This window comes from Rhipicephalus sanguineus, chromosome 6 (assembly GCF_013339695.2).
Source record: "Rhipicephalus sanguineus isolate Rsan-2018 chromosome 6, BIME_Rsan_1.4, whole genome shotgun sequence".
NCBI classification, from domain to species: domain Eukaryota; kingdom Metazoa; phylum Arthropoda; class Arachnida; order Ixodida; family Ixodidae; genus Rhipicephalus; species Rhipicephalus sanguineus.
In genome coordinates this window covers 106,739,793-106,792,613 of record NC_051181.1, presented here as the reverse complement: position 1 = coordinate 106,792,613, position 52,821 = coordinate 106,739,793, and the positions used below count along the sequence as shown (strand labels likewise).

Sequence of the window (52,821 nt, the reverse complement as noted above, 5' to 3'; positions counted from 1 at the left end):
TACTACCTATGGTATGGCTTCACGGCCGAGAAATTCATGCCTGCCCTGTAGACACGAGCGATATTCTTTATTTGTAACGCATTCAAGGTGACATCGCAGAGCGAGAAAGATGCAGAACTGTACGCATCCGCGATTGTTTACGTAAAAGATTAATCAAAACTACATTGCTCTCACTGCGCCAACTATCTGTCGGCGTAGCGCACGTTTCGTTTCCGACTCCACACCATGCAAGATCAACACAACCTGGCAAGCGCCGCATAACTAAAGGAAGGATAAGACCCTTGTCCTAAAGCCATGCTGTTAAAACTCGGACGCTGCTACACAACGAGAGCAACGTTCTTTCAGCGATCTCGGTGTTCAGTTATATGCACATATTTGTTAGCTTTCAGACTGATTACACATGTATGTACGGGTTGAAAGCTTTCGACGTGTATGAGTGACTTGTTTTGCTTGGACCTGACTGTATACATTGCTTGTACCAGCTTGGGCACTCACAATAAACGATGCAAACCTTACTTGATTGACGTTGTTTTTGCCAGTCGAGGCCAGTTTGGTCACCTGGCGATAAATATTACACACGCGAGCAGCGATTTAGCAACGACAAAGAACAAAATACCATAAAGAGCAAAAAGCGCAGTAGCGCGACCAGGGCGAACCAACCGCAAAAACGCGTTTGTCTAATGATGATGATAGTACTTGCAGCGCCATCTCGCCTCGCTCTATTGCAGTTCAGTACGCCGCCGCTACCCTTATTTCCGTACTACAGTCAAAGGTACAGTTTCCGTTCTCTAAAGTGGTAGATATTCTCTGACCTGTGGTGCGATCTTGTACGCATTCCAAATAAACACGGAGGCGTGGCGTTACATCCAGCCGTACGCGAATGGCCCATGTGAACCGCGATAGACGTCACGGCCCTGCATTGACCAATCGCGTGCGGTCACGTGCGGCTGGATGTAATGCCACGCCTCCGTGGTTATTTTGGAACGCGTACAAGATCGCACACCTGGTCTCCTCTCCCAAAGCCATTGTGCCCTCCTCGCCGAGTGCCGCTCCAAATCTCACGTGACATGTCATCGCCGACGCACTTTTCGAAACAGCGTCCACTTCCGGTATCCGCGACTCCGTCAACTCCGTGCTTCTCGGCTAACCGCTGTTGTTGCTGCGCCTGTCCGTGCTCTTATGAATTGTGCTGGTATGAACCCTGTGTTGCGCGCACGCCTTCAGAGGATCGCGAACATGATGGACCTCTAAGGTGACACGCCATGCCAGAGCACCTCCGCTCGAGTGCGGGCAGCTGTTTTGGCTGTTTGCAGACTAAACCGGAAGTGGTAGGTTCTTGTTCGACCAATCGCAGCATCGAATGTCGATAACATCACAGATGCAACATGTTGACGCCGCACACGTCACCGGGGAAGCCGGAAAGGCCTGTAGAGGACAACGAAATCTTTCTTAGAATTTGTGGCACGCCCGTGGCTTGTAGCGCTGTCACGTGTGGCATCGTTGATCGTGACGACATTCTGAACACGATGCGCGTTTTCTTGAAACGCTTGAAAAAATATCGGAGGTGCTTTAGGGGCCCTTTATGAGACGAAAAGCCTAGAATAGCCTAGCATAGACCACAAAGCATAGCCATGTATAGTATAATATAGCAAGGGTGTGGGAAAGGGAAGAGAGGAGGGAAAGGATGAGGGGAGATGGTAAAGCATAGCATGGTCATGTATAGCAGAGAAGCGAGGGTGAGTAGTGATGTGAGGGAAAGGAGGTGGGGAAGGCCACCAGCATAGTGCACAGCTGCCCAAATTCTTTTTTTCTTGTATTTTGAACTTCCTAGGCTGATTGACTTCGGACTACATACCCCTATCACTGCCGTTATTACTTCAGTAATCTGCCCATCCTTCAGTCTATGAAACCCGCGATTAAAAAAGTAAAACAATCGTGGATTAAATAGTGTAGGAGGGCCCCATTAGTGCAGTTAGCATTGAAGCAACACTGCAATGCCACCACTGAAGTTTGTCACGTATAAAGCTATATTCCAGCTAGGCCCTTCTACTGCACATCCCTCCGGACAATTGCAGTCTAGCAGAGCCACTGCAGTCGGCGAATGCCCGAATGCACATGAAGGCAAGTACATTATGTGACATCCCTTGGGACTCCAACCAGCACTGGATAAGTAAGATATTTTGTCACTCAAGGGCACCACATACTCAGTGACCTATATTGGAGTGTACTACGTTAGAGATATATACGCCCGGTGGCAAAAGTTTACGGGACGTCCACTGCAAATACAAATTTGTACTGTTAGTGCACGATGCCCCAAATCTAGCAGGTAACTGTACAGGCTGTAGGGAGTGCAACAAGCTAGAACACTTAGTTGGAGGCTATGTTCCGATAAAAAACAGTAATGTAGGTCACGAAAATTTGGCGTCCACTGAACTTTCGCTGCAGGGTGTACAAATCCACCGCAAACTGGGTAAAGTTTCCCAATGAATGCTAATCGCATTGAAATGTCAATGTTTATTTACAAATGTCAAGGGTTTATTCAAAGCTTAGCCAGCTGAAGCCAGAGCAGCGAGGCGTTCCTCCAAGAGATGTGGGTTTGCCTTGTGCTTCATGAGGAACTGTCCATTGAGGTGGAAGACTGGGATGTCGTGACGGTAGCACTGGCGCCAAGCCTCGTTTCCCGGTTTTTCTATGTCAACTTCGACTAAGTGGACTCTGGGCAGCAGCTCCCTGAGCTGGTCCTTCGCAACATCACACAGGGGACAGGGGTGCTTAGTATACAGCGTGAGAACAGGAAGGCTGTGTTCACTTTCTCTGGTATGCCTGTGCAGAGAAAATGAAGCCAGTATTTTGCATTGAGCTCAACTTCATGACAGTGATTTAGCTACAGGCATTGTTTGCTACGCAGTCAAACCAGACAAACATGAATTTTCAAGCAGCTGAAAGATTTCGGAGTTTTTAATGTTCTTCCAATGACTGCTAGGAACCCTCCTTCATGGCAAGCGCAGCAACTTAGGATTTCCGATTACCTAATAAGTCAAATAAACATGTTCGTAAAATACAGCTTCTAAATATTAAACTAAATGAATAGTCTCCCACTTCTAAAAGTAGAAAATGGAACATGTAGGTACATAGGCAGAATCTCCCTGCATGGGAACTGTCGAAGATATGCGCAATATTACATGGTTGTTGGTATGGTGTTGGCATTGTTTCCGTGGTATGAGTAAACACACGTACATCTCTTTCGGGTGCAGTATTTCGACGCAGCGTTTGGGAGCAAACACTTCGATGCTGGTGGAAACCGCAATGTCCCAGAAAATTTTGCGAAATCATAACATTATCATTACTAACTGCCCATATGCCTTGCATTTTCCATTAGCAAAAAAAACAAGAAATAAAAGAAGGCAACCTAAGCCTCGAATGGACTCTCTATGGCAAGGCTTTCCAGAGGCAGTGGGTAAGCCCACTGCAGTTCTTGAGTTTTATTTGTTTAGGTTGTATTGAACTGTATATCCCTAAATCGTCATACTTCATCCAGGTAAATTATACAGGACTAAGATTCCCTTATTATGGGGAGACACTGCTGTTTTACTTTCTATCATATACAAATGAAATTTTGAGCCAAAGTACGTTTTTAGCCTGCTAAAAGCAGATATGCCATTTTTTTTTTATCTGAAGTAGTTTTTTAGATAATATATTATGACAAATCAATTTGCCCAAGTTTCCTGCAATTTTATCGTTGAATATCCTAGAAAAATTTATATGGACATATTCTAGAACAATAAGAGACCATACTTGTAATTTTTTTCGTATAAAGGTTATTGCCACATGCAATGTGGTGGTTCGCAACCCCAGAATTGTCTTTTTGTATCGCCAAATAAATTTTTTTCACGAAGGTACAATTTATTAGTTTTGCTGTGTGTAGATACTCGTGAGCTTTCACTTGCAGCAATGACCGTTGAAATGTGACCACTACATTGAAAGATGATGTGGGCAACAACACAGCACAGAGAAAACTGCCTCTCATTCAAGGTGCATTGGCGAGCAAAACTGGTCATGAAGCTGACTTTTTGAGTGCAATGACAAAATTAAGTACTCATCAAAATGCATTACTAAAGCAATAGATTCTCTTCGACATATAGACTGAAAAAAAAAATGCTCCTGAATGTCCATTTTTTGGCAATATTAGTCCAGAAGACCAGAGTCTGTCCTGAAACAGTGAATTAAAGTGCAGAAAAACTGGAATGTACACCCATCAGCCGAAGTATACGGACCATTGCAGTTTGCGCCATCTACATTAAAATCCGTTGCATTGTTTCATTCACCATTACCGTATTTATTCGAATATAAGCCGATGTTTTTTTCAAGAAAACGATGTGGAAAAATGATCAAGTTTTTTTTTTATGGCCTTGCGAATTTTGGGGGTCTGCTTAAATTAGAGTAAATACGGTATTTACCTGTTATTTACTGCACGCATTTGCTGTTAAAAACAGTGAATGCATGCATGTTCAATAAAGCATTTCATTATAAGCACAGGTGTACCTTCTTTATTCTGAGTGGCTTTTCCGCTGCCATATTAAATTTTGATCTATGACCGAGCAAGCACCCCCCCTCCAAATCTCGTCGGATTATCTTTCAGCATGGGGAGGGGGGCGCTTGCTCAGGATTTTACGGTAGTTTCTCTGACAAATTCCGTCGGAGTAATGCTGTCAACAGCGAACAGCTAGCAACTAGACGACATAGACAATGATCTCTGCTCACACTTCCATGGTCCGTATACTTTTGCTCACGGGTGCACCTACTTTTGTCTGAAACATGGCTGCACCTAATACATGCACCTTTCCATTGTGCTCTCAAGCAGCTGCAGACATTGGAACATCTCTACACTCAGTGCAGTGAAAAGTGGCAAACTGACATGTCCTCATGGTCCTGTTTCCGATACATAACACTTACTCTGCGACTAGGTTGAGTGTTCAGTCTTAACCGGTGGCAAGTTGTTTTTCATGAGAGCCGATTTGATCTAGGTTTAATTAACGTATCTTAATTAACTAAGAATAACTTCCCACATACTTTCCTTGACTTCATTACCTGTACACATCATACAACATAACAGGCCTTTCGGTCCATTACTTCTGCTCACAATGAAAAAATGTCACACAAGACCAAATCTGCAAAGAAAGTGCTATGCATTTATTTCTTCCAATAAAATCTTTACAGAACAACAATATATTAGCGTGCCTATAATTCCGAAGCTTTAGTTGTACAGAACACAATTACAATGATACATATACTAAACATCGTCGTTATAAAAAGGTATGGTCCAGATCTCTGCCGGCAGGAGGTCCCACAATGGCACATAGGTTCTCTTCGAATTACAGTGGATACATCTGCCCTCACGCAGAGGCAGACTTACAGCTTCTGAATGAGAATCGCAGAAGCACCACCGCCACCGTTGCAGATGCCAGCCAGACCATACTGTCCAGGCTGCAGATGCATTGCCATGCGGCCAGTTATCCGAGCACCAGACATCCTGAAAAGGTCGAGAGAACAATCCTTCAGCTTGTACAGCAACACCCTACGCAGATTTCACAGGCTTGGAAAAGATGTCAGAATGAACCCTTTTTGTTGGTTCACTACATAAACACCGACAAATTAAAAAAATCTTTTCGCAGTGTGCTTTACTTATGGGACCATACCAAGAATGAATCCGCAAACCTTCTCTCTGGATAGAGGCCGTGAGAAAGCTGAAATTCTCGTCACCTCTACTTCCTTCACGATGCAGCCACAGTGCAAAACCCAACCCGGTCTTTATCCGAGACATGCTTTTGACAACTCAGCACAATTCTCTATACCAGCGAGCTAACCTGTGGTAGCATCACTTTTCGTCCCCAACAGTTTTCGCCATGTCAGCGACATCGCAGACTTGTAGCGCTGAATAAAAACTACCATGTACACTTATCCGCTATAAACAGAAATGTGGCCGCTACTGACATGATGGCTGCTGCACGGGCTGCACCGGCAAGATTGAAGGCAATAAAGTTGTAAAAAGGCACAAAGCATGTCTCTGTTCCCGTCGTTCTTTGAATATGACTGTGGTGGAGCGGACTTTGGCACTTGGCTTTCAGTTGGCCTCAAGCCAAGCCTTGACGTGCGCGCTCGCAGCAGCCAGCTGCGCCATCCCTTACCACCCGTTCTCGTGTGTCCCAGAAAGAGATGAGAGAGCTCTTTGGATAGAAATAAACGTTTCATGCATATCTCGTTATTTGATGACAGATTTTGCTAGTTTTTTGGAGGTACAAAATTTCGGGTGATATGAATATTTTCGCCCCTCCTCTAGATTCGTATCATTGAAATTTTGCTGTATTATATTAACTACAGAAACCACCAACACATCAACACTGAACACGGGTGTGTTTAGTAATGCAGCAACACGTCCTGCAAGCCGTTACAGAAGGAAGCAGATAAAGCATACTCACCCAATTGGGTGTCCCAGGCTCACTGCTCCACCATGAATGTTCACCTTGGAATGGTCCAACTTGAGGTGCTTCATGTTGCACAGCACGACTGAACTGAATGCTTCATTGATTTCAAACATGGAGACATCTTCGATTTTCACGCCAGCTGCCTTCAGAACCTAAAATGAGGGTTAAACAAAGTTGTACAGTGCTTCAAAAACTCAGTACTGGAAGCGTGTATGCCACCACACATTATGTATGAATTCAATCTATGAGCCTAGAATATGGCATACTGTTCAATAAAAAATCATCAACACCAAGTAGCAGTCAGTGACTTCCAAGTATGCCGAATTTAAATTATTCTTAGTCGACCCCCGTGTCGCACAAAGAAAAAAGCAGAAAAAGCATGCGAGCACATTCCAGAAACTAAGCACAGTCGCTGGACTGACTACACATCCTCTCTAGCCATCATTGAGCAAGCCCTCTTCATAACTTCAGTGCGAAGGCTCTGCTGGCCTTGAAGTGTGTCCTCGGTATTCCAGTTTCCGAAGGGGAGACATGGGCTTTTTGCGTGACCCTTTCACATGTCAGCACTCATCTGCGTTACCTGTTATTAACCCGCCCCTACAACAAGTAAAAACGATGGACTTGTAACAAAAACTGTGCCTAGGTTTTGCAATCCTCAGCCTAGTAATTATTCCAGCCAATTTTCTATTGCAGTCGATCCTGGATATATCGAACTCTGATACAGGAGACTTGTCAAACGGAACCTGAACGAACCAGAAAAATGTGTTCAATTTAACAGGAGTTCCATTTATTTCGAGATAAACAGGGGTGCAGAATCCAAGAACAAAACTAATTGCACTCAAACCTCGATACAGTAGAACCCCGCTGATACGTTTTTGAAGGGACCGTAGGAAACAAACGTAAGAGACTGGAAACGCAAGAGCCGAAAAACAGGAAAAACGACAAAATATTTAGTGGTACAGAATTTTATTTCAATGCTTACGAGCAGCACGAAAATTGGCGCGCTCAGTCGCAATCTAGTTGACGGATAGAAACGCGGAGCTGGGGACGGCCTCATCCACAGAAATGTAATCAACGTATGTAATCTTTTTAACACCAACAGCTGTAGGCATGAAAGAACTAAGCACACGCAATCACGACCAGCGCGGCGAGTCCGACCGTGAACTGCGCGCACGACCATGCGAGCTCCAACCAGCTCGAACTCCTCCTATGCTCGGACAAATAATGATGATGAGTCTACGCCAACGCGATGGCAGAAGTGAATGCCAATCTCGAAGGCCTTGCTTTCGCAGGCAATTGCGTCATAGACGCCATCTTTGTGAAATACAAATCTCAAAGGCTATGCTTTTGTCAATACTAAATGCCAATCTCGAAGGCCTTGCTTTCGCGAGCAATTACGTCATAGACGCCATCTTTGCAATACGAATCTCGAAAGCGATGCATTTGTTTGCATCAATCGAAAGATCCTGTTGCTTGCACCTCTCATGCAGCTAATGTTACGGTCAAACCAGGCCAAGCTACGTGAAAATGCACCAATGACCGCTCTCTTCGGTAGTCACTCGGTCGGCTCCGAGCGCACTTCGCGACGTATCATACGGGAACGGTCCGACAGTTACGACGTAACAGCGGGGTTCCCAATACATTGTATCCTATGGGAGCTATGCCGGGACCGGCGGAAAACGACGTAACAGCCGGGAAAATGCAGCAGTGAGGAACGTAGCAGCAGGGTTCTACTGTACAACGTACACGGATATAACGAATTATTGGTTATGACGAAGTACATGAAGAATAGCCTTGGTAATAGATGAAGTGGTTCAAATATACACCATAACGAATTTTCGGATATAGCGAAGTTCCAAAAGGCACATGAAATATATTGTATTTTAAAAACTGCACATTATACTAGAAAAGTAATTACGTATTTGAAATCGGCACACAAATATACATAGTCACAAAGTTTCATCAAAATCAATCAATAAATAAAGAAAAAGTTTTAAGTGCGGTGCCCCCTTAAATGTGGAGGAAAGCTGCCACAGGCTGCCAACCAGCATCCACCTTTTTCATTTTTCTGTGCAGCCCTCAGCCATTCTGGTAGGGGGGTGGAGCTTTGCGGGGTGATCCGGGACAACTGCCATTGCCAGAACAAAAGCCTCCAAGATGGAAAAATGCGCAGAGACCCTATGACAGCGTTTCGAGACATTCTCACTAGGGGCAAGGGCGCATGGGCTGTGGCACCATGAAAGAGGTGGATTAGGTTGCAAACTAGATTCAGCAACATTTTTGCTAGAGATACAAAGTTTCGTACCTTTGGCATGGCATACGCAGGTGCAATGGAAAAGTGCACTGGCTCCACAGCTGCGTCACCGAATCCTATAAGAGAGGGAAGAAAAGAGGAATGTTCACAAGAGTACACATGCCAAGAACATGCGACTGGAGCATGTCGAATATTGTGCCAGCACCTTAGAACCCTCCCAGAGAGAAGACAGTCTGGAACGGTGTTTCATTCTGGCCTATGTCTTTTCTAGCAACGGCCATGACAAACCACAGACACAAACCTGTCTGTGGCAGACTAGGTGACCACGTTGCAAGTAACGAAACGACTGACTTGTTATTAAACATTGATTTTTATCTCTAGGCATTCCTTAACGCGCACAGAAATTTCCACTGCATGAGCATTTTCCTAGCCACTTATCAGAACACAGTCGCATAGGAAACCTTGAAGTCGTTACAATTTTATGCAACATCATGGAATCGCTTTTTGTGCACCACTGAACATTAACAAGAACACACTGCTTGCCAACAGTTTGTGCATAACATCACTTGATGAATATAGTGTTTCCTCGCATAATGATTACACTTTTTATTCCCAAAATATTTTATGCAAATTTAAAAGTGCATCATATGCAGGGTAAGTTTTCTGCAAAAAAATAAATCTGAATATTATGTAAGAGCTACATGAAATGCACAATGCCCTTACATTTTTCTCTAATTCTATAACTGACCCCTCACTTGGCACTAAGTCCTCACTGCCACAGCATCGCCTTTGACAACTCCCGCGTCGTCAACTTCGAGGTCAATTACCACAAGCGACTTTTTGTGGAGTGCTGGCACATTCAGGCAACACCCGGCTACGTGAACAGGCCTGCAGATGCGCTGCCGAGTGTCTATTTCAATGGACTACGGCACATCAATCAAACCAAGCGTGGCTTTATAAACTCTGTTGCTCTCTGGCGCCCCACAGTCACCCCTGAAGAAGGGTCAGAGTTTGACCCGAAACATTGGGTTTTAAAGTAAAAAGAGTTTTCACTTTTATTAATGCGATGGTTGGTGTCACTTATTCAATGATACCATGGGTGCTGTGTGCCCATTTCAGGTGCTAATAGTATGCGAGAAAGAAACAAAAAAGTCCCAGTTTCGCCGCAACGGCGAAGCAATGAATGCGATAGCAATAAATTGGAATGTAACGCGAAGAACGGAAAGCAGCTCGAAATTGCCAGCGCGTCGCTCGAGCCCAAAGGACACACGAAAAGAACGCACACAGGACGAGCGCGAACTATCATGCGTCACAGCTCGACACTGGAAGCGCACTGCTCAAACATAAAGCAGGACGCACGAAACGAACGAACAGGTACACACAGGACGAGCGCGAACTAACTGTACCAGTCATTACAGTGGAACTTCGATTATACGTCCCCCGGTCCTGCGACGACCCGCGTTTTACGACGAATTGGCTTGGTCCCGGCAAAACCCCCATAGAAATAATGTATTAAAAACCTCAATTGTACGACGCAATTTTACACCGGCCTCGCCTCGTACGACGCTTCGCTGGGCTGCCCGAGAAAAAAAAAAAGACCTACGATGACGCGGGCTGGCACGGAAACACACTGCGGCCGGGCGAAAAAAGTCGGGAAACCGAGGAACCGAGTTCGTATCCGCGCTGCCACCACAGGGCCTCTTCAATTTTTCGACACGCGGTCGGCCATAGCTAGCCAGAGCCAACGTTGGCCGGAGCCAGCCGGAGCGCATTCGTTTTGTCGCATTGCACTGCGCACTTCCGTTGTCGCCTTTTTTTTTTTTTCTCTCTCTCTTCTTTTGGGTGTTTTGTAGTGACCGTTGTGAGCAGATAACATGGCAGATAATTTCGAGCTCGCTTTCTAGTATGCGATAACTTTCACTAGATTTCGTGTCGTTATACCGGACGTGTTGAATGGCGATTGTTGAGCCAATGTTTGCGACAGCCGCGGGAACCGGAACTCGCCGCTGTCTAGCTACCAGAGGGCTGGGGCGTTTTAGCCGCTCGCGATTGGTCGAAGCTTGCAAATCGAATAGGCCTACTGCCATGCTGCCATTCAGCCATTCCTTCACGTGTTTGCCTCATCGGTTGGTTGTGCTGCGCCGCAGCTGCTGTGTCCACGTGCAAAATTTTCTGTGTTCGGACATTGGTGTGCGAGGAAGCTTTCGAATTCTTGGTTGCGAGTGCTGCGTCTCGCAATGTCGCGGAACCGAAAACCGCTGACGCTCGGAGAAAAGCTTCGCATAATCGAGGAGGCAGAGAAGCGGAATGGAGCAACAAAGGCCAGCATTGCCCGCGACCTGAACATTCCCGAGTCGTCGCTGAAAACGATCCTCACGAAGAAGGACAGCATCCTACTAAATGCGGCAAAGTTCGGCCTGAACAGGAAGGCCGCGAAAGATGGCAAATATGCTGCCATGGAGAAGGCCCTCGTTGAGTGGTTGCGTCAGGCCCGCAGTTCAGGAATCGCCGTGGATGGCGCAATTTTGAAGGAGAAGGCTGAGACAGTTGCATTGCGCTGCGGCATTGACGACTTTAAAGCCTCCAATGGCTGGTTGGATCGCTTTAAAAAACGCAGTGGAGTTGTGTACAGCCGCTGCTGTGGAGAGAGCGCGTCAGTCAGCTCCGACACTGTAGAAAAGTGGACTGCATTGCTGCCGGAATTGATACGGGAATACAAGCCGTCCGACGTGTTCAACGCGGACGAAACTGGATTATTTTATAATATGCAGCCAGAACAGACATTGGCATTCAAAGGAGAGAGCTGTCACGGGGGTAAGCGAAGCAAAGAGCGTCTTACCGTATTGCTTTGCGCTAATGAAGACGGCTCTGAAAAGCTTCCTGCCCTCGTGATCGGCAAGTTTGAGAAGCAGCGATGCTTCAAGAATTTGAAAAGGCTGCCGTGCCAGTACATGTTCAACCGGAAAGCCTGGATGACAGCTGCTATGTTTTCTACATATCTGCAGCAGCTGGACTCCAAAATGGGGGCTAAGAACAGAAAGATTCTTCTTCTGCTTGACAATGCGCCACGCCATCCATCAGATATGTCACATTTGAGAAATGTGAAAGTTGTATTTCTGCCCCCCAATTGCACTAGCCAGCTGCAGCCACTTGACGCTGGCGCCATCAAGTGCATGAAACAGAAATATCGGAAGTTTCTGGTGCAGCGTCGGCTGGCGGGCATGGAACGCAAGCAGTTGGATAAGAAGCTTTCTGTGCTTGATGCAATGCACTACATTGCTAGTGCATGGGACGCAGTCACGCCAGAAACTATCGCCAACTCCTTCAGGCACTGCGGCTTTAATAGAAGTGGTGCTTGTTCTACCAGTGAAGCTGCACTGCCTGTTGACGATGAACCTCTTTCGCAAACGCGGCCGCTGCAGCGTCGAAGCGACCTTCGTACGCTCTGTCACTTCAGCGCAGACATCGCCGGGACAGCACAAGACATACAACCCCCCGCTCCCCCGCCAGCCGCCCCCTTCTTTCCTCAAGATAAGCGCACAAAGGCGACCACGTTCGCAGGAACGGGGTCACGATCTTTAAAGCGCGCCACGCGCGGACATCGCGCCATCTACGTGGTAACTCAGAAAGGATACTGATGTAAGAGGTGTATATAAACAAGACGAGCGCAAACTAATTGTGACAGTTGTTACTTAATTCTGTTTGAACAGCGCGCTCCTTTCGCAAACGCGGCCGCTGCAGCGAGCGAAGCGAAGCACCCCACCGGCCGCCCCTTCTTTCCTTGAGATAAGCGCACGAAAGCGACGACGCCCTGTAGAGCCAACAGCAACGGCGTTCGCAGGGGCGGGGCGACGATCTTTAAAGCGCGCGCACGTCGCGCCATCTACGTGGCCACTAAGAAAGCATCCTGAATTACATGGTGTATATAAATAGCTCGCCGTTAGCAGGCTGAAAGACTGTGCTGTCGTGGCCTAACGTCTAACGCGGCGGGCTGCAAAGCGAGAGGTCGCCCGTTCGATTCCGCGCGTCGGGAAGAATTTCTGAATTATTTTTCTTTGTGGCTTTTCTATATATATATATATACACATATACGGTGAATGACAGCGGCCACCGACGGCAAAAATCAGCCGAGACTGTCCATATAATTGCTATCGCAATAAAATCAAATTTAGCCGACAGAATTCAGGGGTGTAATCATTATGTGAGTAAATGCAGTAGTAAAGCTACGTTCTCAAAAACTAAGCACAATTAATATTTGAAAATTGCCACATAGGCTTGAAGGGCCTTATAGTAGAAGACTAGAGGTTGAGATTGACCACTTCGAACGGAGTATGTAGCGCCCTCCTTTGGGCCGCGAGCACAACCAGAACAGCACGCGACTGCAAGAGAAGAAAATCAAGACAGCACTTGGCTGTGGCACGTGATGTCACGACTTCTTTCCTCTGATGGCGCCACTTCTGGGTCAGCCGTCTCTTTCCTTCACTGCTGAAGCATAAGCCTACAAGTACCGTATATACAGTAAAAGCTCGTTAATTCGACACCCGTTAATTCGGAAATTTGGATAATTCGGACGGCTCTATTGGTCCCGGCCAAAGTGCATGTTAATCTATGGGACCAAACCTTCGTTAATTCGTCAGAATTTGGCTCCGCACCGCTTAATTCGGACAAATGCTGACGGCTGCCGCTACACAAAAGTGTGGTAAAGCATCGCTGGCACCACTGGAGCGAAACCGAAACCCGAGTGGCATCGCCATCCTCATCAACTAGTGGGGGCGATCGCAGCATCACCGAACGTCGGCGTCTTCTTTCTTCGCTTCAATTGCTCCAATGCATCTCCAATGCGCCTCCGACGCCATTTTCCCTTGCCCTTGTGTTGTGTCGGCACCGTCTCTTCTTGCGGAGTTCTCTTTTTTTTCCCCGTTGTGACCGTGTTTACCGTATTTACTCGAATCTAACGCGCACCTTTTTTCCGGAAAAATGAGTCCAAAAATCGCATGCGCGTTAGAATCGAGTACCGAAAAAAAAAAAGAAACTGTTATCGTATTGCCATCGACATTTCAATATGGCCGCCTCCTACGCGCCTTGGCCATTTCTGCCAGTTCGTACGTGTGCCGAGGAGATTGTCATCCCGTTCTGCGTTCGCATCAACGGCATGGAAGTGCAGACTCCAAATACTCGACGAGTGTACCACGATGCCGCATTTAAAAGAATAGTTATTACATGTGCAAAGAGACGGACGGAAATCGGGCCGCATCGCGGTCGTTCGGATATTGTTTGGAGTTCCCGAAACGTGCGTGCGAGACTGGCGCAAACAGAAGCAGAAGATTTTTTACAGCAAAGCTTCACGAAAAGGTTTCAGTGGACCAAAGCAGGGCCGGTTTCCCGAAATCGATGAGTGTTGACAGCGACAAGGAGTTGTCCGACAGCGACGTGGACTGATCCATTACGCGACTCGTATCGCCGCCGTAGTGGCGACAGTTTTAGCGGCAAGGCCCGCTTTTTGACTTTGTGTTTTACTTTTTTGAAACTTCAGTTCTTTAAAACCCAAATACTTGTTCTTCTGAATGTGCGAAGTTTGACTCCTGCGGACTTTTTTTGTTCTTTTCTCTCACGAAAAATGGGTGCGCGTTACAATAGATGTATTACTTTTTTTTTTGGTCGCGGAAAACGGGTGCGCGTTACAATCGAGGGCGCGGTAGAATTGAGTAAATACGGTAAATGTATGGCAGTAGCTGACGATGGCATCGACGAGTTATCAGCCGAGTCCACCAACGATGACTGTCCGACCTTCGATGCTGTCCTTCCCACAAATATGACCCTTCAGGACTACATCGCGATTGATGATTGTGTCGCCACGACTGGTCTCCTGCCCGATCAAGGATTTATTAATGATGTCGTGACCTCATCGCACCTCACGGGAAGTCTCGGAGGCGCTTTTGATATTAGAGGGCGTTTGCCTGAGCACTTGCAACAGTTTGCGCGCTGTTGGCCGTTTGGAAGTTAAGAAAAATTGTAATGTCAATCGGAATCTGCGCGAAAATGCAGACGACCATTACAAAATACTTCAGCAAATAAAGGTATGCTTCTGCAACTTGATTTTGATGTTGTTTTTCCTGTGTATTCGTTAATTCAGCATTCGGTTAATTCGGACATTTTTTCTGGTCCCGTGAAATCCGAATTAACGAGCTTTTACTGTACTCGCATAATGATCGCACTTTTTTTTCAAAAAAAGTGACGCCAACTTCGGGGTGCGATCATTACGCGGGGTAAATTTTCCGTGAAACAATATTCTGAGCACCGAAAACGCAAAGAAGTCGCTAATCTGAATTCTTACGATAGCTATCATGAACATAACCAAAAATAAAAGTAGAGTAAGGCTTACCTTTGTAATAAAATGCACGCATTACGCAGGAGCTACATGCATGGAACACTGCCCTTTTATTTTTGAACTCTCGACCCCCTAACGTTCATTCTGAGTCCGAAGCGTCACTGGCGTCAGTGTCGTCGCTGCACGATTCCCTGTCGGAATCGGCAGTGTCTTCACTGTCCCACAGACGGTCATCTTCTGTCCCGTCGAGCGCGTTGGAAATGCCAGTCTTCTTAAAGCTCTCGACGACCACCTCGTCGGAAATGGTACTCCACGCTTCGAGAATCCATGAGCAGAGGACTTCCACGGAGGGTCTCCTGATTTTGCCACTTGGCGTGAAATCGTGGTCACCCGCCGCCATCCACTCTGCGTACAGCCTCCGGACGTTGTCCTTGAAGGGTTTGTTCAGTGACACGTCCAGAGGCTGTAGCAGCGAAGTTTGACCCCCAGGGATCACTGCGATTTCCGTGCGCCGCTCCTTCAGCTCGGTATGGACACTGTCAACGAGATGGCCCCGAAAGCTGTCCAGCACAAGAAGTGAAGGAAGCAGAAGCGCTCCTGCTCTTCGCCCCCAAACCGTCTTGATCCAATCGACCATGAGGTCTGCCGTCATCCACCCTTTTGCTTGAGTGCGGATGTGGATGCCACGGGGAAAGTTTCCCTTCGGAATTGTTTTCCGCTTGAGAATCACGGGCGGAAGCTGCCGCCGTACGTCTGCCGTCACTGCGAGCATCACGGTGCACCGCTGCTTCTCCGCACCACGCGTTTTCACGAGCACACTTCGAGCACCTTTCTCGTTCACAGTAGTGGTTTGAGGCATGTCAAACGTCAACGGCGTTTGGTCGGCGTTGCCTATCTGTGACAGCAGGAAACCGTTCTGGCGTATCCTCGTGACGAACCTGTGAAAATCGATCACTTTGTCTTCGCACGCGGATGGAAGTCGCTGGCACAACGACGTCCACCGCCTCAGCGACAGTCCATTCCACCGCATGAAGCGTGTCGACCAGCCGGAACTGGCGCGGAAGTCCTTTGTGGCTATTCCCAGCCTCCGGGAAACTGTGCGCGCCTGCGTCCGTACCATTTCTAACGACACGGCACAACCATCTTTGCGCATGTCCCTCACGTATTCGAGGACTGCCTTTCCGATGTCAGGGAACTTGCCCGTTTTGGGTGAAAGCCCGGCGCGTGCTGTTCGTAGCCATGAGCTTCTCGCGCTTTTTACAATATCGGATCCGGATTTCGTCGACGCCGAAATGTCTGCCGGCAGCGCGGTTTCCGTGCTCTAGCACGTAATCAAGCGCCTTCAGCTTGAACGCGGCAGTAAAGCTCGCATACCGCCCCATGGTGAAACGGTGCTTCAACAGACGATCACAAAGCACAGCCAAAAAAACGTGGTGTCGAGTGACGCCGTGACGAGCGACTGGGATGGCGGCGACACGGCTTTTTCAGGAATTATGGGAATGCGTCGGCAGCTTGTTGCTGCGGGATGACAACAGGTCGACCAACAGGCGGCCGCCGCTGTAACAGTGCGGGATAGCAAAACAAACATGGCGACCCACAGAGCGAAGCGACCGCATTTTTTTTTTTTCTTCTTTTCGTCAGTCACGGTGGTTGTGAGTACGTCACGCGCGTCAAAACAGTCTCTTCTGTCTAAATAAGGAATGCTTTCATTTAAACCAGTAAATTTACGGCATTAGCGTAGTGATGCCTGCTTTCAGATCACAGAAACAAAGATGGGCGCATTCAGCTGCCACAGACATAAAACACATGGCGGGCATTCAGTGAAAACTGCGGCATTTGCCTTTACTGCAATCCTAAATGGCATGTTTCCGCCAACGGTGGGCAAAAATTACGAATATGTTTGGTGCGTGCAGTTCACTTGGCGAGTTTGGAAGAGTTTTTAACGCAACATTCGACAGATGATAAACGCGATGATCATCGGCTAGACTTGGCACACGACATATCGATGCGGCAAGTTCGGGGTGCGATCATTACGCGGGGAAAAAGAACAATCGAATTTAGACGACAAAATTTAGGGGTGCGATCATTACGCGAGTGCGATCATTACGCGAGTAAATACGGTACGTGACTCTTTGAATCTTGCCCGTATCAAAAGAAGCTGGGATCAAACCGGCAACCTAAACATTAGCATGGCACTATAGTGGAGGGCTACAGATTGAATCTGCCCACTTGGGACTCTCTATATGCACATGAGTGTCACGAGTGTTGCACTGCTGCAGCAGTGCTCCCATACATCCTAGTGTTGCTACGTACTGTGACAACAGAAATGAGTTCAGTGAAGTTCCGGAACTGTATGGATGCGCAGACGTGCCAACCCCACAGTTCTCAAAGTACTACAGGAGATGACAAAAAATACTAAAACTGGGTACAAAAATACAATACCGCTTTATTTTCCAAAAAATGGTTTAGATGAATGAAATAAAAAGGAACATATCACAAAAGAGGCACAAAAAGCTCTAAAGTCTCGGAAGTGGAGGGGTTGGCTAGCATAGAGGCCATGGCAGCCTTGGCCTTCCTCAGAAAGTCTATCAAAGACCTGTTCGTGGCACTTTCCAGAGTGTGACTGGGCACATCTTGCGACAAACAACTGCTCCAAGTCTTTTTTGACATGGAGGCACGGAACTGGGTGTGCGCCTTTTTCACTTTGCTGAAGACTCTTTCACACTCCGCGTTACTATGTGGGAGTGTTAGGACCCCCAACATAAATTTTGAAAGTCTAGCAAACTTCAAGCTGCCATCCAATTCTCGTAAACTGGACACCGCCTGCCATTGCTCGTCAATCTGCTGCTCCTTAAGTACTTCAGCGGGTAGTTCTTCCAACTGAAGACCGCGTGAACTCTGCCTGAATGTCGTCCAGAGCAGAATTCACATCTTGCCCCTCTTGAAGTAGTAACAGCACTGGGAAGCGGTTGATCAAGTACTTGACATCAGAAAACCTGGCGTGTTCAATGGAAGCAAGCCTTGCTACTTCTGCACTCTTCAACAGCTCACACTTCAGTGGAAATTTCAGGATCATGTACTCTGTTGCTGCAACGAAGAACCTTCTTATATGTGTAAAAAACTCTTCCCTTGCTTCTTTCTTTAGACTTTGCAAGATCTGTGTGGTCCGACTACCAATTACAATATCTTCATTATCTCTTTGGCTGACGGAAGATTTGTAGTCAACGTCAGCCAACACATCAGCTTTTTTGATCACTGAAGGTTTGACAAAACGCAACCTGATCTCTCTTAGCAAGTTACTAAGCACTTCACGCAGCAGGTGCACTTGAGGGGCTCCAGACTGCAGGAACACGTTCACCTTTTCAAATTCTGGAATTACAGACAGCAAGAAGTCACAGTATGCTCTATTTACATCTGATGAAAGAAACATGAATAGCCTTTCTTCTCTGTTTAAGACCTTTCCTGGACGGTTCCGGATTCGCTTGGGAGCTGTATCCGACACAGGGACATTTGTGTCCAGTCTTGGTCTTTTGCTCTGATGACTGCTCTCCGCTTCCTTTGCATGCTTCTGAAGGTCAGTGCGAAGGTTACATGGTTTGCTGGGAAACTTGGAACCTGCCCGGAGGGCCTTACTTCACTATAGAAGAAACTAAGCAGTGGCTGCCACTGGTCCACAAGCCGTTTCAGGCTTCTTCCGAGAGAGAGCCACCTGGTGCTGACATGCTTTAAAATTTTCTTGGCCTCTACATCGTGGAGAGACTGAAAAGCTTTCAGCTTGTCCTTCCTTTTTGAGCTTTCCTCGAGGTACTAGAAAATGTCAACTAGCACCCCATCCACATTCAGTGGAAGGCATGCTGAGCCTTTCTGTGCCGCCAGATTGATCAAATGGCAACAGCAGCCCATGATGGCAATGTTCTCATGGCGTTCTTTCAGCACAGCAGCCACTCCGTTTTTCAATCCAATCATGACTGGCGCGTTATCACACGCCATGCCGATGCAGTTCTGCAGCGGTATCTTTTTGCTCGTTAGCGTGTCCACAACAAGTGCATCGATGTTTCGTCCCGTGGAGTTACCTTCAAGGGCAGGCATCGCGAGCAAGGCAGTGCGAACAGTACTATCACAGAACGTCACCACGATTGGATACAGTTTTGCATCATTGCCGCCGTCTGTGGCGACCGAGGACGGAGCGTGCTGCAAGTGACTTATCACTTCGTCGATAGCTTTGTTGGCCATTTCCTTCACAATTGCTGTAGTCTTCCTACGGGCGCAGGCGTAGTTCTTAGATTCCTTCGAGTCCGGAAACATTTTTCGAAAGAGGTCTCCAGCGTGATCAGCAGCCGTGAACGGCACGTTGTGCAGTAAAAGGCACTCCGCTCGAGTTGTAGTATCGACATCCGCTCTGCTGAAGTACCCTCCAAGTTTCCCGTTAGAGTCCACAAGTTTCGCTGAGTCTTTGTGTTTCTTCGTATTCACATGTAGCAGAATATCCCGGCGACCAGCGTGCAAAATGTTCACATCACAGCAGCACTAACTACAAAACGCGTACCGCTCACCTTTACGCGACCTCTTAATAAATGGAAAGTCAGTCGAATAGCTGGGAATAAACACTTGAAAGTATTTCTTCTCAGACATCTCGTGAGCTGCTAGGACTCAACTATACGCTACAGCTCCGCAAAAACATGTGCAACGCACCTCCCGCAGCGCGCACGGTAACAAAGAAAGTCAAGCACATTCCCGCTATCCGCAAAGTCAATGCACTTCGGCTTTGGCTTTGACTCTGGATATAAGCCAATACAGTGTTGCCTGCATAGCCCCGCAAAAAAAAAAGGCCAGATTCAACTGGTGCAGTTGACTGTCTGAAGCAGGGCATTCAGTTTGCGAACTTTTCGACCCAAAACATGAAAAATCGTAAAAATATAGCTGCCATTACGATACTCGTAAAAACGTGCTGAAAATCTGGCACTTTACGATAAAATCGTACAACTTGGCAGGTATGGATGCGTCGTAACAAGCGACTTACCAACAATTCGTGCAATGGGCTTCACTCCAAGCCGGTCAGCTGCCTGACGAGTCATCAAGACGCAGGCGGCAGCTCCATCATTCAGCGTGCTTGCATTCGCGGCAGTGATGGTGCCTACAAATAAGACAGTACTACTTAACAGTACATACATAGGTTGAAACACAGGCACCAAAAAAAGGTACTGTATCCTCTTAAGGTATGTGGGGATCGTTAATAACCTTCTTGTTTCTTAGTACACAGTGCTGAAGTTTGTCCCACACACTGCTGTTCATATTAAAAAGATAAGTTTAAATCTTTATGAAATATCTTCATTATTTTGTTTCATAAAAATTTACAAGTTCGTTGCTGGTGGAAAGCCTGACAATACAACATGCTAGGAGGCTAACTACTACGCATGTGTGTTCACATTGTTCGTACATCAAGACAGTGTTAGATCTAAAAATTCTTTTTTTTGCTGAACATTATATGCAAATGCACGAGTCTCAGCTACTTGAGCCATGCAGTGATTATGAAATAACAAAAAATTGAAAGTCTAAAGCACTTCAAGTCTGGATTACAGCAACACAAACAGCATAAAAATTGGTCTAGCCATAGTTGTGTTATGCTTTCCACAAGTGGCAGACACAAAAAGCTATCTTGAGAAAATTGGTTATGGGTGTAGCTAACCCCATGGTAAAGGGTGTCAAGGACAATAATAATTGGTGTCTTTGCCAGCAGGCAACCTGGAGCACAAGTGCACCAGGCTGCATGTGAACACTGGGCAGCCTAAATGGTGGTGTATTAGTTTAGCCAATCTTTGCAATCACGTCTTTCAAATACAGTCGCCAACCGTTTATTCAGACGCCGAAAATTCGGACATGCTCGTTTATTCGGACACCTTCGCGGCACCGCCACTCGTCCCATTGAAGTAATGTAAACTCACGACCGAAAATTCGGACGCCCCACAGCCCGCCGTTCGATTTTTCGGACTCCGGCTGGCTGATAGAGTACGACGTTGAACGCCATAACAAGCTATCAGCAATGTTTACAATATTTTTACTAGGTTGCCAGCACTGAAATGTTGCACTGGCTATAACTGGAGATCGTGCCAGTGTCAAAAATCCACGCAGAAGTTACCGATCTCGAAGGCTATGTTTGTTGGCTACACGTAACGGTTGCCTTTTGGCTTTAGCCAGTCACGTATCCATTGAACGGCTACCACGGCCACACAGCAGGCCAAGCCAAGCTTGGAATCGGCTCTGTGCGGCGTTTGAGGTGAATGACAGCGCGTACGAGTACGACGCGGATCCGAATTTGGACAAAGAGAGTACAACAACAAATTACAGAAGCGCTGCAACGTCAACTAGACCAACGTCGTTTCCTTTTGGCGTGTGAGGGTTTGCGTTCTCAGATGTTTCTGTGGCTAGGCCTGATCTGCATCCCAAGCTTTGTGTCCTGCTCGTGTGAGGCCAGATCTGCTGAAATTGCTCCGACGCTGCCCGTTCCATGTGCGCCGTCGGAACTAAAGTAACGCGGCAACTACAAGGCCCTGACGATGGCGAAAAAAGCGGCGATTATTCACCAGGTGGGAGTTGCTTGGGAGTTTTCACCGAGTTGGGCGATGAGATCATCCGTCAGCTACTCGAACCAGCGCATGTGGACAGTGACTGCCTGACGACGCACCTCCCACACCACAGCCATCAAATGCGGATTTAGCGTAGGCCGTTGCAGTGCTATTGCCGACCATCAGGGGTGGCCAAACATTGGCTGAAATACAGGCCGACTTGCTCGCGCGTAAGCGTGCATGTGTACAGACGCGCACTAACAAGTTTTTTCCGGCCGGGAATCCTTTTTTTCGGACTCCCGATTATTCGGACTTTTCAGCGGTTCCCGCTGAGTCCGAATAAACGGTCGGCGACTGTACTTACAACCAAGCAGGAATTTTCATTCACGAAAAGCGGCTAAAGGCCGCAGAACTGGCACCTTCTCGGCAGTTCTGAGCCAATGACATTTCAACGAACGAAACCGCACACACATCTCGCTTTTCAACTTTCCTAAGCGGAACGAGTATGCTTTTCCCACTAATGATAATGTTAGATGTACATAGCATCACATAGTCTCGAATCGGGAGCAAGAATGAGTGCACATGAAGCTTAGGTCAAAGCGAAGCGATGCGAGTCTGCACATTGTCTACGGTCTCTGAAGTATAAAGCGGAACCGCACGTCATCTGGTAAGTAGCAGGCAGCTCAGTGACGAAGCACAATGGTTTACTTCACTGTTGGTTTACTACAGTCTCGTCAAGGAATGACGTGATGTGCTAACTACTCATTCGGTCTGGCGCAATCTTATCAGCAGCGCACCAGATCCTTGCCATAGCCGTCCCCTTTCCTGCCCCGAAATAAGATGAAAAGGCTTGTACTTTGCCTTCCATTTCTTTTTTTCAACCGAGCGCCAATTCACAACTGATGTTTCCCGCGTGATCAACAACAACAAATGCGGTGGAGAGATAGTCATTAAAAAAGGCCTAGCTCACGAGCAGTCCACTGGCTGAGACAGCGGCAGTCGCTGTAGCAACAGCCAATAGGAAGGCACCTCCCATTAGTCTCACGCGCTACACCACCACGTGTATGACGAAATTCGTCAGACCGCCCCCAATTTTTTGTTACTTTCACTTTTGCCATGTGGTCATTGTAAGCGAGAAGGGCAAGAACGGAAAGACTGAACTCTGAGCTTTGAAACAACAACACTATGGCGGCAGGAAAGAAGATGTGGCGCCATGAAATCTAGAGTTTTAGCATGACAAGTTTCTTCAATGGCCGTGCTCACAAAATTTTTTTTCGGGCGTGCGTTATCAGTGCAATTGTTTTGATTCTGCATAAATAAGGCACTGCAGATGCCAAAACTAGCGAGTTCCAAGAATGATCTTTTAAAGCTAGTATTTCCACTATTTGATCCCTGCATTCCCCTTAAGACTCATAACTTTTTTCCTTTAGCAGTAACACAAGTAAAATAAAAATAAATAGTTAAGTTATATAGCCAATAAGCAAACTAAAAGACACACTCAAACCTGATTATAACAGTCATCTGACCCAAAAATAAGTTTGTTATATCCAAAAATTCATTATAAACGCATATTTGTAACATATGTCAAGACTATTCATTTACTTCATTATAACCGATAATTCATTATACCAAGGTTTGAGTGTAGATACTCAATGTTGGCTGAATCCTGCCCGATCCAGAGCTTAGCACTTTCCTAGATTGTCAGGTGGACATGAATCAGCCCATTTTATTACGCTAACGACAGTAACTCCCGATATAATTCCTAATTTGACAATAATGGCGAACAGACTTCGTGACATGGCGCAGGATATGACCCTCTCGCATGCTCCAAGAATGACCAAGGATTAGTAGTCCACCACACACTGACACATCTGTTGAGACACTCTGCAAAATAAATAAAAGATAACTACTATTACTAATGGCGTTATCTCCACAACACAATAAGAAAATTAGGCATTTAATCTGTGCTAGCCCTATGTGCAGAAAGCCTCCAAAGATAAAGTGCACTGGCCCTAGCAGAAAAGGTTATCTTAATCATTAAGACCTACCAAGCTAAAAAATTTTAGTAATACAGTGGTCTGCTAGAGCCAGAAAACATAACTTTGATGAAAGATATAACAAACTGTAGGCACTTGTGTAGGGAAATGGTGAAGAGATGCTCTGCCCTGTATCCACAGCTAAACAATTGCCACCAACAAGCAATTAAGCTTTATACACAAAATACTAATTGATAGACACGTTTTGGCTGCCACTATCACTTGTTTCACAAGGAGGCAGTTCTGTGATTATGTTCTAAACAAAAAAAAAAAAAAAAAAAAAACTTCGCCCTGATGATTGTTCAGTGACATCTTTTGAAGTTTTGCCTCAAATTAGCTTGAGGTAAAAAATTGTCAAGTTATTAGTACCAGTACTATCTTCGACCACCACATGACAACAGCGCTGAATACTGTACAAGCATGAATTCATCCGTAGATAGCAAGGCTACAAATAATGCTACGCCCGTGCAGCATTAAGACACTGCAACTAGCACAAAAGGTGCTCCAGGTACCCACCACCATCCTTGAGGAAGACCGTTGGCACAGTGCCGAACTTTTCAAAATTGGCTCGCTTGTACTCTTCGTCTTCGGCTACAACAACATCTGGCTTGCCCCGCTTGCCCTGGATTGTCACTGGCACTATTTCCTTGGCAAAGATTCCTTCCTGCAAATAACATTCCAAATGTTACAAAGCTCCCTTTCCCGACGTCTGTTCCAGTGCAGAAAAACAATGAATGGGTGTTGTATAAAGATGCTGAAAATTCTTGGGGCTTTATGTGCCAGAATGATGTCATCATGAGGCATGCCATAGTGGGACACTGGATCAATTGTCACTGCCGCCAGCATTTTTAGGATGCCCCTAACTTACAGAGGTGCTTTTCCCATTTTGCCTCGACCTAAATGGGATTGCAGTGGCTGGAACTGAAAGCACGATCTCAAGCTTAGCAACACCATGCTTTAGCCTTGTTAAGCGGCAACGGTGGCTGTTCAGATGTTGAACAATTGACATAATATTATGTGATCTCAGAATATATTATGCATACTACTAAAAATAACATTTTTCTCTTCCCTTTGTTATTTTCTGTTTTGTTAATTTTCGTCCGAAATCATGCTGTTACAGAATGTGGGTGGAAGTGGCCTAGGAAGACTGTCTCAAGAAACTGAAACTATAATCCATTCAAAATGCATGAAAGCATATAGAGTGAATACCAAGGTACAACTGCAACATTTAAGTGCAACAAGGTCTTGTCGTTCGGGTTTAGTAGGACACAGAGAATGATGTCACTGGCCCTGTGGATTACCGAACTCCTGTTTATCTGCCAGCGATTAATTACCACCGGGCCAGGTGAAAAGCCAGCCCAGTGTACTCAACATCGTGGCTTCCAATATTGAAACACGAATGCACGGTGTGAAATATGCCTTGTATTACCTTTGCAGCCTCTGCGCTCCTCTTGTAGCTATCAATGGCGAAGTTGTCTTGATCTTGCCGCGCCACCTCATACTTTTTCGCAGTTTGCTCAGCACATGCTCCCTGACAAAGAGAGAGAGAGAACAAAAAAGTGCACTTCTACCACAAGTCAAAAGAGGATCACATGTTCAAAGAACAAAAACAGCACGGTCAGATACTATCTAGCGTAGGCAACGCTCACAGAGATCACTGCCCAATTTGTGCATCACACCAAGCTGTCCTAAATGTCTACTGCATACTTTCGCACTCTTCAGAAGCTAAGGAAATTGGTACGAACCATGTGAATCTTGTCGTATGCGTCCGTCAGGCCATCAAACACTATGCCATCCTGAAATCAGAACGAAATCATTAACCATGCCAAACCTGGCCGAGGTAACTTACAAGCTTGTAAAGATCACAATTACACAAGCAATGAACTTCCCAGAATAACCCAAGAATGGGACAGCACTCAAACATCATTATAACAATGTCACAAAAGTAAGTTCGTTATATCCAAAAATTTGTTATTATAAAAGTATATTTGTAACACTGTATCTATAACAAGACTTCTTCATTTACTTTGTTAAAACCGATAATTCGTTATATCGAGGTTTTAGTGTAGTTGGTAGCACACAGCTACTGACTGCAGTGCGCTGCCGTGACAAACACACAGACTTAAAAAGCACACTATGCTGTCAGTGTGTGCCATGGTCAGTTACCGTATTTTTGCACCTCTGACTTTTGAGCACAAAGGCCACCTAACTTTACAATCCTCGGTAATGGAACAAAAACTACGCATAATGTAATGTAGATAACTTTTACCAGACCAATGTGCACAATATCGGCACAGAGGAAAAAGCAAGCCGCATGCACAATTGTTTGTGCGAGCATCCATCGCTGCTTTCATTGCAGCTCTATGTTGAATAGTGCAGAACTGGCATAGAAATAATGAGAACATAGGAAAATACTGCTTTGTGGTATGGCTTCAATGCTTATTTTTTATTGTTATCTAGTCACACATGGAGGTGGCCTTAAAGACCTTCGCATCAATTTTCATAAATATTCGGAGTTATGCTTGTTGAGCAAGAAATGCGTCCTTCATAACTCGTCGAGAGTAACGAGACACTACAAGGAATACAGTTTAAGGGGAGACACTGGTCTCGAAACGAAAAGTTTTATTATTGGAGATATTGTAATGAAACTGGGTGTGTATATGTATTCTTCCTCCTGTTTTCAAAAATATAATTAGTTTTTATGTAGTTCAATTAGTTATCAAATTGTGAGAGCATAAGTGAAATCTAATTAGGTAATTTCTTACGGGTCATTAAGACACTTTCCCTCAGTATTTTTAGGTTCTGTTTAAGATGCAGCTGTAGCCAAAGAACGGCCATGTGGAGCTATGCTATTTATATTGTCACCGAGATATATCATCATATAAGAACTTTCAATTGTATTGACATTGTGTAATCTTGAAATGCAATTAGCTCACATTATTGTTCACAAAATTTCATATGTTCATCTTAGCCACAAAAAAATAGCATAGCTCCACAGTCCTATATCTTACGAATTCAACGGTATGAAATTTATCAAGATTACCTTACAAAAACATAATGAAAAGATCCGTAAGGCTGGTCAAGTTGGCAAAAAATGTGAAGCTGAGAAAATCGCATTTGAAGTTTGACATGCACTGGCCAAGGCTCTATTGAACTTGCACCAAGAGCTAGCACCCTCGGGGCACTTTGAGTGCTTTGATGCATCATTTGTCGATGTCATGTGCAGCAGTGTAGCTTCGACTGCCCTCTTCATAGCTGGCACGTCATTGATATTGCTCCTCAGGGCATATCCGTAGTAATTCGCGATCTTCTTGATCTTCTCTTGTGTGAGCTTTCCTCTACCCCCAAGAGACTCACCCTGAGCCTTCTTTTTGGCCACAAGGTTCCGTAAAGCTGCATCCATTCGCTTGTGGACATGGTTGATGCAGTCCTTTTTGTCTATTTGGATAAAGCCGTACACCTCGGCTTCGGACAAGGCATGAAAAGTGCGGATGTCTCCATCAGAGAGCACAGTCGTGTAGCGCAGACCATGCTTGGCCCAGGACCTCTGAAACATGGTCAGCGCAGCCTCTACTTCCATGCGGCCAGAGTTGCATTCAATGTTTCGTTGGCACTCGTGGGTTGCCAGCCAGTCGGTGTACCTTTCGTCTTGCGGCTGTGGTCCTAGGGCACAGCCGAGACAAAAGTTTGAGTAAACAACATGGTCAATTACAAGGCCAGTGTAGAGCTCAATGATGCAGCCCACACCTATGTGTGAGCTCCGACCTTGCGTCATCCATGAGCCGTCAATCACAACATCGCTGTTCCCTATGGGGTTCAAGAAGTCTGTACAGTATAACCTCGTTACAACAGATCTGTTTACAACAGACATTCGGATATTACATACCAATTTGCGGCGTTATGCCGACCTCCGTATTAGTCCCATTGATTGAGCTTCGTTTACAACGGATTCTGGTACAACGGACATTCGGATATAATTGACTGAAATTTCAGGCCAGCAAGGTGGTCAGGACTCCTTTTGAGCGGACTTTTCTACCACGGTCATTAACTTCCGACTTCAAACATCGCTTAGCATACTTTCGGGACGGGAGCAGCGCACCGCGGATATCGACGTACCGATTTAAGAACGAAGGCCGCCGATCCCCGGTCTGTCAATGATCAGCTATGCCTAGCTGTAGCGACAAACAAAAAAAAAAACGGCGCGCAGCGTGCTTGGTGTTGTGTTTGGGACGCTTACCACGCGAAATTGCGAGCCACTGCCACCGGCTTCTCCTCGCGGTCGCTGCGCGGCGAGCTTGGCCGGGGGGTCCGCTGCCGATGCGCAAAATGCCCATCCGCGGTTCTGAGGACCCAGCGGGCAATGCGATTCGTTGCTTGAGACGAAGGACATTACAGCTTCTTCGCATTCGCATGTCCGCTAGCGCGATGTTCTTGCCCGCAAAGTTCGGATTTGGCTCGTACATCGGCACCGTGAACGGAGTTGGGCCTAACCACGACATCTAGTAGAAAGCTCGGTTGCGATGTGCGTGGCCGCGGTGCCCGATGTTTCAAAGTACATCATGCTCGATTGCGAGTACAAGGAGTTGTCCCGCGGTTGTCTTCGTCATAAGCTTCGAAGTGCTGATAAGAACCACCTCGAACAGCGGGTCCAACAAGTCAATGCTATTAGTCGCACGTTTGCGATGTTCGCGACGAGTGCGGCGCGCTATCGTAATCCGATGATTGAGCTTCCGCTTGCAGCTGCCCAACTAAAGCGTTCCAAATTATCGTCGACCCATAAACACAGAACGAGTGCGAACGCGTCACTAAATAGCGCAATTTTCGACAGCCACGACCTCGCGACGCACAAGCAGCAGACGACGATCCCGAAGCGAGCATTAAAGGGGTCATGAAGCACCCCTTGGGCTGATTGAAAAAACACATCCTGCGGAAAGCTGACACGGCTATGAACTGCTCTGCCAAATATTACAGTCGAGCGCGCCGCGTAATGGCCACAAACGGAGCGCGAAGTTGCCGTTTCCCCAGGCACCCTCTTTTCAAACAGAGGCCGGTTCTCACTCTCGTCGGTGGGCGGGGCGTCTGTCCGCTGTACGTCGCAAGAGACAGCATGCTTATTGGCCGATAGCCGACGTAAATCGAGAGCGGGCGTTCGGATCAGATGCGCTTCTTGCCGCGGGGTGCCGCCACTTGCCGGCGCCGCACTCCTTAGTACAACGGTAGCCGCACTCGCGCAAGCGAATCACAGCGGGAGAGCGATCGCGTTTCATGACGCGCGCTGGCCTAACTTCTTCCCCCATGCGATCCCTCCCTGTCTAGCTTCCAGTGCGCTCGCCGGCACGAGAAAAGAGAGAAAGCGCTGGAAGCGTGCGCCAAACCCCCGTAACTCCGCTGATTCTTGACGGTATTGAGAAATTTTTGCGGCAATCGATTCGGGAGGCAGTACACTCCGATACTGAGGCCATTAGATCATTACTTGGAAAAGTGGTTCATGACCCCTTTAACACGTTTTGGCTGCTTCTGCGGTAATACTGCAGAAGCAGCCAAAACGTGTTTTTTGTACGCTTGTTACTGAATGGAGGAGCCAGCTGAAATGGAGAACTTGAACGCGGAGAAATGCTCTTTACGACGAGCCCAAAATTGTGGCGCCCAGTGGCGCTGTTGCCGAGCTATAATTTTGAAAAACTTTTTTTTTATATTTCTGCAATTTTCGCCAAGTCGGCAGACGCAAAACAAATTTTTTATAGCACTTCTACGTAGTTTTCATTGAAGATATTTTGGAATCAGATAGAAATGGGCTACAGAAACTGAAAATGCGATTTTCCAAAAATCGTATTTTTTTTTGGTTCCCCGTTAGACCATGTTTGTGACTTAATTCTCTCCGGTTATAACAGACCCATTCACTGTTTACATGAAAGTATGTTGTAACAGTACTTGGATTTTACATACTCTCTTTACAACAGACCAAAATCCTCTTCACTATGAAGGTCTGTTGTAATGAGGTTATACTGTATACAGCTCTTTTATTACTGCCACACTAGCAGCTTCACTTCAGTCGCTGTGTTTTCGCAGGCTTTCACTAAACTTTTTAGGTGTCCCTGAAACGTCTTGTGGTGCAAGCCTCGGTGCGAAAGGTTCATACACGCACAAAAGTCTGAAAGGGCAGTAACACCTTTGCCTATCATCTGTATCCCCTTCATGGCCCTCATGTTGACTTCGAAGGGAGTGATGGTGGCAGTTCCACTCACTCTCGGAGAAGAAAATTGCCTCTTCTCGAAATCACAACTGCTGCAAGAAAAATAAGCTGTACCGCAAGGCCGTACTCCTTGTCCGTTGCCTTCCTCACGCTGAGACTTTTTGCGTCGCATTTGTCGCACTTCGCTGTGCAAAAAAGTTATTCAAAACTTTCATATCGATGAGCAAAAAATTCGGTCCCGGCGTCACCGGTCTGGCACTCCGCGCTGACTCCAAGAAGGTCGACTTGCGCTGGGTAGCCGACTTTCCAGACAGAACGGTGTTCGTTTGCGCCGATCTCTCAACTCGCTGCGCCTGCTCCACCGTTGAGTAGTACGCGGCATTTCGCTAGTCGAACTTGGTCCACGGTGTCGTCAGTAGAAGTTCCCGGCAGATCCAAAGGGTCCGGCCGCGACTCCAACTCCGCTGCCGACGGTGCATTGTAGCCGGCGCCTTCTTGTTCCAAGCCCGTTTTTACGGCTTCCAAAGCTCGTTGCGTCGATGGTTTCAGACGAGTCTCCAGGCATCTCAATCGCGTGGAAAAACAACCGGCACAAAGCGGAAACACGGTCCATCGAGAAACACGCACGATCGCAAAAGCAGGCGCACACAAACGGACAGCCACGGCGGAGAACCCAACACAAAGAAAAAAAAAAAAAAAAAAGACGTCTTGGTCGCGCCAGCCAATGGGAGACTCGAAAAGGCGCGCTTGAAAAGTGCGCCGCGTGAGAGTCAATCAGTGGCCTGGAAACGACCTTCAGAAAACCCGCGACGGTGGCCGTCTGCTTGAGCGACGCCATTTTGAGATGGCGCAAAATGTGCAAAAAAAAAAAAAAAAAAATCAGCTTCAAATCTAGCCCAAGATGGCGGCGCTCGGCCCGCTGCAACGCTCATGGCGCGCGCGGGAAGTTCGAACAAATTTCGTCCTTTTGGGGACATTTTAGTGCTGCCGGGGTGCTTTGAAAGCCGATTTTATTGCGGTTCCCGACCGAATTTAGCGTTAGCAATTTGAGAGTAGGCGCTTAGAAGTACAAATGCCTCGAAAATAAGCTTTGCGAAAAATCGATTTTTTGACCATTTTTGACCGTTCCAAGACCCGCGTCTCCCCTTAAAAAATAGATTCTTCACTTACAAGCAGGGTTCTCCTTAGAAATTTTCTAAGGATGGACATTTCGAGCAAGAGCTGAGGCGGGGGGCAATATTACGTTTAGGAATTTCAAGTTTCAAACTTGCCGTTTTCAACACATCCCCATTTCATTTCTGGGATCTATGACACACATAGAAAACGGGAGCAAGGGCACTTGTGCTCTAGCACTGGAGTTCGTGATCTTTAATGGGGGACGCGGGTCTTAGAATAGTAAAAAATGGACAGAAAATCAGTTTTGAGAAAAACGCATTTTAGGCATGTTTGCACCCCTAAGCAGCTGCCCTCAAAATATTATCGCCGATTTAGCCTGGGAAATGGGTTAAAACTTATTTTTAAGACGCCACGGGGGCCGCAAAATGCATCTCAACAGGCAAAATTTGTTCAAACTTCCCGCGCGCGCCGCGGGCGCAGCAGCTGGCTGATCGCCGCCATCTTTGGCTTGTTTTGAAGCTGTTTTCTTTGTGTACATTTTGCGGCGTTTCAAAATGGCGTCACTGCAACAGAACGGTCGCTATCGGCGCTTTTCCGAAGGGTGGTTGTAGAACGCTCATTGGCCAGAGCGCGCGCACGCGAGGCGAGCCCCTTTGGCTGGCGCAACCTCGCGCCTCCCATTGGCTGGCGCAACCCGAGGTGGCCATTTTGTTTTTGTATTTTTGTTCTGCGCTCACGGCTGCCGTGTTGCGGGTGTCGTGTGTTGTTACAAGTGTCATCTTCCTCTGCTTACGCTCGTGTTCGTGCGGATACGGCGACGGGAGGAGTGCTTGGCATCGCAGCGCGCAACGGAAGTTCAAGCCGTTGGATGTTTGTGAACGGCGGCAAGGAAAATGGCACAGAATTTATCCACGTGGACTTATCGGTGATAAAAACGTTCTTTGGGATAAAAACGTTCTTTGGGCTTGTGCTTCGTTCCGAGTTCGGCTCAAGCAGTGACCTTTTTCAAGGCAGAGGGTGCTTCAAAGCCTGTGCTTCATTATCATAGGTGCGACTCGCGCGAGAAGCGCTTCTTGTAGAAGGTAGCTGGTGATAGTGGTGCTAAGATAATTAATGTCATTTGAAGTTAAATGCATTAAATTAGGGCCACCAATACTGTCGACAAGGGTGCAACTGTAGTCGCTTCAACCACGACCAGACAGGGCAACACCGGAATTGCAGAGACGCCGTGTTACACTTTGGGAAACTGATTTGTGCTCCACAGCCTTGAGAAGGTTAAAAACTGACATTGGAAGTTGCAAAAGGATCACTTATACAGTAGTGACACCAAGCACAGACTTTCAAAATTACACAAACCAGCAGGGGACCCCGAGTACAGCCCTTGCCTGCTGTTGAGCCAAGTGGTATTGCTGGACAATAATAACTGATTTTGGTTTAATAAATAACCCACGTGCTTTGTAGACTTAATCTCTCTGTCTATTTATTTGCCTGTTGCAAAGCAACATTCATAGACAAATTTTGTATTTCTTTAGCTTGCAAGGAATTGGTACAGGCCTATGAATTGCTAAAGGGGGAGTTTATCACTTTGGTACTGGGTGCACTATGTGGCTTTATAAGAAGATTTTGCCAGTACATTGGCAGGTCATGGTCACATATTTGGTATGGCTGTTCTCGTGAAGAAGAAACCTATCAAATGATATAACCACTAGTGCTGTGGCTGCACTTCCACAAAAGTTACAGTTGTCTGAAACTTCAAGTGGGTTTTCTCAGTTGATATTTTTGCTCAACGCACTCAGCCTTACGGGTTTTTTTTTCCATGTTGTTGCTGAGTAAAAATCACAAATTTGGTATCATTTTACTCGTATTGAAACGATCTGGGGGGTGATGCTATTTGCATTACTCTAGCACCATTTTACAAATTTTAATTAAAGATACTAATGAGAGCGAATCAGAAAGAAATAACCACCAGTGAATGTTCATCTGTTTTCTGACCTTCACAGTGCTCTCAAGGGAATAAAAATAGCATCACCCCCTACAGCATGATCTGGGCATTGGGCCCATGCACTTACATATTGGTTTAGTAGGTCGAAATTGCCTAAAAGCCCGTAAGAAGCAGGCACTAATTATTTTTTTGAACCTCGAGATCTTTTGAACTAGTGCAGCTATTAAAAACTAATTACAGATTTGAAATCAGCATAAAAAACTGGCCAAGACAGTGAAGTTTAGTTCATATTGACTCAAAAATAAAGAAAAAATTTTAGGACCCACGTCCCCCCTTAAAACCCCAAAGACACCTCTTTAGACTTCTTTTTACATAACCAGGTAGTGGGAGGCACGTTTGAATGACATTGCGCATGCACAGATACTATTATTAGTTCCTCAGGCGCACATTTTAAAGCATCTATCTGAGCAGTGGGCAGTAAACCAAAGCGGTGGGCGGTGAAGCGGAGCGCATTGTGGGGAGAACTCTGCTACTAGACATCACTTTTCTGAGTGCCACTGCATAGAATTTTAACTGGTCATGCTTAAACGAGTTAAGGGGGGAAGCGGGTCTTTGAGACCGAAAATCAGAAAAAAAAATCGAATTTTTGAAAATGTTTTATTTGGATTCTGCCGCTACTGATGCATAACCTCGCCAATTTTCATTCGTCTTAGATCAGTATTTTAGCCGTGACAGCATTTTATGTGCCATCAGCGAGCTAAATTTTTAGCGATGAACGCGTAAAAAACGGGCTTATTCAGCGCTGCGCTGTTGCCGTTCTACGTTCCCTACGGCAGCCATCTTGGTCGCATTCGAAAGAGCCGCGCTTTTTCTTGAATATCCCGCCGCCCTTGTTTCCGTCCACTCAGAATTCATGTAGAAAATCCGCGCCAAAAAAAGGTCCCTCCGCGTGAGCCTATTGGCACAGTGAGCCCACGTGACTAAATAACGCCTTCCGATTCGTCGGGCCTCCCGCGCTGTCTGCTACAGTGCACGCAAAGCGGCAAGTGATGTCGCCGTAGTATAACTGTGTTCTCGTCGATTTTCGTCCGTAAAGTTCCAACCCGCGCAAGCTGGCAAGAAACTGGAGCAGGCGTTTTTATCATCCTCAACATTAGACTGCACGTTGCGGCGGCTTACTGGCACGGCGCCAAGCGAGCTAGACGAAGTGCGCCGCAGCCGCCGGGAGTGAATTAGGCCTACGCTCTCGGCCGCGTTTTGGAACTTTGATCGTGGCGAAGCCACATCGAAGGTTGCGCAGCGCTCATAAATTCGAAAAAAAAAAAAAAAAAAGCGAGATCACGGCTCGAGTGCATCAGAAGCGCATCCAGCGGAGGACGGCGTGGCGGGGGAACGCGATTCATCGGTCGAAATGCCGACTTCACCTGTGTCGGCGGCCGCCTCGACGACGTCAGTGATAGGCAGCGTGGTAGAAGGATCGACACGACGTTCTTGACTAGCGCCGATCGTGCGCAACAGCAGAAAAAGACTGAAGATAAGATCTCCGGCTTATCGGCAACTTCCGCTAGCGAGCGCAAGCTGCGGACGCTCGCAACAGCGTGCGAGGGCTCTGACCCGTCGGCGGCTAACTACGGCATCGTCGACTTCTCCGCAATCAACAAACTGCTTGAAAGGACATGCACTGGGGCCGTTTCGATTGGAAAATGTGATAAACTACTCTCCTGGTGTCTTCTAAGGCATTTATTTGCAAAGTAAAGCATTTTTACTTGTGTAGCGCTCCTTGAAGATACAGAGCTTTGTTTTTTGCTTTTTTCTCAGTTTCAATTTTTTGGCCACCTTTCATTTTTTTAGCGAGCGTTTCTCAGCTTTGGTGCACTTGATTTTGATCATTTTTGTATTACTGAAAAGCTGGATGTTTAGTGAGTGCAACAAAGTGTCATATGTTACTATAGAAAAGCGTAAGTTTTTACAAGAGAGAAAATAACAAAAATATATTTTCTCGGTAATCGAATGGCGAACTTTGAAGCTTCATAACTTTTGTTGTAGGAAAGCTAGAACCATAAAATTTGCTTTTTGAACTCTGATAACTGTAGAATGCAATGACATTTAATTCAGCAGGATCCGAGTAGCCAATATATCAAAAAGGTGATTAAACGAAATTTTAATGAATGATTAATTTAAAAAATTGTCATAAGGGCTACATAAAAACTGAGTTCATATTTGATATTTACACATGTAAATACATGATCACCGAAGTTTTCATCATCCTAACTTAAATAAAAAGATGCTTCATGTCAAAGTGCCTCTTCCCCCCTTAAAAACAATGCTTTCAGTCTTTTCTGATTTTCTCAGTTTCATTTTTTCAGCCAGTGTGCAATCTTCTGATCACGTTTTCTCAGCTTCCACAAGTCCAATTTTAATCATTCTTCTTTTGTTTAGAACCTAAGTGTTTGGTAAGTGCCGTACTACTACCAAGTAATGCAAGATAATGTTATTTATTAAAACAAATGTCACTTTTGATCAAAGTAATTGAGCTGGTACTGCAAACATGAACTTCAAATGCCTACAACTTTTGTTCTAGACAAGCTAGAATGACGAAACTTGTTGTTTGGCACTCCTTGGTTACAGTAGGTTATAATGACATGGAGTTTAGCAAAAACTATGCAGTACATTTTTTTGGAAAGATGACAAAAGATTTTTACCAAAATGTCTCTGTTAAGGAAGAATGGTATAACATACATTAAAACAAGCTGTGTATTTAAGATCAGCATACAAAACTACATAAACCTTGAAATTTTCATCATTCTAACTCAAATTTTGAAAAATGTTTTTCAAAGGCCCACATATCCCCTTAAACAAGCCCCACACGACTTTCCGACCATGTTGCTTATTACGATTGTCCCACATGACTCTCTCTGTCTGTGCTGCTCATTACAAATTTGCAAGTGTCAATCTCCCTCAAGAGGTACCACAGTCCAGAAGAGGTACTAGATACCACCACCGTCAGTTTTTATTATGTCACTCGGAAAGAGCTCTTGCTACAACTGACAAGTATGTTACTACGGAAGCGTAAGCTTGCACTCGATCGAACTCGACTTATTTTACCATGGACATTTTTTTGACATGATGGTAAACTGAATTCGAAAACATTCAGTGCTAGCAGACAACAACGTTAAGAGACGACACCACTACTAGCACATTGTCATCTCTTGCATCCTTGTCTGCTAGTGCTGAATATGTTTAACTTTTGCAGCTTATGATTACGTATTGTAGAGAACTACCCAGCTTTAATATGTGCAACCACTCACCTGAAGGTGCACCCCTCCATACGGTGTTTCCCCTCTGTGCAAGTAGTAAGGAACATTAGACATGCTCTCCATGCCACCAGCAACCATTATCTCCTGAAAAGCCAAAGACACCGACGGTAAACAACAAAAGCAGAACCTGACAACTTCGCTGCAATGTTGATTGCGAGTGCATGTCGTTCGGATTTAGTAGGACACAGAGAATGATGTCCCTGGACCTGTGGATTACCGAACTCCTGTTTATCTGCCAGCGATTTATTATCACCAGGCCAGGTGAAAAGCAAGCCTAGTGTACTCAACATCGTGGCTTCAACAAAAGTTTTCAATGCCAGGTCAGGCTTAACTGAGAGCAATGAAGAATAACAGTCTCTGATTTCAAACAAAACCAGTGTGGCACTGAACCACATGCATGGACATGTTTTTTCTCTGAAACTTGCACGTGAACGAGGCTCCTACGTTACAATTGAACTGACCCATCTCTAAACGGTGGCAGGAGGGAAAGTAAACTTAACTGTGCTCACAGAAATCATGCTTTAGAGGCTTCAGAAGTTCCCATTTCAAAATTATAGAAATTCAAACAGGTTTAACAAGCTCTTATCCATCCCCTACACTAAAATTTGTGCACCAAAACATGCCTTAGGCAATTTTTTTAAATCTTGGCACAAAAGGTCCAAGCAAATGCATGCAAAGCACCTCAACATGGTCAAATTCTGACAGTGCAACAGTACTGCCTAGCCAAACTATTTGACTAAAACTTTCAAGATTTAAGGTTCAACTGTAGAAAACTGTTAGAGCAAGGATACATAAACGCGTGCACTTATTTCTGCAGCGCTTCTACAGCTGCGTACACACCGACAGATGGAAAAGGACATTACCTGGGATCCACACATGAGGCTCTGGGCTGCCAGCATTATTGCCTTCATACCGGATGCACAGACTTTGTTAACTGTGGTGCATGGCGTGGACTGAGAGAGACCTGTGACGAACACAATTCAGCACACAATTAACGCTAGGACAATACCTCTACTGCATCGAGGAGGCAAAGCCAAAACATACTTGCTGCACTAACTGCACAGACAGTCACTTGTATGGCTCCAAAATGCTCAACCTGCTTTATTCTCAACTGCCATCAATATTTGCTGCCAAGCACGAAGAACTGCCACATTATGATGGGATGGATATGCAATCTGACTGTTATTAATTCTGAAATTTTATGTGCAAAAACCGCCACATGATTACGGGGCATGTCGTAGTGGGTGTCTCTGGGTTAATTTTGACCACTTGGGCTTCTTCAATGCGCACCTATATACCGTATTTACTCACACAATGACCGCACATTTGTTCAAAAAAAAAAAAGTTGACACAAATTTGTAGGTGTGATTATACAGTAGAACCTCGTTGATACGTTCCCGCTTAGTACGATTTCCCGGCTCCTACGATCGAAATCACGAAAATTAAAAATAACCCAATACAGCTGTGTGTAATACGTTCCGGTTAATACGTTCCCGGAAAATACGATTATTCGGCAGCAACGTTCAGCACCGCGGAAAACTGGGGTCGTATGATACGTTTTGTACTCATAAACACTCATTCAGGTGTGCAAAAAAGGCCCTCTCGTGTACTTGTGAAGCGTAAGCCGCCGCGCGGTGACGGCAGCTTCTCCGCAGTGCCTTTCCCCCCTCCACGCTTTCTCTGCTTTGCTCAATTGTCCCCTCCGCGTCTCTTCCGAATTGCTCGATCGCCGCTCTCTGTCAACTACACACCGACCCGAAGGCAGGCGGTGACGCTGGCCGTCAAAATCTTCGAACGGCTTGCCGCGGAAACGCACATGCCGCCGCCGCATCGCCACCGCTGCACATCACGCCGCGACCCGTAACCATAGCAACGCCGCCATTGTGCCTAGTCAATATGGCCGATAATTTTCCGCACACTTTTCTCCCGGAGCTCAATCGTTTTTTGGTTGCTCCGCCCGGCGCAATTCCAGTCGGCGTTCGTATTTCTCTGGCTGGGCAATTCTGCCTACCAGCGGGTCGTCAGAAGCTGACAGAAGAGATTTGGTCTGAAAGATATCTGGGAGGTTTCTGGTTATCAGACGCCAAAACGAGACGATGTGCGCTCGCCGCCATCTTTGTGAGGACTCGACAGATCGCAGTGCGGGCGCTTGGAGACTTCACCTTCGGTTGCCATTACGCCGGGCGTTATCTTTTAAATTCCGTTCCGCCGTGCGAGGTAGTGCGATTACGAGTGGCGGCGAACATGGCAGCGCATGTCTCAAGTTAAGACAGAACACAAACTGATCAGCGCGAGTGTGCGACGTAGTATGCGATAGCCGCGAACAGCTGTCGCTTTCGGGGACGCTTATCACTCTCGCGAGATTTCTCATATCGTGTTGTACCGCGATTGTTACGTGCACTGCGAAGAGTTGAGCTTGTTAAGCCTTTAGAGGGGCGGCAGTTTTCTTCACGGACGGGGCGAGTCACGCGTGATCTTGCGAACGTACGTGATCGTATCCCAAATGCGTATGCTCGAGAATACTTCCGCTCTTCGGCAAACCTAGCCCCATATTTCCAAGCGGCAATGCAGAAACAACCGACGCTCATGCGGCGCAAAGTTTCGTCTGCTGACACGGCGGTAGCGTTTCTTTACGTTTACGCTGCTTGTCTCAGAGTTCGATTTTGCAATATTCGGGTTGTCTCGGGATTTCAATACACGTGACCACGACGTTATTTTCGGTCAGGACCGGAACTAGCTGGCTGACATCTGGCGGCCAGCGAGATGCCAGGAGTTCGAAAATCGAAGAGTCCCTCCATGTTTTTTGAGAAATACCGTATTTACTCGCATAATTTGCGCACTTTTTTTCGCGAATTTGGAGCTCCGAAAAGGGGGTGCGCAAATTACGCGGAGATTTCGCGAGCACATCTGAAATAACGCACAATATATAGTCCTAACACGCGCGATATAATACATTAAAGAAGAAAATAAATTATTGCGCAAACGAACGGTTTTTAACATAATTAGCACGTACTTTAACCAGCCAGATTCGGTCATGCACGGTCTAGTCAGAATCACTGGTTGAGAAGTCCGACTGAGAATCATCGCCGCGGCCGCTGTCACCGCTTTTCCAAAGCGCGTCGTCCTTGGTTCCGTCGAGTGCGTTGAGGCGTCTTCTTGAAGCTCTTCGCGACAATGCTGGGAGTGACGAGGTGCCACGGCACGGCGATACCGGTGGGCCTAAGCTCTCGCACATATTTGAAAAGGTATTTTTCAACGGCAGGAAACTTTCCATGCTTCGGTCCTCGGAACGGTCTCCTTCCCGGTCTTGTATTAAAAAGCGAACTCTTCTGCGGCACGGTTCCCGTTTCCTTAGCTTGAATTTTGCCGAATAGTTATTGTAGCCCAGCGCAAGAGAACAGTGAAAACGTACCTAGCTGATCGCGAAACCTAAACTGCCTAAACTTCCGAAATCAACGAAGGCTGCGTCGCAGTGCGGACGCAGAGGAGGAGGGTCAGCGCGGGAAAATGTTGGCGCGACTGGCCCTCGCACGCCTCCGATGCAGAAAGTAGTCCGTGCCGTGTCGCGCGCATGCATTCTCACGGTGGGAGAACGCTCGAATAGTTCCGACAACCGGTGAACAGGTTTAGGTGTTCGGGTACGGTTGGTATGGTCTCGGTGGTTTCCGGAGAATAGAACGAAGTAATCGGAAGAAGGGACTTCGCACTCGCAGCCTGTCTTGTGTATGACTGCGCTCGCCTGCTCGGTGAGGGCCGCGGGGCGCGGCCGCGCGGCCGTCCAAAGTTTCCCAGTGCGCGCGCGCCGGCGAGCTGGCTCGAGCGGGGCGGGGAGCGCAAAATATGCGAGTAAATATTTTTTTTTAGCAAAGCTGGCTAAATATTAGGGGTGCGCAAATTATGCGAGGGCGCAAATTATGCGGGTAAATACGGTAAATGTTTTTTGGCCTTGCACCTCAATATGGGCTTCTCAGCCTCAATTTTTACTGGATTCGGATCGTACGTTTTCCCGGATCATACGTTTATTTTCCGCGTTTTTTTCGGAAACGTATCAACGAGGTTCTACTGTACTATGTACAGTAAATTTCTTCCCTAAGCGCACAGCTGTCTTCCATTCCACCCTTACATAAATGTGGCCCCCGCAGCAGTGATTTGAACCCCCGTGCTCGAGCTTAGTGGCACGACACCTTACCTGCCAAGCTGCTGTGGAGGATAGACTAAAATTAAGTTCTGGGACTTTATATGCCAAAGACACACGATATTGAGGTACAGTGTAAGGGACCCTGGATTAATTTCACCCACCCAGTGTTCTTCAAATTGCAGCCAAACGCAGTACGCAAGTGCCTTTACATTTCACCCCCACCAAATTGCGACTTCTGCGGCTGGGAACTGAACTGTGACATTCTGCACCCATTTTCGCCGACAATGACACCCATGTCTGCACCGAGTACTCTGCTTTTAGATGTAGTTATAAATGATGATATAAAAGTTACACTGTGTGCGCCACACCCTCAAATATAGCAGAGTTTAGCCTAAAGTATGGTATACAAGAATTGCTGCCTTTCAATGGCGCTGGTACTTACAGTATTCACGGATTCAAACGTGACATCAAATTTTAAGTGTAACGACTGGTATGTGCATTTGCTTGAGATAACCACGTCATGTTGCGGTCATTCTGGTCTCTAAAGATAATGTAGGCTCTGATCTATTCATTCTAATCCAAATTACACCGATATGACCTGAAATGAAGATGGTGGAAACAAAAGTATATGCGTTACTTAGCCCTAAATTGTCCTGTTTCAGTCCGTGAGTACCGTACTTCAATGAAACATAATCTATCAAATGCTAACACGTAAAAAAATAACTTCATTTTACGCAAGAATGCGAAGAAAGCCATACATTGGCCACCATGACAGTGGGTCACCCAACCACCAATAAAAGGATAGTTGGTCCAATGTAACAAAAACAATGCAAGGTCCAACAAGTGCCTACAACGAAACGGCATCAGCGCAACGGTGCTTCCGCACAGTGCAGCGTGTTGTTTGGTCTTAGTAGGTAACAGTAGATCATCATCCTTACTGCTCCTGTGGAAACCAAACTACACTTTAATCTACCAGGGATTAATAACCACCAGGTTGGAAAAAAGTCAAGCCTGGGGTACTCAACACCCTGGATGGGGTCAAAACCAAATGCCCTCCGAAGGAACACTTGCCTGCTCCCAAAGCTGCTTGCCTTGCCGGTGCCTGTCCGGCGCCAGCTGAGATCACATTGCCCATGAAGACTTCCTGAACATCTTCACTCTTGATTCCTGCGGAGAGCCAGAAAAGGTTTACAAAGAAAGAAAGAACACCTTTTCGAAGCTAAACGTCGTGATACACTGATGCAAAGAAAACCACAACCGGCCTTTTTTTTTTGTAACTTGAAGAGGCAAACTCGTCATCTGCGTCCTGCATACAATGCTCTACCCAAGCAGAACGAAGCATTTATGGAAAGGAATATGATAGCACGCATGTGCAGCACCACAGTGTCATAGCATAGTGAGGAAGAAATAGTTTTTGCTGCAGCCAGACAGGTACTTTGAATTGGTTGTTCGTTTACATGCTCCCTCAAGGATTCTATACAAAAAATTTCGATATCCCACACAATGCAGGTTTCTCAGGGTTTCATTCGGCAATGTCATTGAATTGGAAGAGCATTTTGGAGGCAGTTACTTTTCAATGCTGTCAATTGCATACTGCGCCGCCCTTAAAGGAGTACTGACAATATTTTGGAGAGATAAATTGTGGACTAGATTTGTGTGGACACACACGCATCATCTACGAAATATTAAAGAATAATATAGCCTAGAACATATTTAAAGTCAATTTTAAAGTGCGTGTTGCACCACTGCATGCAAAACGTGCCTTCAGTTTTCATGTAAACAACCAACCACCCCCTGCATCGCGAGCTTGCGTTGGCTGCCACGATCCGTGCAAGCGCTCTCTCCAAGCAGACCTTTCCAACAGAAAGCGGGGGCAAGCTTGCACAGGAGTACAAAGGCTAATATCCTTGCCTTGACAGCGCATTTTTGGGGGGTCACACATATTTGCAACACCTCAGAGGGCATTACAGCAGCAAATTATGCACAAGAAAATGCAGTATGTGTTTACACAAAAAATGACGCACTCTCGCATGATGAGGTATGCCAGATCAGATACTATCTAGCAAAGGCATAGCGCACAGAGTTGTGTTCACAGCCTCCAGAGTATGCATCACTTCTGGCAACCAAACTACGCTTCAGGATGGTTTCCCCGTGCTTCACTTCTTCTAGCCTGTTGTCAAAATTTTGCGACACACCGAATCCAAACTCACGAATTTTCACGGGACACTCAAGAGAAATGTTCATTTGGATGTCACGCATGGCTCTCTGGCAATAACCTGCCAACACATCATCCTATTCAGACTTAAAAAAAAAGAATGCATTGTGCATGGTGTTTTCGAGGAGTGTGGGCGTTCCGAAGAACTTGTGCAGCTTCATCCATTAAGGTGCATAAACCGAAATTACTAACTCTACAGTATGGAATGTTCTAAATGAGAAACCTGTTCACCTACCGTGCCCACTTTTGTTGAGTGCAAAAACATGCAAACATTTTTTTGCAAGGTGTATTAAAGTTCAGAACATGGGAGAGGCCTTTGCCCTGCAGTGGGCGTAGACAGGCTGATGATGATTAAAGTTCTCTTAAAATTTAGCCTACAAATCTCACCTGGGGTTGTGGAACAGTGCAAGAGTAATCTTTGACATCCTTGGCTCACATACTCAAACTTCGAATTGTAATTATAATACTTTTGTCTAGGCAAAAATACAGGAAGGCTATAACAGGTCAACTTACAAATGGAGCATTATTAAGTCTAATGAAGGTATTTTTCACCAAAGTGCACTAAGTTTCAATGTATGAATGCTTCACATTCAACCCCAATCAGCATGCAGCCACAATATTGAAATCTCCAGTATGAAGCCTCCCAGTTGAAAATAACACTACGAAAGCTGAGGCAGGCACTAAGCTGCTCCAACACTGTATATAAGGAGTAGTGAAGAAAATGACTGATTCTTCTCCCTGTGAAACATATACGCCATACACCTGGAAAATTGTTTCAACTGATGGACTATTATTTCTCAACTACCTCAGTAAGCTGATGAGATAGAACAAATGTGAAAACATATTTAACTTCACACCAACTATCCTGCACCAATGATTATTGAGATCTCAAATATCAAGATTTTTTTTTGTATTTCAATCACTCTGGCTCCTCTGTAGGCTCAGAGCTGCTAAGCTCACCTTTCTGAGCCTTGAAAATACAATTCGCCCAATTCGTATCGATAAAACTTATCTAGGCCAAAGCAGACGCTGCCAAAATCTGTGACAACATGAAGCTCAAAGTGGTACCAGTATTTTATCTTTGCCCGTTTGACTAGCTTATCATTAAACCTCCTCTTACGATAAGGATCGCCTTCTTGGTATTGCAGAAACATTATTCACAAACACAGCTTTTTTTCCCCCCATCTTTATTGTTCCTTGACAACACTATCATATCAGCATGCAAAGCCTTTTCTTTCTTTCAATATTGTCCTGCAGTATGCACAGCCCTGCTATAAGTGGGACAACAGCCACCACTCTCAAAATTATGTGCAGTACACCTTCCTCTTCATTATTTTTTTCTTTTTTTTTCAGCTCCCTCACATCGCCTACTAAGCCCTGGTAACAAACAATGCCTCTCAATAGGCTAACCTTACCTATTATTAAACCTTCTAGTGCTCTTTCCTAAATGCTGGTCAGTGTATACAATTTTCCTGCCATATATCCCGAAATAGAGCTGTGTAGACAGCAGATAAGGCTACACTGTGCATACAACTTGCAGGTTCCAGTGAAGTGTCCGAAGCCATGATGGAATGACACAATGCCAGCTTTCAGAGCAGTGGAGTCCAGAAGATAAAATCTTTCTACTTCTTGAATCTTACCGTAATTTTAGTGCATAACCTTCTTTAACTCTCTTTAAATTTACATGTTACTGCAATACATTTTCGGCTTCCTGAACAGCAATGGTTCTTTAGAAGTGTGCAAGAAGGCCAGCACAATTAGGAACATCTCTACGTGTTAGGTGAACGGTGGGATTTCGTGTGCACTACTGCTATGACTAGAACATGCAGAAAGAGTGTTTGGACAATAGCCAGCGGAACTCTTGTACACCACCACCAATGACACCTGGTAACCTCAGGATCAGTGCTACTCTAGAGCAGCTGTCCAGACACTTAACAATGGCTGTGTTCAAACAAGAAGATGTGCGTCTCACCTGCTCTCTCGATCGCCCCTTTGATTGCTACGGAACCAAGCCTCGTCGCCGGCACCGAGACAAAGGCACTTCTGAATGAACCGATTGGCGTCCTAGCAAAAGACGCTATAACGACTTCCTGCGGTCAAAGGAAAATTTCTTTCAGTCCTTTATGCTGGGTACTTGCAGATGGAATATCAGAAGAAATATGATTAGCTTACTATCTCGTAAAACAAGATTAACTATGCTGATGAGCAAATGGGTTAAGAAGTTCATGACACAAAAAAAGCAGCAGTGCCACATATTACCAAAATGGCTACATAATGGAAAATTTCACCTAAGAATTCTATCCTGCGGCAGTTCATTGCCAGCTTCGGCAGAGTAGATGGGACAGAGGTAAACTAATGCTTCTATCTTATGCAGACTCGTACAACCACATTTAGTGAACATTCCCCCCCCCCCCCCCCATCCAAAAGAACTTGACCTTCACTGTGAGTAGATCTAAATGTTATACAACTTTCTTAAATATGTTTACACGTGCATAAATGCTTTACAATTTTCTGAAAGACTCGCACATGCATGAACACAGCCTGTGGCCCTAAACCAGTGGCCTAAGGTGAAACATATGCTAAGCACAAAGACGTGCACACAGTCCCCTTCAACATCAAAATTGCTGCAATACATGCTACATGCATGTTGTTCATCACATAATATGCAGTTAAAACTGTGTTTTTTCATGATTTAAAATTCACTCAGGCTCCTAAGCATTCTTGCACTGCAACATCAGCCCTTAGAGGAGGACTGGGATACTTACATTTAACGTATTAGTAGTACCGTTGCAGTACATCCTATGTAACAGAGCAGTAGCAACCTGAAAAAAATAAAAATGTAAAAATATTTATAAATGACGAATTCGTCGACTTTTTAAAGGTCTTTCAGGTCCAAGACATCATAAATGCCGCAACTTTAAATTACCAAAAAGCAATCTGTGCCCATTTGTCCTACTTTTTACGCACAGAGGGTGCTACAGTATCGTGATATTTCCCACTACAGCATTGCGAATATTTTTTGTATCTTCCAGAGTAAAAAATGCTTTAAATGCATTTAAATCATGTCGTTCGGCTTTGGTAGGCTCCAGCAACTGTATCCATCACTGGGGCCTTTGGATAACCGAACTTTGATCTACCAGGAGTTAACAGACACCAAACCACATAAGGCTTAGTGTCATAAAAGACAACACTCTGGCTCAGACAACATTTTAAGAATACGTGCTTCCTTCACGCGGAATTCAACGCAAAAGGGGAAACCCCACGGCTGCAAGACTTTATGCACACATTCATGCACAAGAAAAATAATAAAACGCTTTGGTTTACTCAAGGTGTCCGAATACCATGTCGATTACGTAGATATTTGAAAAACCATTCGCAATGGACGGTAAAACGCATTATATGAAATCGAGCGCACAACCAATAATCGAGAAATGAGTGGTGCGAAATGTTACCACGTGGCAACACAAGGGAAAATAAATCTTTCCGAAATATTCCACCCAGAAGCAACTTTCGGCCGGCTTAAGTGTACACGCTAGGTCAAAGCACGAATATACGAGGTCCTACGATCACGAAACAAGTAGACTCAGCCCAAAATCGACAATGATTGGGCCCAAGAGTCCTAGGCAAAGAAAGCGCCGGCCAACTCACCACGTGGTATGCCTTGTCCTTTCGCGAAATTTGTCGGCAATGGCGACGCTACGAGCTGGCAGCAGGCGTAACTACACACTGCGCCTCTCTTCGAGCACGACTTATCAAGCTGCATTGCCGAATGATTCATCAAGCTCATAATATAAGGTTAAAAAGCAATCGCCGCTCGTCCACTCCCCGCAGAGCGATGTGGCGATTGTCCGCGCGGGAATCGATCTAACAACGGCTTCTGCTCCGCCTTTCTTCGTGGCTTTGGATTGACCCTCGCCACTTCACGTTGCCAGACGGCAATTCTGACGCCGCTGGAAACCGCCATATGCACGAAACGATGGATGGATGGATGGATGCTATGAGCCAGCCCTTTATAACGGGGCGGTGACATGTCTGCCACCAGACTCGAAGGAGAAAAAAAAAAAACTTCCTTGTTTCATGTTGTCCTAATGCCTTATCTACATTGATTAAATCTATGTTATTATACCGAAAAATATAAATTCACGGTCCATCTCTCTGCCTCTTAAGGCAGAATGACCTTTTTTTTCCCCCAATTATTTATTTTTGTACTTTATCTCTACTTTTCTGCCACCAATACTCTAACAGTCTCTTACTTATTTCTATCGCGGGCGTGTTCAGCTTTCCATTGTTGTCCCTAAAACCCAAGGCTTCACGTAGACTCGTGCCCACACGTATACCTGGGTGAATATCGCCACATTCAATCAGTACATGTTCCATCGTTTCCTTAGTTCCCCCGCAGCATGTACATTGTTCTTCTTCGTTACTGAATCTCGCTTTATAACTACGCGTTCTAAGGCAGCCCGACCTGGCTTCAAACAGTAAAGCGCTTCCCCTTGAATTATCATAAAACCTTTCCCTCCTTATTTCGTTTTTTCCTTTTCGGTAGTTACTCAGAGCCGGCTTCTTTTCCATCGCTGTCATCCAGTAAGTCCTCTCCGCCTCTCTGACCTTCCGCTTAATGCTCCTTGTTGCCACATCGCCCGCACTGCCAGCCGTATATTTACTGGTGAGCCTCCTAGTTCTTTTTCTCCACTGCGTGTATGCAATACGGTACAGCGCACCCTGCTTCAGTGAATGAAGTAGAAAATGAATAAACCATTGATTTATCAGGGACAGCTCATACGTCTGAAAGTGACAGCAGTATACAAAAAATATGCAGAAGAGAGTCACTATTAGGGAAAGAAACGGGTGAGGAGTGGGCACAAATGCCACATGATTCACCGCCGAGCTCGCCAGCGACAGGAATTCTGTCGGCTTCAGCCACTTATGTAAACAAGATGAATAATATGCAAGTCTAATTTGCGTGAGCATATTCCTTGCTGCCTTGTAGGCGATGCGGGACATTACGAATAAACACATTTATTTAAGCAGATGGCGCAAAAGTCGTTAAAAAGTGCAATTTTCAATACACTGCCGATTTAAGTGCTAATAATTTGGCAGCTTCAGGTTTCTTTTTGTTTTCTTGCAGCAAACTTTCAACAGTCTTTGCTATCACAGAAGCAGAGCACGGGCCTTTAAAATTCTGTCGGACTACTAGATCGGCTTCCTAAGTCACTAATGCTGCATTTATTTCCTGCAGCTGTGTCCGAAACAACTTTCACAATATTTCCACAGTCTCTATCCACGAATCCTAAAAGCCTAGTATGCCTGGTATGTGAACAACTCGCTTGCGAGGCCTACAGCCCCTGGTTCAGCCTGTTTTGTGCTCTGCATATTTTGTTCAATGTCACCTCTGTCGCAGCCATTTCCTCGTCAGGCAATAATAACTTCGGTGCTAACTAGGGTGGAGGACGTCTCATTAAAGGAAAATATGAATCTACAAAGGAAAAGCGTGCTTCTCGTAATGTCTTACTGTTAGGTATAATATTTTCTCTGAAAGGTTTTTTTTTTTCTGAAGATCTCAAATGTTTCCTTTGTAGGCTCTTGCTGCTGTATGGTACTTCGAAAAGAAATATTCAGGAAAGGGGAAACTTGTCGTGCATCTATCGCTTAAAGGTACAACTGAAACACAAACCGACCTCACGGAAAGCCCTCTCTGTAGTTGTGGAATATCCATTTTGGTTTGAAAATCCCGGGACCAATGCTTCTCCGATGCAGCCCCTCTACCACCAATTGTAACTAGGAGGCGACAGCTTGCAGAGCCAGGCCCATATAATCAACAACTTGAAGCACAAGGACACAAATTAGTTTAATTTTGCAAGGTGGAGGTTCATGAGTAGTTTTGTTTATAGGTTCTGCACAAAACCTGTAAACCTAGGCAGCTTATTTTCAGCAATTTCAAGACAAGCCCGAACATCTACTTGGCATTGCTCTGAGGGGGCCATCTGCAAGCTAGCTTGAATTCTTTAGCCAGTGTCATGTCCTGGGGCTCAAGCAAAACTGAATGTGCAGTTTTTTATGTCACAGCAGCAAAGGCATTTTTTATTGCCCTAAACTCAATGCAGAACCTTATTTTTATGAGGATCAGAAATGTTCTATTTCTTAAACACTAATGGCACACTTTCAATTATGCCTGAAATAAATCATTCAAGCGCTTGATTTCTCAACTCTCTCATATTCATTATGACTCAGACTATAGCTAACCTACAATAATTATTAAGCATGCTTTCTTGACAGAAGGTCGCACAAGCGGTAGATGCCTCCTTGTCACCTCCATGTTCAATGAGTGGCCAAGCTTTAAAAGGCACATTTTCTAGACCTTATAGCAAAATAAAAGGAAGTGGGACTGAGCAGGCAAGCTCAAAGAACGCACATTTATTGAAAAGGGAAGGCGAAAGAAAGTATGGAAGCTGTAATGGAACTATCGTTGCAGTCATACATGAAGTGTCTTGAGTATGTGCAACAAATGTACATGAGAGCTCAGTGGTCAATGCGACGAAAGGGCATAGAAATGAAAGGTAGGATGAACTAGGTACTGTAACATAAAATGGCATTCAAAAATGAAGTTTTTTAACAGGAAAGCTTGAGAAAGATAAACATGCTGCCTGAAAATGCAGGGGCGTCGCACGATCAACTGAGGCTCCAAAGGGTGGGGGAAGTGGTTATTGTTAGATAAAGGTTAAGGGTGTACAGCTCAGTGCCATGGTTAAGTGAACAAGGAAACAAAAGAAGAGAGGAGAGACAGAAGCAATGAATCGACACAACTGAAAAAGGGTATTTTTCAGAGCAACAACTGATGCATCAACTAAACAGGGAGTCGCATGCTATCAGGAATACAGCTTAACTCCTGCTCTCACCTTACCTCAATCCCTTCTGCCTTCCTTTTTTTGTTAACCGTCATTCAACAAGTTGTGTTTCTCTCATCTTACCATTGCACACTAACATTCTATTGGTATACTACTGTAAGAGTTCTGCATGCTGCAGCCCACTGTAAAGCTCAGAGCTTAGTGCAGCAATGCAGCTACAACTGAACTTTGCTCCTTAACACGGGCAAAGTGAGAGTGCATGTTAGTTGAGTGTATTGTTAACTAGACAGAAGGAGTCCACTATTTCTAAAATTTATCCTTTTTCAAGAGCGAAAAATTACCTGCAGCAAGAATCATTGCCCCAATAAAGAGCAGTCGTTTATTGAGTGAGCCATGCCATACGTAGAAAAAGCAACACTTTCTATCACAGCTAAGTAGTAACTTAACCTAGAATACTTAACTTTTAGCTTCCCCCAAGATTTATTATAAGGTTGGTGCCGTCACACTCACCGACCCTACGTGAGCATACTATCGCACAAATATGCTAATTTTCATTGCCTGAACTGTAAGCTAAGTAGCTCCCAATAATCCCGTTAGCATGTAACCAAACACACAGATATCCTTCCTTTTCTTTGTAACTGTTATAGTGATGATAAGACAGGCCATTGTAACTGTTATAGTGATGATAAGACAGGCCATGCTGACTATTCCGTCTTATTTCTCCGTTTCATAATTTAATAGATCTAGAAATAACTGCTCGAATCAATTGACGCAAATAAAACCTTAGAAGCACCTACGTGTGTTACTGCCCATAATAATTTTAAATAAATTTGAGTCAATAATTTCGTTGCATCCATAGCCATCGGGTAACCATCAGGTTCTACCGCACATACAAGGCCACTGGCAGTTTTCACAGACCCTTCTGCCTGTATTTCGCATAGATAAAAAATAAGATTTGTTTGACTTATGGTGCCAGTAGATAGCATATTAATTAAATGTACTCTGGTCATCCCCATAAAGAAATATAACCCCAAAATAGCGCGGAATGCTTCAAAGACCTAATTATTACGTGTAAGGTAAGAAAAGCACTGCTCGCGCTAAGCATTTCGAGCAAATTAGTAGCAGGTCTCGTCCGAAAATTGGGCAATGGGAACGACGCTGAAATATTTAGTAATTCGTCAACAGTGTTCCTCAAGTCGCATTGGCGCCGTCGACATTGCCTTTCACTCGCCTATATTAACCTATCGAAAACAAAACAGGACATTCCCAACTTCGCATGTATGGGAGCCACATAGCTAATCAGGTCGCCAAATTTGTGTCGACGACCCCTCTTACGAGCACCGTCAGCCTCGAATACTGCTAATATTTTCGTTCTCGCAACATCGGGAGACAAGGACAGAATCGGAAATACCACGGAATAATATCAAAACACGTCGCAAACTTGTGAACATTTCGAAAGGAGAAACTCGGAGTAGGCCGTTCTAATTATGTCAGTGACCCCCGCTCCTGGTACGGTGCCACCGCTGGTGAACTTGACACTGAAATCGCGAGACGACGCGTTTTTGCTTTTCTTATCTCTAAGATACGGTACCGACATACCTTGTAAAAGCGGTAACGGTTTTCTCTTCGCTGTGCTGCGAGATGGGACGTCCGTTCAAGTGATGTCGCGTTCGGGAAGGAGCGCCGAGAGCAAAATAACCAAAGAACGAGGAAGAGCTAAACTGTGAATTTCTGTTTCTTTTGTTCTGTTTTGTCTGGCAGAGGAAGATATACAAAACACCAAACCGCCGAGGACGTAAACCGGTTTCCTCGTGAGCTCCCAGAGCGGCCGACGAAGCACATGCTCTTCGCCACGGTAGCGACCGCTCCGGCGATGTTTGCCGTACACGACGTTTGCGCTACGCTATGCATATGCTGATGAACGATTTGACGTTGATGAATGATCCCCGAGCGTACGACGAGAAAAAAAAGGCGAAATCTACTACAGCTTTGGCAGAGGAGAAACCTATTAACGTATGCCGGCATCTGATGAGCAAGTTTCAATAATTAAACAAAAAAACTGCAGAAATCTCATTTGTGAATCGACGCAAGCAAACCTTAAAGTGCTCACCTTTCTGCTACACCTCCCCGTCACGAGCAGTGCCATAATGCATTCAGAAATAAATACAAAATCACGCCACTATAACATACGAGAGCTCGCCACAGACGATGAAACGATCGTGCCCTTCGTTCGCTAGGCCTAGCACGCTAAATAGTACAGACGTATGTGGTGGCGCTAGTAGACAGTGCAATTATTGACAGAGTGTAACCGTAAGTACCATAAGTGTTCTGTGGTGTAACATCGTGAAAGCTGCAGTGAGAGCTGCGTAAGAGACTTAATCGGTAAATTGTGTAATTAACATTACGCCATGGAGACAATTCACTTCATGATGGGATAGTTAGCCGCAAAAAAGAAAAAGCTGACCTCATTCGTGAACACTTGAGTTCGTAAAACCTGTTTATGTGGCAAGGGAACTTCTTGCTAAAAATTTTTACATTGTCTCTTTATTCGTTGTTGGTAGTATGGGAATTTTTGTGCTGAAAGTGTGGACACGACTCTTGCAATGCTCCCCTTTGTGTTGGCGAACACATTACACCAAAATTAAAAATATTGCCTTTTATGTGTTTGATTCGATGGACTTTCATATACGTGCATGTCCTGACAGAAAGGTTTAAGTCCTGCGTCGCGGCGCGTAAAATGCAGTGAATATGCAACGAAATAACATTTTTGAATTACCTTGTCACGCCCCTAAGGGCATGAAGGAAAGAAGGTGACTTGACATATGCCTGCTGCGGCCAGCAGCTGCGTTACTGCATATTTCATCGGACGACGCCATTTGCGCACCGGATGTACTCAAGCCATGCACCTGAAGAGTCAGTGAGCCCATCACACAATCAAACAATAAATAATAATAAAAAACCCGTACGCATGAAACGTCGGAATGGAATAAAGCACGACGTTTAACATCTTTGATTCACTTGGTTTGACTTCCTTCGATTCAGCTACAGAGCACGAGTAACTGAGAATGCGTCTAATCTTGGCAAAGTCATTGGGTTAATAGTGTTCTTTATAATTCGGTATCAGGAGCTTGTGCACGTAGTCGCATTGGGTTGTCGGCCGATGCGAATACGCCGAATGAAAGCCACGCTTTCAGTTAGCTATTCAACCCCTGTTTTTTTTTTTAGAAATAGTGCGCACCGAAGTAAACCAAGGCCCGGGCAATGCCCGGGTTACCAGAGCTATTTAATGGGAGCTATTTAAAAGGAAGCGCACTGTGGCTACACCACAGTGCGCAGTGGCGTAGCCAGGGGTCAACCCCCCTCCACCCCCGAATTTTTTTTTTTACATTTTG

General features: G+C 45.6%; 1 protein-coding gene across 2 annotated transcripts; it reads right to left on the bottom strand.

Annotated features, from left to right (window-relative positions):
• Positions 1-5,169: 5,169 nt before the first annotated feature.
• LOC119396118 (acetyl-CoA acetyltransferase A, mitochondrial) lies at positions 5,170-51,666 on the bottom strand. Of its 2 annotated transcripts, none has more exons than XM_037663210.1 (13): positions 51,540-51,666; positions 45,350-45,406; positions 44,557-44,674; positions 41,441-41,536; positions 37,095-37,195; positions 36,223-36,315; positions 25,409-25,459; positions 25,093-25,194; positions 24,180-24,327; positions 20,085-20,198; positions 8,788-8,852; positions 6,477-6,634; positions 5,170-5,530 (listed from the first exon to the last, which is right to left on the bottom strand). In XM_037663210.1, the coding sequence occupies exons 1-13, from the start codon at positions 51,573-51,575 to the stop codon at positions 5,410-5,412; spliced, it is 1,260 nt and encodes a 419-aa protein (XP_037519138.1). In that variant the 5' UTR covers positions 51,576-51,666; the 3' UTR covers positions 5,170-5,409. The 2 variants fall into 2 exon arrangements, with proteins under 2 accessions (XP_037519138.1, XP_037519139.1); XM_037663211.2 differs by having other exon boundaries at positions 24,183-24,327.
• Between the last annotated feature and the right edge of the window lie 1,155 nt (positions 51,667-52,821).

What these genes read in the sequence shown, in the direction of transcription:
- LOC119396118 (XM_037663210.1), bottom strand. Translation starts at nt 51,575, where the DNA reads ATGGCACTGCTCGTGACGGGGAGGTGTAGCAGAAAG. An exon ending in GCAAGCAGCTTTGGGAGCAG is followed by an intron (nt 37,196 to 41,440) that starts GCAAGTGTTCCT and finishes TGTTCGTCACAG; the next exon opens with GTCTCTCTCAGTCCACGCCA. An exon ending in CTGCGTATGCCATGCCAAAG is followed by an intron (nt 6,635 to 8,787) that starts GTACGAAACTTT and finishes CCCTCATTTTAG; the next exon opens with GTTCTGAAGGCAGCTGGCGT.